Genomic DNA, 60,948 nt, shown 5'->3' with positions numbered 1-60,948 from the left:
AGCATCTGCTCTCGCCTGAGTTTTTTGACCTTATTCATTCTGACCAGTGTGAGGTGGAATCTCAGTGTTGTTTTGATTTGCATTTCCCCTTATGACTAAAGATGTTGAACTTTTCTTAAGTGCTTCTCAGCCATTCAACATGCCTCAGCTGTGAATTCTTTGTTTAGCTTTAAACCCCATTTTTAAGAGGGTTATTTGTCTCCCTGCAGTCTAACTTCTTGAGTTCTTTGTATATTTTGGAAATAAGCCTGCTATCAGTTGTAGGATTGGTAAAGATCTTTTCCCAATCTGTTTTTTGCTGTTTTGTCCTAACAACAGTGTCCTTTGCCTTACAGAAGCTTTGTAGCTTTATGAGATCCCATTTGTCGATTCTTGATCTTAGAGCATAAGCCATTGGTGTTCTGTTCAGGAAATTTTCTTCAGTGCCCATGTGTTCGAGATTCTTCCCCAGTTTTTCTTCTATTAGTTTGAGTGGTTTAATGTGAAGGTCCTTGATCCACTTGGACTAAAGCATGGGTCAATTTGCATTCTTCTACATGCTGACCTCAAGTTGAACCAGCACCATTTGCTGAAAATGCTATCTTTTTTCCATTGGATGGTTTTGGCTCCTTTGTCAAAGATCAAGTGACTACAGGTGTGTGGCCTCATTTCTGGTTCTTCAATTCTATTCCACTGGTCTATCTGCATGTCTCGGTACCAATACCATACAGTTTTTATCACTATTGCTCTGTGATACTGCTTGAGTTCATGGATGGTTATTCCCCTGAAGTCTTTTTATTGTTGAGGAGAGTTTTAGCTCTCCTGGGTTTTTTGTTATTCCAGATGAATTTGCAAATTGTTCTGTCTAATTCTCTGAACAATTGGATTGGAATTTTGATGGGGATTGCACTGAATCTGTAGATCGATTTTGGTAAAATGGCCATTTTTACTATATTAATCCTGCCAATCCATGAGCATGGGGGATCTTTCCATCTTCTGAGTTCTTCAATTTCTTTCTTCAGAGACTTGAAGTTCTTATCATACAGATCTCTCACTTGCTTGTTTAGAGTCACACCGAGGTATTTTATTTTATTTGGAATTATTATGAAGGGTGTCGTTTCCCTAATTTCTTTCTCAGCCTTTTTATCTTTTGTGTAGAGGAGGGCTACTGATTTGTTTGAGTTAATTTTATACACAACCACTTTGCTGAAGTTGTAGACCAATGTTTTATTTGTGTTGATATTTTTACAACATGAATTTTGTAAGTCACTATAAAAGATGTTGGCTAGAGATAGTATGTGTTTCATGTATAACTTTACAAAAAACTGAAGTAAGAGAATTATGGTGTCTAAATACATTGATATTGTTTATATATCTGATGACTACAGTTCTTTTAATTTATGATATTTCCCTCAAAATTTATTCTAAGGATATTTTCCTATAAATTATCTGTTGTAATATAGCTAAATATGGTAAGAGACTTCATATGTGGTTTGTTATAGTTCTTAAATGTAAAGGTTTCATTATGTCAGCATATTTAACAATTACTTCTTCCTATTTTTGGTAATTTTTTTATCAATGTGTGCTCATCAAAGTGGTAAGCTTCATAAGACATTTTTTATTTCCAGGTGTTTCCTGTGCTTTCACCATATCTACCATTATGTTGCCCTCCCTTCCTCTTTCTGTGGATGTGTAATTGAGGAATGTGGCACACAGTGGAGAGAGAAAAGTATTCGGTTATTGCCAGTGTGATACAAGTACTATATGAAAACACAAGAGAAGAAAGTGTAAATGGCATTTCAAATGCCACTAAGTTTGTTTGTATGTACACATGAATATATGCATCTGAGCATTTATCTGTGCATGATATATTTCCCTTACTTTTCTTCTTCAAGAAAATTTTATTTACATATGTGTGTGAGTGTATATGTGTCATGCACACTCACACTTATGAGTACTCATGCTCGTGGAGGCTAGAAGATGGTATCATCCTATAGATTTGTGAATCTCTAAGTTATCTCATTTTATATATGATCATATATGGCTTCATCTACTTTTCTGCCAACAAGATAATTTTATTTCTTATTCCTGAATAAACCTCCATTGTGTCTATACACTATATACTTTATAGAATAATAGACGTGGTGTGTATCACATTTTCTTTATTTTCTCATGATGAAGACTTAGATTGATTCCATAACATGCATTGTAGATGTGCTACAATCCATAGAGATGTAGTGGTGCTACAAGAAGTGAAGCTAGAACAAGATTTTTGTAGCTATTGGTAGCTCCAGAGACAACCCAAAAAGCTTTCAGCTTTGAGAAATTCTTTAATTCTTTAATTAGCATTTAAAACATATGCTTTTAAATCTGTGTGTCTTCATGAAATCTTAAAAGTGCTACAATCATGGTCCTGAGGGCTCTCTGCAGCAAGGCAAGGAGGGAGTTGCTTACAGCTGCCTATCGGTTCCATGTTCTTATGACTTCTTCTAGCAGTTGACATGGACCTGAAAGCTCCTTTGTGCTTCTTTAGATTATCAAACCATTGTCTGACAAGTCCTTCGACAAATAATAGTTAGAATTTGCAGTGTTTTCCCTTCTAAATGTATCTGAACAAGCTGGATGAAGACCAGTCTTGAGGGACCATCACTGTCTTGTCACAGTTAGTAATGTCTTCCAACTTCTCTTTGACAATCAAGTATTCAGACTATGATGTGATGATTCTGAAAAGTTGGGATAGATTTATATGCATATTGTAAGATGATGACTAAAGTTAGCCATGGGTGAAGAATTTAATGGAAGGTTGAGGTCTAAGAAAGACTTTCACAGAGTTACAGCAAGAACTTTAAGGAACATTTGGTGATGAACTTCCACTGTAGCTATGGAGTCAAGAAAAGAGATATTTACTGTAATGAAAATCATGAACTATTCAAATTGGATGTGTGATTTGCTAAGGGAATCCTGAGAATAGGGAGCCAACTGACATTTCAGACGATAAGCAATTTGTTAGGGACCCTTTTATATCTTAGGCATTTAAAAAATCATACACAAGTTAAATAATCAGAAACTATGTTTTCAACCAGGTTCTTAATAAGGAAAACATACCTAATTCCTATTTAGGGAAGCTTAAGTACATTATCAGTAGTGATAAATATCTTATTCAGCATGTATATAAAACTAAGTCAAATCTACTTTCAATATTTAAAATTCAGACATCCAACAAAAGACACTGATCTTTGAATTTTGCTCATTGTTTTTCTAATGTGTCAATAGATTAAATTGTTAATCATAACTATTTACCCCAATTCCTGTTATTCATGATTAAAACTCTACATCAACCTGTTCGTTTCATGGTTGCCTTTGTATATGTTTCTTTTACCTTAGGATTCCAGGATTTTCACTCATTCTGTAGCACACCTTGTTATCTCAGTGACTTCCACACCCCACACATCTATATTTCAGTAACATCTGCATGTCTTTCTTAACTAAGTAAAGTCTTTCTAAAATCTTACTTAATATTCAAGCTTCTTTCCTGTGTGTAACATTTATAATTTGCTCAATCTTTTGAATTTCCTTCATTTTCTGCATGCTTATTTTCTCTAAATGAAAAGAAATTTATTTTCTAATCTCAGAATGTGCCATAGGATCAAGTAGACAATTAATTTGACCCAATGGCATCTTACTGGTATACCACTAGGCATACAGAATATGAGAACAAAATATCTCAAACAAAATATAAAAAGAATGTATTAATTAGCTGAAAGGATTCAGTGAGAAGCCAGGCCAGAGAGGATAGGTTTATAAATGTGAACAGAGCACAGACATCACCCTCTCCGTCTCTTCTCTATCACTTTCTGTCTCTGTCTTTGTCTCTCTGTCTCTCTTTGTCTCTGTCCCTCTGTCTCTCCCTGTCTTTCCATCTCTGCCTTCCTTCTCTGTCTCCATATATGTCTCTCTCTCTCTCTCTCTCTCTCTCTCTCTCTCTCTCTCTCTCTGTATATTTGAATTTGAGGAAGTAAGAATAAAATATACAAGGTGTATGGCATGAAAATTTACTGTTGAAATGGGAGAAAGATCATGGACCAGGTACACCAGGCCACATCTGTTTGTAAAGTGCATGTTTTCAGCAGGGGGAAATTATGTCTCATATATGACACATGTGGATACATGTGTCCTACACATTTCAGTTCTCATGTACATTTACTACTTCTATCCATGGATATTTTCAACAAAACTGCAACATGTTTCTCGAAGGCTAACCTGGCTACTTTCTCCCACATTTCGATCTACTCTTGCTTTTCCCCTTTATTAATAGAGCTACAATTCTTAAATAAAACAGAAAAGATACATAATACAGCAAAGGGACATTATGTATCCTGACAAGACATTATCTACAGTTTCTATTTCCTTTGGCCTCAGATCCCCCTCTTACTTTTCTAGACAATCTCCATGTATACTGGGAGTGGGCTAACATGGGAAGACAAAGAATGGAGGATATAATATTGAATTTTTAATTCATACAGACACAGTTGCAGAAACCAATAAACTGTAAACTTGTTTGAATGTTTCCGAGATATCTATTGGTAAATATGTAACATTGATACATGCTGAAACTTCAAATTGACCCCAGCCAAAAGAAAGTTTTCAAAATTCTGTTTCTTAGTCTATGTCGGGAAATGTTAAAGCTTTTCTTATGTCTATTTTAGTGTTGATTCCCATAAAGCTTACCAAAAACTAAATTATCTTCTTTAATCGCTAGAAGCGAGAATGTGAAACTACTTTTCATACTTCTTCCCTCTCCCAGGTTTCTTTACAGACGCTTCTTTCCAAAAATGCATTAGGACTCAGCTGTCTGTAATGAAGATAAGATTAGGGCAGAAATACATTTAACTTGGTACCTTGATCCATCATTCATTTAAGCTCCTGTGCCTGCCACTCTGGGTATATTGTTGTACAGTACAACTCAGGAGGCCACCATATGCTTCTCTTTGTCTTTATGTTCTTCCTGCTCACTGCTCTAGTACTCTGTGATCCAGCCCAAGATTTGCCAATATTAACAACTGTTAACTATTATAATTTTCTGTGAACACAGAATATCTACCCAGAACTACTGGATCCTGAAAGCTTGCTTTTCCAAGTGGCTTGTTTCTGTTTTAGCAAAATTTGTAAGATACACATCAAACCTCAGTGTCTGTAACCTCCTCCTCACCTGCCCTCTGCTTAGTGCAGTAAATATGACTATTTGTCAAGCACTTTGTTGAGAAAATCACATAACACATTCCAGCAAACCCAGGGACCATAAAGTTCGTACCATTTTACCCTCCACTCTGCCATCCAGATTAGCTTTATTGCTGCCTGCGAATATCATTTTCCTGGCTGAACGGGGTAAAATGACAAACAGAAGAATATTTATAGTGACATTCTCGAGTCGGTTGGATTTCATTTCAGCTCAATATGCTTATCCAGCTTTGATCTCTATGTCCTTCTGATCATAAATCAACTTAATACCAGCAACAGGGAAATAAAAGTCGTGCAGGTAATCCGGCTTCTCAAGATTTCATCCCTCACTTTTCAAGTCCTTTGGCACATGTGAATCAGTCATGTACTACATTGCACTACTAGCTTGAACTGTCATGGAACCTGAGATTCTGCAGTTTTAACAAGTTTCTAGATGATATGGAGGCTGCTAGGGCCCCAGAATTCAGATAATTAAAGCAATGATAGTATCAAATATTTATACATGCCCTAGCTGTATTGAAGCCCCCTTCAAACCTAGGGGAAATAGAAGTCTTATTGAGTACTGTCTTAGAATATCTGAGAAGAAAAATGGAAATGACTCCTGAGCACACGATATAAACTTAAAGTAGCTACCTCAAGAAGTGCAGAAGCCAAATGTAACAAAAATACAACAAGTCAGAGTCATGTTAACAAGAGCAAAGTTTTAACATTTAAACAAAAATTTAACAGTTTAAATAGTATAGTTAGCTTGGAGTCCCAAAATGAAACAAACAAACTGCCAAACATTACTATATGAATCTGATAGAGATAAATACATTCTCTCTTAGGTCACTAACATAGCTCATCCCAACAACATATAAATAACAAGAAAAACTACACAGGTGGCTTTGAGTTCTTTTAATGGGAAATCCATAGTGGATAGCATTCCAGTTCAAATCCTTCCAGCTAAAAGAGGAAGGCCACAGGAGAACAGCTTCAGCATCTCAAATACACAGGGCTTCAGGCTAGACCACTGACCTGTGCCTGGAACACCAAGATCTGGGCTATGTGAACTGTAGCCAGAAAGGGTATGATGTAGCTCAGACGATGATAAGTTAAGAGACTGACAGCTGTTGTACGTGTACTAATATAATCCTGAGTATTCAGTCATTTTACACAAGACTTTTCAAAGTTAACCAGTAATTCAAATTCTTTGTGTACTTGGAGCAGCAGCATGCAAGTACCTATTCTCAATTTCTGTTGACTTTTCTGAGCCCATTTACAGATGTGATTGAATTTTAAATTCAATTAATAAGGAGCAGCTTTAGTGTTCCAAGTAAACCTAATAGAGATTTTGTTTAAAAAAATTCATCTTGATTAAATGCTATTGTCTTTGTGTGTAGTAAAAACCACAAAAGAATTTATGAACAACTACCAGTATGCAAATATCCTCTCTTAATACCACTTATTTTCACTGCCTATCAGTACAGTAAACATAATTTTCAAACCTGGAATATTTAAATATTTTATTTATTTAGTAATTGTTTGTTTAATTTTTTTGAGGTACTGTCTTTCTATTAGTCCAAGCTTATAGGTTGATGTCATTATGCAGGTGAAGGCAGATGATAAAACGAAGTTTGTCATTGGATGAAAAGGAATCGAGGAGGGAACAGAGGTTTTAGAAGGGAGGAGAGCTGGGGAAGGAGAAGGGCTGGGACAATATGGTAGCAGATGTTAAGATTCTTCTCTATGCATAGATACAGGGTGTTATGACTATTTTTAAGGGGTGGGTATGTACAGAACTTTGTATGCCTAGACGGGCAAATTATATCTTATCAATTGGATCAGAGGTTATTGTGTGGTGTGTTCTTTCACACATGAAAGTTAATTGAGTTTGAGAGAGTGTGTGGTGGTAAGATGTACCGGGCCACCACAAAATTGGTAAGTGTATGCCTAGTATGATGGAAATCTGCCAAGCAGACTGTAAGTGAATCGTTTGCAGACTGCCCGGGTTAGAGGGAGCCTGGGAGAGAAAGTGTGGAGCAGTAGGCATGGGAACCAGTTGCAACAAGTGCCTTTTTTATTTTTACCACTACACAAGATGGCATTGAATTCAAGAATCTCTTGCTTCTATCTACTGAGCACTAATGCTATTCCATTTATTCCAACCTCATATAATTTACAGGAAAATATCTTTGCATTCCATATATGCAAGACAGAATTTTAAAATCCATGAACACACACATGCACATGTGTGTATAAATAGATGTTTACATGTATACTGTTGAACACATCTATCATTCACTTACATCTGTACTACCTTACTTATATTATGTCTTTAATGGGAAACTCAAAAGAAAAAAATCAATAGATCATTTTTTGCCATCTAAAGTAAATATCCATATTTATTCTGAGATTGAATATTTTCTTTTTTTGTAGATTCTTTTCTTGTATAATATATTGTGATTATAGTTTCCCTCCATCTTCACCTTTCAGCTCTTGCCCACATCCTCTTCTCTCCCTTCCTCTCCAGTTTCCCTCTTTCTGTTTCTCATTTAAAAAGAACAAATTTCTAAGAGACACAAATTAACAAGACAAAATAAAATATAATAAGATGAGGCAAAAACTATTATATGAAGAAAGTTGGACATGGCAATTCAATAAGAGGAAAAGAATCCCAAGAGTAGGAGCAAGAGTCAGATATCCACTTTTTCTCCCATAAAAATACCAAGCTAATAGCCATATTGTACTCTGAGGACCTGCATGTAGGCCCATGTAGGCCCAGCGCATAGTTCTTCAATCTCTGTGAACTCATATGAGCCTTGTTTAGTTGATTCAGAGGGCCTTGTTCTCTATCTCTGTGTCTTACAAACCTTCCTACTCTTTGTCCACTGGATTCCCTAAGCTCAGAGAGGAAAGATTTGGTGGAGACCTAGAGTCTCTCTCCACATAATGTCTGGCTGTGGGTCTCTGCATAGATCGCCATATGCTGTAAGAGGAAGCCTCTCTGGTGATGAATGGATAAGCCATTTTTCTAGGAGTATAGCAGAATATCATTAAGTATCATTTTATTGATATTTTTGACCAGCAGTGTTTGGCTTTATCCTGTCTCTGGGCTGTCCAGTCTCTGGTTCTTGGTTACCAAATGAAAGCAGTGTCAGGGATGAATTGCTTCTAATGAAGTGAGGTCAGATCAGGCATTGATTGTCTACTACAAGTTCTGTGCTACCATTTCTCTAGCATATTTTTCAAGCAGAAGAGATTGTAGGTCAAATGTATTGTGGCTAAGTCAGTATCTATCTTCCTCTTTCAGTAGCCTGCAAAGTACCTTGCCATGCCAAAGAGATTACAGCTTATGGGTGAGGGCTCCATGTAGGGACCAGATGACTTCTCCATGTTCAATGAGTTGTGTGGGTGTTTTCCTCAAGAATGGGACCTCTCTGTCCATTTGCAGAGAACAACTGGTGGTCTTAACCATAGCCTGGATTATTTGGGGATTTCCAGAGAACTCCCTTGTCCAACAACTCAATTGAACTTAACCTAGTTCTGCCACTTGAAGCCTTACCTGGGCACAGGATGTTGTATTCCCCATTATGAGAAGTCCTCATTAGGATCACCTCTGAAGATCTCAGGAAGCTTTCATTGCACTAGATTTCCACCACCCCTCACTTTCAACCATCTCTCCGAGCACCCATTGCTGCCCACTGTAGGGTGCACTCCTGTGGTGAACAACAGTACTGCGCATGCGCAGGCTTTGCACCTGGCATCAGTTGGCCAGTAATATGCTAATGAGGGAGCAGTACCATGCTAATGAGGTGATTCATGCTCCACCAATCCCTGAAGGAGAATTAGCATAGCCTCAGCCTGTTGTCTATATAAGGTGAGCGCTTTTGCTGCTTGAGGTCCCCGTATCAGAAATGAGGTGGTCCTGCAATAAAGGCTGTTAAGAAGGATCCGACGGTGTTGCGTCTTCCTTGCCAGACGAGGTGGGTGTGTCAACTGGTGGCCTGTACGGGGAACCGAGGACATCCTCGTGGATTTCAGAACTTTTCAGCTTCAGGACAGCGACATCGGTAAAGTTCCCAGATAAGGGACGATAAAGTTCTCTGGAGGTAAGCACAGACAATGGATAAAGTTCTCTGGAGGTAAGCAGAGATGATGGATAAAGTTCTCTGGAGGTAAGCAGAGACGATGAAAGCCTTGGTATAGAGGCTGAAAGGTTTGTGAAGGTGAAAGCCTTGGTATAGAGGCCGAAAGGTTTATGAACTACTGCAATGTTGTTTCCAATGGATCCTTTGTGGGTAGGGCTTGTAATTTTGTTTCTTTTTTTCTTTGTGTGGGATAGAGAAGCCACAGAGGGCAAGCTTGAGCCCGGACCAAAACCTCTTTGGCAAATGGTCCCAGCCTGCTTGGAGGATAAACGATGTGAGGAAGCCCTTAAGACAGGTCAGAGGGTCCTTGAAGAGCAACAAGAAAGTATGTCAGAGGGAGAAAAGGTCTCGAAAGAAAAAAAGAAAAGAAAAGGAGATAAAAGGAACAGAGAGAAGGCAGAGATAAAAAATGGGGTCAGTGCAGCTTTTGTTGTGGCTCAAGTTGAGGCTATTGCTAGGTATGTGATTAGGCTCTGGAAACCTCACAGAGTCATACTGATCAGATTTGATAGACGTAGATAACCTGAAAAATTTTATTCAGGAGAATCAAACAAAAAGATAAACTTTTGTCTTGAAAATTGTATAGAGTGTGCCTACTTGGATTCCTGGTCTCAAGGAGATTTAGCAGGTGACAAGGTGCTTCTCTTAAAAAAGCAGTTTCGGGGCTGGGGATTTAGCTCAGTGGTAGAGCGCTTACCTAGGAAGCACAAGGCCCTGGGTTCGGTCCCCAGCTCCAAAAAAAAAAAAAAAAAAAAAAAAAACCAAAAAAAAAAAAAAAGCAGTTTCAATCGGCCTTTGGAGCCTTGCACCTGTAGCTAAGGTATGTGTAGCCACTTCAATTTTGTTTTCTGACTGGTTTTAAATGTATAAATATTCTCTACATGCCTTGGTTATGGACCATTGGCTTTTAAGTTATTGGATATGGTTAAAAAATGTAACATTGGTAACAGAAAGTTGACATAAAACTAGTAAATTTAGACGGAGTCATTCTAGACAACATGTGGCATGAGCCAATCTAGGGAAACAGGTCTAAATTGGGATGATATTTTTATGGAAATTTTATCCTAGAAATCAGGATTCTAAAAGATTTTAAGGCAATGTCTCTTTGTTGAGGTATTGGAGATCACACCATCATGCATTCATATGTAGGAATTGGCAGTCAAACCTTGTAGCATGAAGGATAGACTCGGTGTTTTGGAGACTGGATTTTGGGATGATGAGGCTGATCTTGAGGAAGAGGTTGCTCAGTGTGAGAGGGAGAGATATGATCCAGACTGGCCACATGCTAGTGCACGTGGCAATGAGGCAGACAATTAGGCAAGAAAGCGGTTATACCAACAGCACCTCCATATAACCCTCAACATAAAAGCATGGTGAAGCCTACAAAACCTACTTCCTTTTGCCCAGAGGTGTGGAAAGAGATGGGATTAATAAGACCCTTGAATATTACCCTTCTGCTGTTGCACAGCTTGCTGTGTTAGGCGTAAAATCTTGTATTCAGCATTTTGGTATTTTACCCAAGAAAATTACTATACCATATACAACAGCTCAGATAGAAACATTGTGTGCCTTGATAGATGATTGGGCCATATTACGCTGCAGTTTTGATGGAGAGTTTGACAATCATTATCCTAAGGATCCTTTGCTACAATTTTTCTTTGAACATCCAGTGATTTTTTCCAAAGGTCACTGCCTCATAGATTTAGTTCAAGAACAAACTGAAGCACTGTATCATATGATACAGCTGTCCTGCATTTCCTCCTTTAGAGTTTATGCATTATTTCTTTCCGATCTAACTTTTCTCAGCATTCTCAACAAAGAAATCTTGAATTACATGAAAGGAAACTGGTCCATGAAAGCAGAGCAACTATCAAGACAATTGCTGATGCAGATTGCTGTCCTCAACAGCACTAGGTTGGACCCCATCACAGTTGAAGATTTGACCTCATGTATTACCAATGCTTTCTCCCTTTTTAAGGAGTGGACGGGCATGTTTGCCTGGGGAGCTATTGTCCTCCTGGGATGCGGAGTAGGTCTCTGGCTTATTGGCTGTTTAAAAAGAGAACATGCCAGACCTAAAGTGGTTGTTTACCAGGCTATGACCACCATTAAAAAGGGTGCTTCTCCCAACATATGGCTGGCCTCTTTGAAAGATTAAGAGTTCGCCCTAGATTATTTTTGTCACTGTCATGTGGAGTCATTGTATCCAGAGACAGGCAACTTTCCTCAAGCTTGGACCAACCTAAGCTTGGGGCCCAGTGGCGATAGGGTAACTCTATGACGGATAAGGCCGAGTTTGGATGAGAACGACCTAAGACAGGAGCAATGACAAGATTGATGTGACACCCAGATCTAGACCAGTCATTTTATTAAACAAAAAAGGGGGAGATGTAGGGCACCCTCCTGTGGTTAACAACGGTACTGCGCATGCGCAGGCTTTGCACCTGGTATCAGTTGGCTGGTAATATGCTAATGAGGGAGCAGTACCATGCTAATGAGGTGATTCATGCTCCGCCAATCCCTGAAGGACAATTAGCATAGCCTCAGCCTGCTGTCTATATAAGGCGAGCGCTTTTGCTGCTTGAGGTCCCTATATCAGAAAAGAGGTGGTCCTGCAATAAAGGCTGTTAAGAAGGATCCGACGGTGTTGCGTCTTCCTTGCTGGACGAGGTGGGCGCAACACCCCCCAGTCTCTCTCCACCTCATATCCCTCCATCTGATTACTGAACTCTGATTCCCACCCACACCCAGCCTGTCTGTAAAATCTATTGTATTTAAATGTCACAGGGAGATCCCTACTTTTCTCCAGACCCCTCCCCTTTACCTAAGATCTCTAGATCTATGGATTACAGCTTGGTTAACATTTACTTACTAGTTAATATTCCTTTAAGTGAATTAAGTTAACATACAGCAGACTTACCTTCCTAGATCTGAGCTACCTTACTCAATGAGTTTTGTTTAGTACCATCTATAAATCTTCAAGTTATATGATTTCATTTTTTTAAATTACTGAGTATTAGGCCATTTTTAGATGTACCTCATATCATTATTCATTCATCTGTTGAGGGATATCTAAGTTTTTCCCAATTTCTGACTATTATGGACAAAACAGCAAAAAACGTGGTTGAGTAAATGATTCCATGGTAGGATGAAGTACCCTTTGAGTATCTGTCTAAGAGTAGTATAGTTGCATCTTGAGATAGATAAATTTCCAGTTTGCTGAGGAATCACCATGCTAATTTCCATAGTGATTGTATAGTTCACAAGCATATCAGCAGCGCAGGAGGAGTGACCCTTTTACTTCGCATCCTCACCTGCATGAGTTGTCACTTGTTTTAGTGATCTTAATCATTCTGACAGGGATAAGATGGGAACTTGAATCAGGAAAGTTGGAAGGTCATCTTGATTTGCATTTCTTTGATATGTGAGGATGTTGAACACTTTTTGTGTTTCCACATCTGAGAATTCCTGTTTATATCTGTGCTCCATTTTTAATTGGGTTGTCTGGTATCTTGGTACCTAGTTGTTTGAGTATGTATTTTGAATATTAGCTGTTTATCAAATGCACAGGTGGTAAAAATCTTTCCCATTCTCTAGGCTGCTGCATTATAAAATAAACAGTGTCCTTTGCCATGCTAACAGTGTTATGTTGAGAACATCTTTTCCTGTGCCAATAAGTTTAAGATTCTTTCCCACTTTCTTTTCTATCAGGTTCAGTATATGTTTTTATAGTGAACTCTTTGACCCCATTAAACTTATGTTTGTGCACGGTGATGGATATGGATCTATTTGCATTCTTCTACTTGCAGACATCCAGTTTGACTAGAACCATTTGGTAAAGATGATTTCTTTTTCCATCATATATTTCTGGCCTATTTATCAAAAAATGAGGTATTCATAGGTTTCTGAATTTGTAATTTATTACTATATCCATGAAGTATATGTTTATACTTCTAGCAGTTCTTCTATTATTTATCATAATTCAGTATTGTCTCTCTGTCTCTCTCAGTCTCTCTCTGTCTCTGTCTCTGTCTCTCTCTCTGTTTCTACATTAAACTAGAACTTTTCTTTCAAGATCTATAAAAAATGTTTTGGAATTTATTGGGAATTGCATTGAATCTACAGATTGCTTTTGGTAGAATCATTTATACTGTGTGGCTGTTACTGATCCACAAGCAAAGAAGATATTTCCATCTTCTGATATTTTGTTCAAAGACTTGAAGATTTTTATCATAGCTTTTCCCTGGCTTGATTACAGTTATTTCAAGACATTTTGTGCTGTTTAAGACTCTTTTGAAAGGCCTTGTTCCCTTGACTTTCTTCTCAGGTCTTTTGTCATCTGTATACAGGAGGGCTACTGGTTTTTCTGCTTAATCTTGTATTCAGCTACTTTGTTGAACGTGTTTATCAGCTTTAGGAGACTTTAGAGTCGCTCATGTTTATTATTAGGACATCCACATTGATTGAAAGTTTTTCTGGGTATGTTACTCTGTGCTGGCATCTGTGCTGTGAGTCTGTAGAGTCACCTATTCAGGCCCTTCTGTCTTTTAGAGTCTCCATTGAGAAGTCAGGCAAAATTCTAATAGGCGTGTCAGTATATGTTACTTGATCTTTTTCCCTTGGAGCTTTTACTATTCTGTCTTTGTTCTATATGTCTAGTCTTTTGATTATTGTGTGCTCTAGTTATATCATTTTCTAGTCCAGTTTATTTGGTGTTCTGTATGCTTCTTGTACATTGGTAGACATGTTCTTCTTTAGAATTGGGGCCCTTTTTTTCATTTTTTTCTATCATTTGGTTAAAAATATTTTCTGTGCCTTTGACCTATTTTTTTTCTCCTTCATGTATTCTTATTATTCTCATTTTGGCTTATTTTTGGTCTTTTCATATGTTCTCAGATTTTCTAGATATTTTTGTGCCAGTATTTTTCATATAACATTTCTTTGATGGAGTTATCCATCTTTCTATCATGTCTTCAATACCTGACACTCTTTTTTTCCTATCTCTTGTATTTCTTTGATCCAATATCTTGGAATGTTATTGATATTTCAATTTCTATCAAACTTTAACTGCTCACATAGATTTTTCTTACTGAGTTCAGTTGTTTCTCTATATTTTTAATTTGCTGCAACATCTATAGGCCAGCTATTTGAATTCTTACCAAGCAGCCTGTCCATGTCCGCATGTTTCCACACTTCATGCTTCCTGATGGTTTTAGCACTGTGCTTCATGCACCAACATTCACACAATTGAGGAAGGGAACACTTTTGTCCATTCTTTATAGACTCTGTGTAAAAATGTCATTAAATGCTATGCTAAGAATCCGCACAGAGATGACCTGTATTTGGGCCACTTTGTCTGCCTGTTTCAGTGTTATAAGATGCTAGAAGTCCATAATGCTACACAAAGAAACCATGTCACCACTGGCAAGTGCACACTGGGCCATGTCTGAAGCTCATAGTCATAGAAATCTCCATATCGTTGCATTTCTCCTGAAGTCTAATGCCACCATGATTTCCTAGACTGCTGCATGCTGTACATAGAGTCCACCTTCATGGAACTTGGGGTGCTTGACTCACTAGTCATGGAGAACGTATCAGCTTTCTCTATGAGACATGTAAGACAGGTGTCTCCCAATACTGTTGCACATCTGATGTTAAAGTCTACAGCAAAGTCTGATTTTCCCTTGTAGGTAAAAATTCTTTCTGCCCATGATTCTCTCAGTGAATTTGCCAAAAAGCTGATGGGAGTAATATGAACTGTTCTCCTTCCTTTTTCAATGCATCTTTCGTTAATCCTGTACTGCAGGCGTGTGATGTGATCGCACTTTTTTTCTGAACTCTGGTGAAGCTACTTCTCTCAATATCTTAGAGCAATGATTTCCCCATCCTAATTAAAAGAAAAGAAGCAAGTCTTTTTGTTTTGAGTACCTTCAGATATCCGGAAGATCCTTCCTAAGAGCTATTAGCTCAACCTGAGGTTTTTAATAGAACTTACAAATAAACCTGAAAACTTACACCTAGATGCTATGTGATTACTTTTTAAAGTTCTTTAAATTTTACCGTTTATTTATTAAAATTGTTTCTTTGGGAGTGCTGCATGCCTTTAATCCTACCACTCAGTGCAAACCTCTCATCCCAGCAATCAGGAGGCAGAGACAGCAAATCTAGACCAGCCTGGTCCACAGTCTTAGAAAGCAAGTTCCAGGACCACCAGGGCAACCCTGAGAAACTCTTTATCAAAAGCCAAAATAAAAAACCAAAACCAAAAACAGACACAGAAACAAAAGCAAAAACAGAAACAAAAAGCAGGAAAAAAGAAAAAGAAAAAAGAAAGTGAGAGAAAGAGAAGGTTTCTTTTAAATTTGAGGTTTACCATAACATAATTTCCCACTCTCCTTTCTCTCCTACAACCTTCTCATACACTCCTCCATCCCTCTTAAATTCCATGTGCACATACATGCCTGAGTGTATAAATGTATAAGTGTCACATGCACACAGAAGGCTGCAGAGGAGAGGCAGGCATTGTAGCAACTAAACAGGAGTTATATGAGGCTATGAGCAGACATATAGGAGCTGAGAACCAAACTCAGGTCTGCTGTAGAAACCTCAAGCACTTCTAACCATTGACCCAGCAGTCCTGCCCCAAACTGTCATGCTGTTTTTGATAAGTTTTGTATCTAGTCAAGAGAGTTCCTTTTCCTTTCTTTTTCTATGTATACAACACAAATGTTTGCTTTTATTTTGTCTTCTATACTAGAATCTATTGGGACTAATATTCTTTGAAATAGGTTACTCTGCTAAAGGAAGCAAAGCAACTATCACTGTGTCCTGGAAAGACGTTAGCCTTCACTCTTACATTCCTGCTATAAAATTAAAGCAAAACATCCATTTCCAATTGGATTAAGACAGAGAAGTCAGGTTAAATGATTCAGAATGATGTAAGACTTCAGATGAAATACTTCCACAAATAATAATAATAATAATAATAATAATAATAATAATAATAATAATAATAATAAAACATATCATGATACAATAGTAACTAGAGAAAACATTTGAACTTAAGAACATCTTTAATGTTAGAAACCAGTTCTTTCTGGGTGATTATGAAAGCAGAATATATTACCACAAATATATATTTAAAGCCCATTCTAGCTTTTGTAAGATTCTATATCATAATCCATTTATAATAAATTACATCTTTTAACACTATAACAGCTCTCTGAAGTTACATTAGTTGCAGCTGAGCAGAAAGAGAAAAACCTACTCAGTTTTTAAAAGAGCTAGGCAGCATGGAACTTGACAACATACTTAAAATAAAGAGCTAAAATGTGCTAAAAATAGTTCATTTCATGGCGAGGAACAGAACATATAAGCTCTGTGTAAGAAAGTAAAAAGAAAAAAGTATCTGTGATACCTGGCCTTGTTGTTGCCAAGGACACCAGAGAGGGAGAGGATTAAACAATATATCAACAATGGTTCATATGTGAATTGTTCATTTTTCATCCTTAAATCTTTAAAATGATATAATCCTTATGACATATCATGTGCTGACAGTCACAAGGAACATTTGCTATAAATGAAAGGGCCACCCCAGACATGATAACAGTTTACTTCGATGAGGAGCAAAACATTTCTTAGAATATACATTCTTGAAACTTGCCAACAGGGAAAATAAATCGTCAATCAGAACCAAAAAAGATAATTGGTTCTGCAGAAATTGAAGTCCACTCAGTTGCAGATGATGGACTTGAAAAAATACAAGATTTTATTAAAAAATATAGGCTTAGTGACATATTAATCTTTTCGAAATATGCTGTTACTTATTGCAGTATATAAATAAATATATATCTGCAATAAGAGAGAGAGAGAGAGAGAGAGAGAGAGAGAGAGAGCGCACATCACCATTTCTTCAACTACAGATAGGTGTGTTTTATAAAAACAAGCATGTATTAAGTCTTCGTTTTGGAGATTGGTTTTACCAAAGATGTAGCTAGTGCATAAAGTAGGTTCATCCACTACAGAAGAGACATTACCAATCAGAGAGCAGTGAGATAATAAAAAGGCAAAATAGTCTTATATCACATATATCACATCATACATATCATATTCTATCGAGATATGATAGTTTCAGTTATGCAGCACAGTATCTCATGCTAAAGAGAGAAGTCACCTTTCAGTTTCATTTTAAGGGAGATACATGCTCCTCCTCAAGAAGGACACGTAGAAAGCTGCATCCTTAACTCCCAAGAGGTAAGCATACTGAGAGCAGGGAGGGTAGTCAATTAAACTGGCTACTGACAACCCTCATACATTCAAGACTGCCTTCCATGAAGAGATATACGTGTACAGCTTTCAACTGAGCTTACTGTAGTCTCCCCAGCAGCAAGTCACTTTCTCCCTAGCGCGCTACCTAACTCCATTTTGTACATCCAACCCCCCTTAAAATTGTGCACAACTTTTCTCAGAGACATAACTTTTAACATATTACAAAATGATTGCTTCATCAAACCTGAGTCTCATAATTGTGAGTCTAGTAGAGTTAATTTATTGCCAAGGAAGAATCTGTTTTTTGAAAGCACGGTCTTTAAGAGGTGATATATTTCTGTCTTTAAAACAGTGGAACGCATGGATTAAATAGACACAGTGATGTAGGTACTAAGAGCTTTTAATTCTGTTATCAATTAGTACTATATGAACCTAAGAAACCTTATATTCAAGGATCATTAAACAATGATGAAGTTATTCATTTAACTAAATAAACCAGTAGCTTATACAGACTTGCTTTTGTATTTGAGCAGGGATTTGATAACTTTTCAATGGATATTCTGTTTGATCTATGATATTGATTTGTGTACACATGCATTCCATTATAACACTGATGGGCTAATGAGAAATATTAAAGTATTTAACTTTGGAGGAGACATTTTTCTCATATTTTATTGAGAATAAATGTCTTTCATGCAATTGATTGAGAAGTTTTCATTTTATGTGCGTGGGTATTTTGCCTGCACGTCTCTTTGTCCATCGTCATGTATGTGTCAATGACCGTGGAGGCCAACAAGTGGTACTGGAGTTAGCAGCTACCTGCTGGGAAAGGGTCATTTGGAAGAGCAATGGTGCTCATAACCAACTGCCATGTCTCTGCCTCATATTTTATGCATTACATTGTTCATATGTCTTGTTAACATTTTAAACACATGGCGCTCAAAAGAATTTTAGAGTGAAACAAATGATCCAGAACAAAACATTGAGTTGCTTTTTCCACACCATAAAGATGCTCAACTCCCATACAATAAATACTGTTAGCTAACTTCCACATTACTTTAGAAAACATTGACATGGTTATCTTAGACTTCAACATGGACAATGTGACATTTGTTCTAATCTTACAGAATGTCTCCAGGGAATAATACCATAGTATTTACTCCAGGTTACTGGAGACTTACACAGGAGTGATGTGATAATTCATGTAAAATATTTAGCATTATCGGTATGTGTTCAATATTAATTATTGGGATTAAAATCAAAATTTCTGCAAGACAAAGGTTATGGTTAATTTTTGGCTTAAGTAGAATACAATTTCAAACTAAGCATTTTCTCCTCATCATTTTTTCTAATAGAATTGGAGATTTATATTTCAAAGTTTATTTCCACTTAGGCTAGGGGAAGTATGCTAAGCTTCCCTTTCTGTTCATGTAGAGAAACATGGATAGTGATATCTAGTCACAGTGGTCATTACTATGTAAAACACCCTGTACAATTTAGCCAAGACTCTTATGTATTATCCACATTACCATACTTTCTCTCAAAACTGAGTCACTCAATCAATTAATTATACTATTATCTTGTAATTTTTTATTCTAATTCTCAGAAAATGGCTTTTAATTCATCATCAGCATGTTGTGCTATTAAGCTCTACTTGGGAATAAGAAAGGCTAGCATCTACAAGCATCCACCCAGGGTTTATGGTAATAATTTCTTTTGCCTCTGTTAATCAAAATCTATATATTGCTACATCTACATCTTGTTCTTATAAATTTCTATCTACTAAAATTTTTATAATTATAATTTTTATAAGGTATAATTTTAATAATTCTTAAAATAAAAGAAATTAGCAAGTATTAATTTGGACAAAAATTATAATTGTGTTCATTTCCCTGTGGTAATGATGATTTCAATAATCATTTGCTTCTCAATTTTCTTTACAACAATAACATCAAAAGTTGGGATATATTAAGACATTATAGCTGGCTAAACATGTGCAGAAATGTATATATGTGCTTTAATGTATAATCCCTTCTCGATGAGATGAAAACATACTTTGATGAAATGATACATACTTTGATGAGCACTTACTTATTTTCCATTCTTAAATCTGCAAGCACAGTATGAAATCATGAAAGCAACAAACATCACTACTCCAACACCAAGTAAGACCATCTCAACCAGGCCCAGGAGCTTTATTTTCCCGGTCACTTGGTTTCTGAACATTTCTGCTTTCTCATCGCCAATGGTCCCAGTCTGCAACCAAGATAACCATTAACGTTATTTTGTTAAATTAATAAAACAAAATAACTTTATGCCATTCTCTCCTTTCAACATTCACATAGGTGTCATCTACCTGTGTCAGCAAGGCAGTAAAATTCACTTCCCGTCTGAAGTTGACCTACTGCACTTGCTGATGTGCGAAGTGACTCCCTTCCCACTTTGATCAGGCTGCCTAGAGCTCGGCAGTGCATGAGCATCCATTTGATCTTTCAGATTCTTTGAACTATTTCACAACTTTCCAAATGTTTCCCGGTGTCAGGGAGAAAGGGCAAAGGTCAACAGCTGTACTTCCTTCGAAGGTTTGTGCAATGCATTTTCTAATTCTGTGACTAATGAATTTAGTAGCTTACAGCAAGACAGTTTACCAGGCGATAGGATTGTGAGTCTAGTCTAACCTGCCTTGATTAGGAATAATTGGTTTTTATCGTCACGATTACATTCAATGAATCATGAATTCTGTGCTATTACATATGTGTTTGTTTCTTGAGTACAAGTAAACATGTAAAACTATATGTCTGTCTGAAAAAGAAACCATAAAATTTAACAAACAGTTCAATGTAATTTAGTTTTTTTTCTAATAGATATATCAAAGTGTACAAGCATATGCACAGGCAGTGTAAATACATTATATTTGAGTACATATATATTATATGTACTACATCTCATTTTATTTATCTTTTATTTTTATTTTTTAATGATTATTCCACTTTGCATCTTAAATGATACTCCCCCTTCCTGGTTACACATCCACCAACCCCTCCTCCTATACTATACTTCCCCGTCCCCTTTGCCTGTATGAGAGCGCTTGCCCACACACCCATACTCTCCTACCCACTGCTGCAGAGTCATTTTAAGTAACAAAATCGTTTTACATAAAAATTATTTTAATGAATAATGAAGCACTAACCTCATTTAGCCACAGTATAGGTACAATGTAAGGTCTCTTCAGATTCTTCAGTGGTCTATAATATACATCGAAAATAATTGTGAGTATGCTTGTACATACCTAAAATATACTTAGAGTAAATAAGCTATTGGAAATCAATTATTCCTGTATATCACTTAAGTTCTCTGGTTTTGTTCTAGTCAATGAATCAATTTTAATGGAAATGTCTCTCATAGTCTCAATTCACATATCTAATATAGATTTCTAATTATATCTTATGGGTTCACAGGTACATATTTTAGTCTACAAACGTACATGACCTAGAAGTTACAGTACTAATAATTGGATATAGGGTACATAAGAAGTACCCTCAACAGTATCCAACTAATAGTAGTTAAAATAGACTATTTCAATAAGCATCAGATCTGATTCTCTTTCAAGTAAAATATGTCTCAGACATTTAACAATTCCATAGTAGCATAAATATGAAAAACTGTAAGACGTTCTTTCCATTTTTCTTCATTCACTTACAATCTTATAAGGAAGTGCTACTAATGCATTAATAAAAAACATTGTTAGGGAAACTCACTCTATTTTTCTAGCTGGCTTGACCAGTATGTTGACCTGCAGTCGTTTTGCAAACTGTAGAGTGAATCCAGTTATCTGAAAAGAACAAATTTAAATAACTATAAACTTCTAAAACATTCCTTTAGAATAGTCAGATTTTGCCTTTTCTATTATTCAAAGAGAGTAATTTTGTATTTAAAAATGAAAGAATTCTTAAGGCTGAAAAATTAGAGTATTTAAATGAATAATGTACATAAGTGGTCATGTTCTACCTGCATTTATATTCATAATTGTATCTATATACATAATGTATGCATGTATATATACATAAATATGGTGAGAGAATTTGTCTTAGCTAACTATAGTTTCCTTTACATTGTGAAATAAACACAATTTTGTTCAGAAAGAAAGAACATTAGTAAAACAATACAAAAAGGCCAATACAGTTCATGTAGTTGCTGAACTATATTTCCAAATATTTATTTCTTCAGAGCCCAGATATCAGTAAAGAACAGTATTACAGACATCTGTTATTTAAGGAGAACTGTAAGTCCATAGCTCGCAGATGCTGAGGGTCAGTTCCAGAGCATGGTTGCTTAACAAGCGTTAGACTATTCAGTATATCCATATTCTCCTTTTAAAGGTTCAAAAAGATAATTATCAAGGTAATTTAAATGCTAATAGTAGTACTAGAGCAACTGTTATATGTTATTCTGGTTATATATTTTGTCTGAAACTTACATATAATCACAATGTGCTTTAATCTCCAATAGCAATGATTCCTTACAAAAGCAAATCTAGTTAAGTGAAATAATAATAATAGTCATAGTAATAATAATAATAATAATAAGGGACAATTACACTAACTTTTATTATTAGAATTCCTTGGTTCCAGGAAAAGCCTTATAAAGTTCCATTTGCTGAAACCAAAAATAAATTTCATGCCATTCATACATCAAAATAGGAAGAAATGAGTTTTATTCTCCTTGACAGTTTCACTGGTCTTAAGGGTATGATCCAAAGATAATTATTTTAACTTAGAGGAATATTAATTAAGTCAGTAAGACAATGACTTACGGGTTCCACATCCAAGTATGTCCTATGCTCATCTTCGTTAGGATTCAAGCCTTCGATAGGTTCTGAGACATCAGGACTTGCATGTAGGAAATGTGGAAGAGAAATGTACACAGGCTTTCCTGAAGACACATTTAAAGAGACAATTGGAAGTAGATTACTGCACAACTCACATATGACTTAAAATATTTGCTAGAGGATAGCCTTTGGTAGATTAAGATACACTTGTTTCTGGAATGCTGATAGTAAAAGCATTACATGCAGTCAGTATTCCGCAAAATAAGAAACAACTGTGACATTTTATTAAACAGTCAGTTGTCTGTTTCTTCACACACTAATTTCCAAAATTCTAATGTTCACTGTTGAACCCAATTGGAACATGTTCAACAGTCGAGTGGTGCTACTCGTACACTGAGCATCTCAGTAGTTTGTTCTTCTTTATCATGATTATTCCATGATCAATACAAACATGACAAGGATGACTTTGAGGTCTGGGCTTTTCCCTTTTTACTGTAGGGGCACAAAAACAACTTATTTTATTCTCTGCTTTCTAGAGGCAGGGGCACTACGATAATGGCAGATGATTAGAAAACTTACTAAATGCTGGGAAATTTTCTTTCTCTGTAACCATCAAAACAACATGGCATAATGCCAGTATGGTTTTCCTAATAAGTCCATTTTACAGTACTAAAACACAACCGTAGCTTCAGGAAAAAGAGCAGAAAGGAAGCATGGGAAAAAAAAACACATAAAAGCAAAACAGAATGTGCTACCACTAAAGATTACATCCCATGAGCATTGTTTTCTTTCTTTTTAAATGTCCCATAAAAAAGAGTTATGGGTTAATATTATATTAGGTGTCAAGATACATTATTCTCATTCATCCATTTCCTTCTTTTTCCTCTTTCATTCAACTAGCAGCCTTTCTCTAAGCTTCTTTGCATGTGAATTTCAATACTAACTCTTCCTTGCTTAAGATCTCATGCTTTCCTATTATGGTCCCTATTGTAGTTTTAAGACCAGAGAGAGAGAGAGAGAGAGAGAGAGAGAGAGAGAGAGAGAGAGAGAGAGAGGAGAGAGGAGAGAGGAGAGAGAGGGGAGAGAGAGAGAAAGAGAGAGATATTTCAGTTTATATTCTGCAGGTAAGAGAATATTTGTGATATTTATCCTTCTGAATATGGCATATTTTGCATAATACAATGTTATCTAGACCAATCTAATTTTACATGATACACGTTAAAGAATAAAATCCCCAAGCATAAGAAATACAAGTTCACACGAACTTTGATAACGAGCACATCTACACACCTTCTTTGCACTTGCCAATGTCCAGCACACCATACGACGTACAGTTATTTGAGATTACTTTTTCAGTGCAGAAACAGTGGTTGTCTGGGTTCTGGAGTGGGGAGGCAAAGGCGTTGGCTGGAAGAACAAATCTGTATACGGGGATTCCTTTAAGGTTCACTTCAGATTCAAACACAGCATAGATGGACCTACATGGGGTTTCAAGAAAAGAGCTTCATATTAGAGAAGTAGATCCTCTTCCTGAATTCTGATCCTTTGCTTGTATCAATTTATATTCTTGCTCTAAGTTATAAAAAGGTCACACATTCCTCATAAAATTTTAAACTCTTTTTTTGTGATTAAATCTTTTTTTTTTTTTATTAACTTGAGTATTTCTTATATACATTTCGAGTGTTATTCCCTTTCCCGGTTTCCGGGCAAACATCCCCCTCCCCCCTCCCCTTCCTTATGGGTGTTCCCCTCCCAACCCTCCCCCCATTGCCGCCCTCCCCCCCACAGTCTAGTTCACTGGGGGTTCAGTCTTAGCAGGACCCAGGGCTTCCCCTTCCACTGGTGCTCTTACTAGGATATTCATTGCTACCTATGAGGTCAGAGTCCAGGGTCAGTCCATGTATAGTCATTAGGCAGTGGCTTAGTCCCTGGAAACTCTGGTTGCTTGGCATTGTTGTACATATGGGGTCTCGAGCCCCTTCAAGCTCTTCCAGTTCTTTCTCTGATTCCTTCAACGGGGGTCCTATTCTCAGTTCAGTGGTTTGCTGCTGGCATTCGCCTCTGTATTTGCTGTATTCTGGCTGTGTCTCTCAGGAGCGATCTACATCCGGCTCCTGTCAGTCTGCACTTCTTTGGTTCATCCATCTTGTCTAATTGGGTGGCTGTATATGTATGGGCCACATGTGGGGCAGGCTCTGAATGGGTGTTCCTTCAGTCTCTGTTTTAATCTTTGCCTCTCCCTTCCCTGCCAAGGGTATTCTTTTTCCTCTTTTAAAGAAGGAGTGAAGCATTCACATTTTGATCATCCGTCTTGAGTTTCGTTTGTTCTAGGGATCTAGGGTAATTCAAGCATTTGGGCTAATAGCCACTTATCAATGAGTGCATACCATGTATGTCTTTCTGTGATTGGGTTAGCTCACTCAGGATGATATTTTCCAGTTCCAACCATTTGCCTACGAATTTCATAAACTCGTTGTTTTTGATAGCTGAGTAATATTCCATTGTGTAGATGTACCACATTTTCTGTATCCATTCCTCTGTTGAAGGGCATCTGGGTTCTTTCCATTTTCTGGCTATTATAAATAAGGCTGCGATGAACATAGTGGAGCATGTGTCTCTTTTATATGTTGAGGCATCTTTTGGGTATATGCCCAAGAGAAGTATAGCTGGATCCTCAGGCAGTTCAATGTCCAATTTTCTGAGGAACCTCCAGATTTCCAGAATGATTTCCAGAATGGTTTTACCAGTCTGCAATCCCACCAAAAATGGAGGAGTGTTCCTCTTTCTCCACATCCTCGCCAGCATCTGCTGTCACCTGAGTTTTTGATCTTAGCCATTCTCACTGGTGTGAGGTGAAATCTCAGGGTTGTTTTGATTTGCATTTCCCTTATGACTAAAGATGTTGAACATTTCTTTAGGTGTTTTTCAGCCATTCGGCATTCCTCAGCTGTGAATTCTTTGTTTAGCTCTGAACCCCATTTTTTAATAGGGTTATTTGTTTCCCTGTGGTCTAACTTCTTGAGTTCTTTGTATATTTTGGATATAAGGCCTCTATCTGTTGTAGGATTGGTAAAGATCTTTTCCCAATCTGTTGGTTGCCGTTTTGTCCTAACCACAGTGTCCTTTGCCTTACAGAAGCTTTGCAGTTTTATGAGATCCCATTTGTCGATTCTTGATCTTAGAGCATAAGCCATTGGTGTTTTGTTCAGGAAATTTTTTCCGGTGCCCATGTGTTCCAGATGCTTCCCTAGTTTTTCTTCTATTAGTTTGAGTGTGTCTGGTTTGATGTGGAGGTCCCAAAGGGAAAACCATTGATGCTGCTTTTACATTTTAAGGCATAACATGGTTAAAAGTATAAGTTTACAATATACGTCCTTTAGTTCTTAAAAATCTTTCAAGGTCAAGTCTACATGTGAACTGTCATGTGGGATATATGTTAGAGAAGGTTTTTACGCTTAAATTCTTCCATCTAACAATATTTATGTGTCTTAATCAAGTTAAAACATTTGTGCTCAATTTAGACATTTCCAGCTTTCAAAAGAGCTTAAAGAAAGAACTACTTGCGGGTGGGGAGTGGGAGAAAGAACCACTCACTTGGTGGGTTATGTGCATGGTGGGCTTGGATCAGATCTCTATCATTTACCCTGTGTCTAATATGAGCAATTCTTTGTGTCAGAGCTCATTCAGGATTCTCCAGCTACTCCTATGTGACAAATCACTGTCCTCAGCAATTATTCTGACATATCTAATCAGTAAATCTATCATCTCATCTTCATGGATAAGACTGTAGATTGAAGGTAGTTGTACTCATGGATATATACACAACCCCACCATTTCAAAAACTTTACTGTGTGGATCTTCAACATAGCTCCGTAACAAATGTGTCATTTTCTTTGGATGTCTTCAGAAAGATAAGATCCTGTTGTTTACACTTGTTTTCTGTATCTTGAAACTTTCTCAGCAGACATGATGAATACTACTCATAAAAGTAAAAGAAAATGGTTTGTACTCTAATGTCGAAATCTGTAAGCTAATTTGGAAGAATCAGTAAATATAAATTCCATTTTGTCACATTTATAATTAAGAAATCAAGAGGAATATTTGTCTAGTTTTTACAAATAGTGGACATAATTATGCTTCCCGTTTTTTGTTTTAAAACGGGGATGGGAAAAGTCTAATATTTACATTCTTGAAACTTACCTGCAAATGTCAGAGGAAAAAAACCTCAGTGTTTGAGACTTCTCAACAAAAGGTGGAAAGGAGGCTGCATCTGTTAAAAATCAAGCAAGTGACTAGAGTTTTACATGATGTGAATTCTAGAAAAAAATCTGTAAATCTCTTTCTAGTATAGTCAAAAGAAATAAAGCATAAACTGCATACAAATTTTAAAGTTACCTAGTAGGATAATTACTTTTAGAAAATAAACATGTATATTTAATTTACTCAAGTACATACAGGTTTTCATTTTCAATATAAAATAAAAGTATCTTTCATTGCTAATGTATAGCATATGAAGTCTTACAGATCATTTCAATCACAACAGATATTCTAGCTATTTTTATCAATACAACACAGCCTAAAGTGACTTGAGAAGAAAACTTCCATTAAAGAGCTCTGTAGATCCTATTGGCCCATGAGCATGTCTGTAAGGGAGTAAGATGATTTGAATAAGAATCACCACATAGATTAAATTTAAATGCTAGCCATCAGGGAGGAAGGTATTAGGTATGGCCTTGTTGGAAGAAGTGGGTCACTGGGGGCTTTCAGGATTCCAAAACCCAAGCCAGATCCAGTGTCTTTCTCTTCCTGCTGCCTCCTGCACTGTCAGCCAGCAGTCATGCACCCCTCCAAGACAACAATGGACTAAACCTCTGAAATTGTAATAAGCCCAGTAAATTTTTTTCACATAAGAGTTGCCAAGGTATATAAAGGTACCTCTTTATAGCAATAGAATATTCACTAAGACAGATCTTGGTGCAAGGGAGTAGGGTGTCACTTTGACTGCTTGTTGGTCAAATGTGGACTTTGGAACTTTGGACTAGAAAAGCAGGTGAATGCTTCAAGCAGAACCATGACAGTAGAAACATGGAAGCTGGTGCTAAAGAAGACTTGAACTGTGGGACTTGACTCAAGATATTTTAAAGGAAAAGAATATTAGTAAGTGGCATAGAGGTCATTCCTGTGATATTTTTCAAAGATTATGACTGATCACTACCCTTCTCAATATATTATATATATATGACTAAGGCTCAATGGAAGAGTTTTGGCTTAAAGGCTATGGAATGGCAAAGGAGATTTTGTCATGTGGTTTGTAGTGGTGACACTTACGCAGAGCTCTTCTGAAAAGGAGCAAGGAAATGCTCAAATTCAGTTTGAGGAGAAAAGGAACGCCAGAAAGTGCAATGAGTTAAGTCCAGTGATCAAGGAGACTAAGAGTTTAAGGAAAAGACTGATGCTAAATGGAATATGGGGGCAACGACCTCAGGGAAAGAGCCACCCAGCTTTACTTCCAACTCGTGCAAAGCAATTACAGAAAACCTCACACAGTGAAGGAAACCATCAACTACCAAATTTGATAAAACTTAACTGAAATAGAGGGCCAAATTCTTGTCCCAGCAATCAGCAGAACTTGGCAGCTTCAGTCATCTCCTAGTTCTAGCTTTAGAGTTAAAGTTATAAATCTCCTTTTGCAAATAAACAAAGTTCCTGAAGTCAAGAATATACCAGGACTGTCCATGAAAGCGTAGAGAACCATTGCATTAAGCTGTGATGGTGAAGTTTGGTTTGCCTTGCTGATGCCAAGACGTTGGAGATGTCAGACCTGGGACAAAGTCCAAGGAGAACTGCAGTGTGGTGCAGAACCGGAGAGAAGTATGTTACTAGCAACAAAGCTGATAGGAGTCAGTCTGAAGTACGCTTTGACATCAGACATGGAAATGGAAAATTTGGAGTTTTCTCATCTGTTCTCAGTCTTGCTTTGTTCCACTGTTTCCTCCTTATGCTCCCCTCCCCTTTGCACTGGTAACATATTGGTGTCCCTGTATGGAGGAAATATGTGATCTGCTATTTTATTTTGCTTTTATAGGGACTTATAAAGAGCTGTCCCTGTCCTCACCAGCCGCAGTACTGGGAGAATGGTCCTTGCATCTTGCCGGGGCAGCATAGTAGAGCTGGCCCTTGATGTAGGAGTTGCACTGAGCCGGTCCCGAGGGTATGAGCACAGGAACCTGTTCTGCCTCATATCTGCTGAGATGTGGCTCGGACTAGACCTCTCTACGCCCTCATCCTTTCACCTCTATGCCAGGTGGGAGAGCTCACGCTTTGGTCATGAGAGTGGCAGAACTGGCCATGTCAGTTACCAACTGTAATGCTTGGCACAGCAGGCCCTGCACCTTGTTTAGGCAGCAGGGTAGAGCGCGCCCTATTTGTGGCATTTGCAGATGAGCCAGGCCTGTGGTGTGAGAGTAAGAGAGATGGAGGACTAACCGGCCTTGACACCTCTCAGGCTCAATTCTAGAGTTTTGAATTAGCCCACCAAGGCATCTACCCTATCAACGAACTCCTGGAGTACATGAAGGTCCTCGTCTTACAGATCCAAAACCACAGGATCTCCACGACATAGGACAACAACAGGATATCCAAAATGAGTCCTGAGGTTCCAGTGTTGATAGCGTATCAGGAGTCAGAGGCTTCATACCGGACTAATGAGTATATTTGCAACGAACTTTTGCAAGGAAAGAAAGTGTGTGGAAATTAAAGGCTACATGGCAGGATACACTGTGACATGCTACAACTTCCAAAATGCCCGGTTGCAAGGGAGGGAGTGTGTGTATGAGGGATGTGGGAGATGAGTGGGACATGGTGTGAAATTCACGAAGAATCAATAAAAAGTTTAAAAGGGGGAATAAAGAGAGAGATTGACTTTAATCTCAGAAGAGACATTGAAGTTTTAACTTAAACAGCTTTTAAAGTTGGACTTAATATACTTTTACATTTTGTGATATGGCTACAAGTCTGTGGGTGCAAGGAGTGGAATATGGTGGTTTGAATACGAATGCCCCCGTAGCCTTATAATTGAATGTTCAGTCATCAAGGAGTGGTACTGCTTAGAAGGAATTAGTAGGTGTGGCCTTGTTGGAGGAAGTGTGTCAGTTTTCAAAACCCCTAGGTAGGTCCGTTGTCTTACCCTTCTGACCTAGTATCCATCCAGATGGAGAACCCTCAGCTACTCTTTAGACCCATGTCTGCTTACGTGCTATCATGCCATGATGATAAGGAACTAAACCCCAGCTACTGTAAGCAAGCTCCAATTAAATACTCTCTTTTATAAGAATTGCTGTGGTCCTGGTGTCTCTTCACAGGAATAGAACACTGTCTAACTGTCTAAGATACAGAGTGTCTTGATTATTATTCAATGGAGGAGGGCCCAGCCCACTGTGAGTACTGCTATTTTCTAGGATGATGGTCCTGGCCTATAAGAGAAAGTTAACTAAGCAAGATCCTAAACACGAACTTGAGAGCAAGCCAGCAAACAGAATCCACACATAAAGTTTTGAAAAAATAGTTCCTGCCTTTAGTGACTGCTCTGAGTTTCTCAGTAGCGAAATAGAAAAATAAGATACATCTTTTATTCCCCATGTAGATCTAAATCAGAGTGTTGTATCACAGCAATACAATGAAACCGCAATTGCAGGTATAATTCAAGTTCCTAAAAACCACACATGGCTGGAGACTATATAAATTACTGACAGATATATGCAATGTCTATTTACTGGTATGAAATAAAAAACCCTAGTAAAGCCACTGTTAAAGTTGTGAATGTGTTTCTGAAGCATCCAACCCTATTATCAGCTTGGCACTTTTCTTGGCATAAATGCTTTTAGTATCCCTAGTGTATCAGCATTGTTCTAGCATTTAACATTAAACAGAACTAATAATTTTTAATTTTTTCCTTGCTAGAATTTCTCATAAATGCTTAAAATATTTTTATACTTAAGATGATATTTTATTGCTTATTCAAATTTCAGTATAATTTTCATGGCAGACACTGAAGAAGTGAAGTTATCACAGAGAAGATAACTCTTCACTGTTCCACTAATGAATATGTCCAAAGTGAACCACCACTGGTTGTGTTTGGGTAAAATGTTCTGGCATATCATTCAATTATAAGTTCATGTGTTTTTCTCATCAAGTTTTATTTTTTAACTTTATAAATTTTGTTCTTGATTTATGCTTATATGAATAAAGAATCAAGAAAGTTATAGTGCTCTTGTTACCAATGTTTGATTCTTTCATTTCGAGGACTAGATAGTTTAAAATTTCCAGACCAGTAGGCATTTGTCTACACTTGAGCATCTAGTGATTAATCAAATAAAAGGTTATATATTGCAAACACTTACATTATTTTTTGAAACATCGCTGCAGATACAGAATAACTAAATCTGCAAATTTCCATAGTCAAGAAATATAAAATTGTTATTAGTGGAGTCACAGTTTTCTTTTGTTTACACGGTCATGTATGTGTGGAGACCAGCGAGAAACTTTGTACATAGCACTATAGATAATGTCCATCTTTAATTTGCTCTTATTGGGACCTGAAGCTTACTGGCTGGGCAGGCCAGTGAAGGAACTCTAGGTATCCACCCATCTCAGCCTACTCAACTGTAGAATTACTACTACACTTAACTATGTTCAATGTTTCCATTCATGGTTCCTAAGACCAAAACTTGGGTTCTTATACTTTTTATCATACTATTTCCTAACCAAATTATATCCCCACTACCCAAGAGATGCTTTTCTGAAAACAAACATTCTAAATGTGTATCATTCCTTTTAGTGGATGTGCTTCAAACCACAAGAAGATGCGATTTTAAATTATGATGGACACATGTTAGCGTCTTTGTTTCACTGTCATTTGTCCCCTCCTAGTCCCATATCGAGAGTCCCTCTCACAGGGACCATCTCCTCGTTACTCATCTCTCTTCCTGTTATGATTACCTCTGGAGTCTGTTTCTAGATCCCTAGTTTCATTACTCACGTTCCAGTCCTTATCACTAATAAATTCCCAAAGCTCTGTTCTCTTCAGTTCCTGAGACCAAAAACAGAGTTCTTAAGCATGAAGCATTCATCGTTCATGACTGTTTAGGGACAGCGTAGTACAGGAGTGTTAGGCTTATATAACAAAGTATTGAAATACTTGACAATTTATTTGGAAAATGACCTTGGAAAACCTTATTGTGACCACTCTATCTTTTCTACTCTGTGAGAAAGAACAAAAGTAAATAAACCTGCATTTCTCAATTGTGTCTTTGGAAAGGTAGCCCCAGGCTTCCTTTGTTATTTAAAGTTTCATCATCTTCATTATATCATTTTCCTATTAAGTATTCCCTCTCCTACTTTGTAAATATTATGTATGTGCTTCTTACTAATTAAAGGCTTTTCTTTGATTTAGATTACTTCATGGTATCTGATTAACATTGTGTTGTACAACCATAATTCATACATGGAAGAACACTGTGTACTTTGTTTTTCATTAAGGACAATAATAACCGTTACCTAACTATATCCTAAAGCAAAGATATTGTTTCTTCGCATTCCAGATCTAATGTAGAACACATTTTTGCATATATTCTTCCTTATAGTATATGTATAACCTTGTTTTATTTTTTCCTTTTCTCCCTCATGCTGACCAACATGTCCAAAATAGGTTGCTTCTGCTCTCCAACCTTGTTGCTTCTACCTAAGCTCTGCTTCTTACTGGGGGTGGGGTGGGTAGGTTATCCTTTGTGAAATTGTATTTATTCACATCTTCATTGTCAGTCTACTACTGAGGAACAATTGACTAATAACTATACCTCTACATTTGTTCCTACCTACTTTTTAGATGACAAAGTCCTAAGAGAGTTACTTTACAAAGAAGAACTGTTCTTTTAATGAAACAAGGCTTATTTTCCATGGTTAATCTGAAAAATCCTATCCCGTTTAGGACATATCCTATTCCCACCCAACCCAAAAATAGACTCTGAATTATACTGACTGGTAATCATAGCCCCTCAACCTGGATTTTCTTGGCTAGAAGAGGGGTAGATTTGTGGGAAAACGTGAAGTTTTTCTCACTATGTTTATGACAACAAAGATTCTTACCTGTGCCATTAATCATGTCGCAATAACTTTTCCAATAGGACAAATTCCTTAGGAATGAAAGAAAGAAGATAAACAAATACTCTCATTTCAAGAACACCATACTCATATTACTCTTTCAACTTTGAAACACTTCTTTCTTCAACACAGTACAGAACAGAGGCGTTGACACTAAAGGTTTAGTAACTATTCAACCTCACTCAATCCATATTTGTTTTCTCCCCTAATCTTATCACTATGAAGGAAATACTGGGCAACAGAAGAGGACAGACCATAAACATAAGCAGCTAGATGCCAAGCTCCTTAGAAAGCACTCTGACAGACATGGTTCTGGAAGAAAATATGAGAGATGTAGATCTCCAAGCAGGAATTGGTTTCCTTGAGAGAAATCAATTATGTGGAAATTTGTTCAGTGTTCATCCTGATAGAAAAAAAGGTATTAAGGACATTCCTGACATGAGCTTCCCATCACATAATAGTGGGAGAAAAAAGAAGAAGAAGGAGAAGCAGAAGGAGAAGAAGGAGAAGAAGGAAGAGTAGGAGGAGGAGGAGGAGGGGGGGGAAGATGAAGAAGAAGAAGAAAAAGAAGAAGAAGAGGAAGACGAAGGAGAAGGAGAAGAAGAAGAAGGACAAGAAGAAGAAGGACAAGAAGAAGAAGGCAGAGTATCAAGGCTGTGGATTCATAGATTTCAAAATATGTAAATATTTAATGTTTACTTTTCCTCATTGTACATTTTACATGTTTTACATTTTTCCCAGTTTATTAATATCAGAAACTCAGAAACCAGTATTAAAATGGGACAGAACTTATTTGTCCTTTATTATCTAAATTATGTATATTTATATCTGGACCAGATTAAAAATATTAGCACTTAATCTCCATGAATATTTTTTAATATTTTGAGTGAGAAATAAAAAAAACACTAGTGCTGTCTACTCCTAAAAATATCTACTAGTTTATCATATACACTGCTGATTAATCTTTTTAAAGGAAGTGGTGTTAGTTATACTTAATGAGGATACATGCATCTAAATCAACTGCATGCACAATCTCACAACCTCGAGGATTCTTTTTCTTCTGATATTTATGAGTTTTCTTCCTATTTTACTGATATCAAAAATTAGTATTCTTCCAGATAAATTGTCAGGAACGGAGATACAGAAAAGTATAGATTCATGAATCTATTGTGTTCTTTAACCTTTTCAAAGGTGGCATTGTATATTATGTTAATTTTCCTTGAAATACTAATTTCATTTTCTATCAGTAGAAAAAGTTGGCATGGCAGTAAAATTATAAAGGTGTATGAATTCACTTTAAACACTCACCTGTTTTGAGTCATTTGGAAAAGATTAGTGTAAGGTATAATTTTTTCATATGGTCATTTTAAAAAGCACAATGTTTGCCTACCTCATAGACTTTTTGATGTTTCAACTCATTATCATCTAATTGTATGGATGAACTGTAGTGTTAGACATGCTGCAGAGAAAAAAATTAATGCTGCATTTCTCTAAGAGAAGCTATGAATAAAGGCAAAGTTTTCATATGTTCATGCTGCTGACTGTTAATCAGGTTGGTTATGAACAAGACAGTGCCGTGAGGAGAATAATGTCTGGCAGAAAAAAAAAAGTTGCTAAGAATTCCCTTTAGCCATGTCTGTTTTATAGGCTGATGCTTGTGCCTTAACTGTAATAGTAAAGTAATACTAATAGCACATTAGAATACCCTAGTCTGCTTGCATCTCTGTCTGTCTGTCTGTCTGTCTTTCACCCTCTGTGTCTATTTTTTCCTGTCTTACTCTCTCTCTCTCTCTCTCTCTCTCTCTCTCTCTCTCTCTCTCTCTCTCACACACACACACACACACACACACACACACACACACACACACACACACAGAGTTCCTTACCTTTTCCCTTTATAGGTATCAATTATGGCAACTTTGCTTATGTTATCCTTTCCATTGAAAACTTTATAAACTCCATCTACAGTGTTATTGTACTGAAAAATATGAATAAAAGATTACTCATGGATCAACATTTATTTACTCTGTCATAACACGTATGCGTACCTTACTTTCACATTTTTCAAAAAGGGGCCAGTCATTCAGCAACATTTTTTTTATCATTTGTGATATATGACACAACATGAATTTTACATTTTGAACTTAAAGTATTTTCATGTTAAAATATAAAGGTTGTCCACAAATAAGTGTTATATGCTCACCCAAAATATAAGAAAATAAGTAACAAGGCTAATAGGTACCTTTCCAGCATTGCTGTGAGTTATCCAGCTGTCATGCTCTCAGGTAAGGACACACTGAGTTAAACTTAACAAAGCTTCTACAGATTCCTAAGTATACTCTAAATTCTGAAGTCATTAGTAGTGGTTACTAACATGAACAAGATCATACAAACAAAATTAAAAACATCTCTCAGCCAAAGAAGGAGCTGCAATGATTTTGTCCAAATAATAATAGACTTTAATTCCTTCAGACTTCTCTGTCAATGTTTAACTAATATACAACGAGTAACCTGAAACATTAGCCACAAGGAACGGAAGAACCGAAGCAGCACTGCTGTCCAGTGTCCAGTATACAACCATCAAAACAGAGACATGGGTTAGCCGTGTTGTTCTTATCATGCTGGGAATCTAAAACTTAAAGCTGAGGCTAAGTAGAGCAGGAATCACCAAGCTGGACTTCTCTCTTCTTCCTCTCAGCTCTCTCTGTGAGCATCCCCTTCTCTCTTTCTCTCCCTGCCCCCACCCTACTCCTTTTATCTGAAGATGTAGACTTCCCTGGCCTCAGTCCTTGGCATCAGTGAACTTGCCTGAGAGTAGTTTCCCAATAAACCTACATTTAATATATATATATATATATGAATTATATATATAGGAATTATATATATATATATATATATATATATATATATATATATATAAAAGAATCACCAAACTGCCATTCTTGAAGTTCACTGGCAATTCTCACTAAGAGAAGCTTGCTGAGTATCTCAAGTGAAAATTCACAGTAACTTATTCATCGAAACTTTAATATAATTAAGGCTCTAGAAAATGAGGAAAGATATGATTATTATGTCTGATTTGTATACAAAGACTTATTAACCTTGATTCTCTAGAAAAATTAAAAGTAAATACAACATGCAAATATTTACAGGTGAATTTCTAATTTTCTATAAGAATAAAATTTGGCTAATTTTTAAAGTAAAATTAATTTAGTCAAACATATTAAGTAATAATTCACTATGAAAACTGATAACATGAAAGATTTTGACTTTAAAAATAATGATATGATATGTTCACAGATTAACTAGTAAGGCTAATAATATGTGAAATTATAAATGTTTCCCATTATCATTTTATTAACATACTTAAAAATATAACAAACATTTATATTTGGTACTTACAGGATAAAACACACCAACTGTGGTACTTATAGGATATGGAATCAAACTCAAGAATGGATCTTCATAACCCCACAAGAGTTCTTTCAAACTTCGTGTTTGGAACATAGAAGACTTGGACTTTTTGATAAATATGTTGAGCACACCTTGAAAAAATGAGTTTTGGTAGATATGTGGTACAGCCTACAAAAAATATCAGTATCTGAGAAATCAGTATATTATATTTCTTAAATAAATGAATTAAATATAACAACTGAGTTCAATTAAAATCAAACAAACCTTTAAAGTCTGCCAAATTTTGCCTAATCTAAAATTATAATTAGTGGCATTTTTTCTAACCCCTTAGAAGATTACTTTTTATAAGAGCTAGTTTTAAATTATACTAAATAATCAATCAATTAAGTCAATTGAGTATGCTGATCGGGTCATCTCTCCAGATGACAAAATAGTACAAAACAGTTTTAGTTTTTTGAAGTAGTAAAACAACTCAAGCCAAATGATGAGGATACTTCTGAGGTTAATTGTGACATGCTCCGAAATGGTCCACATAGCATCTGCTATTCACTTACTGCCACAGCCAGATTGAGAACTGTGAAGTTGTCATTCTCTGTTCCAACAGACAGTGAAGGCTCAAAGATGGCTCCATTGGGTTGTACAAAAGAGACAGTGCTGTCTTTGGGGTCCTGAGTTATACTTTCCTTGGCTAAATAACGAACTCTGAAACAAACAGAAGTCAACGAAATGGGGGGGGGGGTCAAAGTCTTGCATGACAAATGTCTCAATTTATTCAACAAAATCTATTTGAACCCAGAACAAATCACAATTTACACTAAGAGAAATTCATGATAAACATTAGCTATTACCACATCTCTGGCAACTGAACCAAAGGGTATTAAACCTGGAATAGAAAGTAGACTAAAATGAACTGAGTTAAAATAGACAATAGGCTTTGTGAGGCAATGGGGGGAGGATGGGGAGGGGAACACCCATAAAGAAGGGGAGGAGGAGGAATTAGGGGGATGTTTGCCCGGAAACCGGGAAAGGGAATAACACTCGAAATGTAAATAAATACTCAAGTTAATAAAAAAAAAATCTGAAAAAAAAAGCTTTATCATTTATTCTCCGTTGAGTAAGATACTTAAGCAACCTAACACTGAAAGAACCCAAGGCACTAAATTCCTAGTAATGCCTTTCTCATAAAATATCTATTTAACATTCAGGTACCATCAGTATCGATTCAAGTAAGGCTACAGCAATTTCAGAGACTTCAATGCAGGGATGACTAAGTGAAACAAAAGCTAAATAATTATGATTCATTTTTTTTCCTAACTGGCACTTACAACATCAAACCAGTAGATGGCACTCAGTAAGAGAAAACAAAAGCAGTAAAGCATGCCTCATCTTAGGAAAGTTATTTTGAAAGAGCATAATCACTCAATTTTTTTTATTGGATATTTTCTTTATCCACATTTCAAATGTTATCCCCTTTCCAGGTTTCCCCTCTGGAAACTCCCTAGCCCTTCCTCCCTCCCCCTGCTTCTATGACCTTGTTCATCCACCCACTCCTCACTCACCCACTCACACACTCACTCACTTACTTCCTTCCACCTCCCAGCCCTGACATTCTCCAACAGTAGGGCGTCTAGCTTTGGAAGTGCCAAGGACCTCTCCTCCCATTGATCCCCAACAAGGTCATTTTCTGCTACATCTGCAGCTGGAGCCATGGGGCCTGCCCTGTGTACTCTTTGATTGGTAGCTTAGTCCCTGGGAGCTCTGCAGTGTCTGGTGGGTTGGTATTGTTCAAATTTTAAAATAAAAAAAATGGATGTCTTTGGATATATTTGTTAACAATGTCAAGAGAAATAGCCTTCTGCACATGATTACATGATGCCTTTAGTACTATTCTTGCCAAAGAAGACATAAAATTTAAAAGGTAAAATATCTAGAAGGAATTATAGTATAAGAATTATTATAGATTGAGATATAATTATGATATTAGACCATGCAATTTTATGCTTCGATCATGTCTTATACTGACAATTAATGACTTGTCTATATCGTTTTAACAATCATTGGCCAAACCAACCCGTGCTTCTGTTTTAGGGGGCATATTTTTCAACATCTTCAACTTAAAATGGATTCAAGTATCATCAAAGGCATGTAAGTCATACTCTCACCTAACACACAGAATACCTCAATATAGTGAACTTTTTTTTGAGATTTCTTAAATCTGATTCTTCTTCCTTTGTTTGAGGCAACTAGGCCAGCTAAAGAAATTCCAGGTTGATGAATTCTTGAGACTAGAAGCATACTTCATCAAGGACAGTTTGAAATTGCAATACGAGAAGAGCTTGCTGTAAATCCTATTCCTTCCCAGCTTTCTCTGTTGACTTAAGAAGCAAAACAGATATATAATCTATCCTTTTATAGTTCTGTACAGAAATACGTTATAAGTTATAGGCATAAATCTTATAGTAGAATAGTTTGTTTTAAGTGCCTTTGACTACTCTAAAAGTGGAAAAGAAGACAGTTTATAATTTAAATATAAAAAAACTGTATGTAGAAATATGACTACCAGCTCCTATCAATCTCTATATGAATGTGGACAACATTTGGTGGTATCATTTTGTGCCCCCCTCCTCCTCCTCTCCCTCTCCCTCCTCTTCCTCCTCCTCCTCTTCCTTCCTCCTCAACCTTCTCCTTCTGCTTCTTCCACTTTCTTTTTCTTCCAACAAAAGGTGCTGAATTAGTATTTCCCCTAGATGCACTTATTTCAAATTTTATTTATAACTTTATTAAATAAACTATTAAAATATTTAAAAGTATAACAGAGTGAAACATTGTAAGCTTTAAATTGCTATTTAAATCTCAATGCATATCTGACTTCGACACTTAGCAGGAGCTGCAGCTATGCAAAATCATTTCATTTCTGTGGTTCTCAACACTGAACTCATATCTGATTTCCACAAAGGAGTTTGAAATAACCAGGTCGAGTCTGTTCCATCCACTTGTTGTAGCAGTTGACGGGTGTTACGGTTGTTTCTGACCTAGAGGCCACACCAGGATAATCACAGAAGTAAGATACCTGTTTCCTTCTAAGATGTTCATCATGTATTCATAAATCTCTCAGTATGCCAACTGGACATTGGAACATGACTCAAGTGTCAAACAACCATCCATAAAGTTTTTAGTAGGGGAGCTACTTAGTAGCTTTAAAATGATAATAAATTCTATAGCTCTTTTTGATATAATATATGGTAACATTTGGGTAGCATATATTGGTAGAACCTAAATCTGTAGACTAGGATCCTTTACTTGTAGGGAAAACATTTTGATGTAAATTTTGTTGGCAAGATTAAGTACACTTCAATGCCATGGAATCCTTAGGAGGAAGAGTTCTCAGAAACAGAGTGAGACCACTACTCTTGAAGAGTCCACTCACCTGTATGTGTAAGGACCTCTCTGTTTAACCTTGATCTTGCTGCTATTCTTTGCCACTTCATCTGGGTTTTGCACGTCAAAGATCCAAAACTGTCTGTACACAGTGGTGCCCGTTTTCACCCAGTTTTTGAAAGCAATGGTTCCTTCTTCAAGGACAACTTCCTGCAAAAAGGAAACAAGTTTGGTTTGTTTCTTGTAGTCAACATGGAAGCTTCTAGAACCTTGCTATGTTTAGTCAGAATAAAAGGAGCACCTTGTGAACACTTGTGTAACTTTGTCACACACTTGAAGCAGGAATGCTGTCCACAGAAAGGGTTCTCTCTTGGTTAATGTTTATGAAAAGGACCAGTGTGTAAAGGATGAAGCCATCCTTGTTGCTTTTTTTTTTTAATTAACTTGAGTATTTCTTATATACATTTCGAGTGTTATTCCCTTTCCCGATTTCCGGGCAATCATCCCCCTCCCTCCTCCCCTTCCTTATGGGTGTTCCCCTCCCAACCCTCCCCCCATTGCCGCCCTCCCCCCAACAGTCTAGTTCACTGGTTTTAAAGTAACGTTTCAAGTGAACCTGTGGCAATATTCCCTTAGTCAAAAAACAGTAAGTTAAGCTACTTCTAAATGTTATTAATCCAAAGCTTTCAACTACGATGATGACAACAGCAACAACAATGAAGATAACAGCAGCAGCAACAGCAGCAGCAGCAGCAGCAGCAGCAACAACAACAACAACAACAACAACAACAACAACAACAAAATCCCTTTCTTCCAAAGTTGGGCAATTCAAGATATTGTAAGTAGTCTTTATTAAATGAAGATCATAAACCCTTGAAGAAGAATTACATAAATATGGATATTTCCTCTTTGGGATCCTGTTCTATAGAACCACTGGGAACCATGTTTGAGGATTGCAGGATTGTGTTTTTACACATAATACAACTCCTTAATCAGTCATTGCATCACTAGTTTTCAAAGAGCAAAATTAAGAAGGGAAGTGTGGAATGGTGTGTGTGTGTGTGTGTGTGTGTGTGTGTGCGCACGCGCGCGCGTGTATGCACGCACATGCATGTGCATGATACACATTAGAAACCATGTATACCAGCAGTGCTGAAAATATGAAACAAGAAAATATACAGCCTCATGACTGAAACACCCTTTTTTAGAAACTGACTCCTGTTTTGGAGTTTTGGGACCTATGTATTTCCATCAACAAGCCAACTGGACATCTTATGATAAAGTTCTGTGTTTTCCTTCCTTCCCTGATTTAATCCCTTTATCTAAAATTCTAATGCATCTATTCATCAATAGTTTTTCCTTAAGCTTCACCACTTCAGGCCTTTTGTGATATAGTGGACCTATAGACAATGACATTTCTAGCCCGTGAAAACCATCTTTAACTCTCTTCTACAAAGATTTGTGTGAGAAATGCTTATTCCTCTATAGCTTTTGTGTCTTCATTTCATGACCACAGCCATTTAAGGGTCATACTATTCAAGGTTATATTATCGAATCTGTTATATTTCCTATTGATTAATTAAGAAAAAATTGATATCTTGAGATTATAAAATTGATGAAATAATTCACATTTATAACAATTAGATGGACTTTTTTTACATGGGAAGGTCTTAATTATACCACTGGTCTATTGATGGTACTGCTCTCTTATGCATGTTTCCTTTCATCTTACTGAAAATAATATAGCAACTGTGTTTATTAAAGCACCAATTCATTAATCTTCATAGTGTTTAAAGCTTCTCAAATCCAAGTACACTCTGTATCCACCTCTTGTTTATTCTAATTTCTCTGTTAAGTTCTCTAACTTTTAATACTTTACAATACACTTTGATCATGTTTTTCTCTCCCCCAACAGCAAATCCTCCAAGATCTTACCCTTCTATTCACCACCAAGTCCACCCAAATTCATTCATTCATTCATTCATTCATTCATTCATTCATTCATTCATTTTCTCTCTCTCAAATGAAAATCAAACACAGAAACATTAACAAAGCAAATTAGACAAATAAACAAAAAAAAAAAAACCTAAACCAAGTCATAACAAACAAAAGGTGCGCAATAAAACATGGAGTCCATTTTGTGTAGACCAACTACTTCTTGGTCCTAATATGACCTTTCCTGTTGTGTATATAAATCACTAAAAGTGATGCTGCATTGAAGAAACCTGATTTTTTTTCCCCCAGCACGTATTGATTGTATAGATTCTTGGTTAGGGGGTGGCAATTTGTGTCCTCTTCTCTTCTCTTTGCTGGCTTTTTGCCTTCTTTGAACTCGTGTGGGTCTTCTGCATACTGTCACAGTCTCTGTGAGTTCATATGTGTGACTGAAAACACTGCTTCCTTGGAGCCAACCACCTGACTTTTACAATCTTTCTATCTTTCCTCCATGTTGCTCTGTAGCCTGTCCCTCTTTATTGCATTTAGTTGCAGCCCAAAGCTTTTCTCTGTCCATTAATTATTCTTATAGTCTTTTCAAATTATAAGCTTCTTCAAAATCAAACTTTCAGTGCCTTCCTGAATATTCATGACTACTCTCTTTTTTTTTCCTATGTAACATTTATTTTTTCATAGTACACAAAATTTAATTCTATGCTCTCAAAGTTTTGTCCATTTTTTCCATAGGACACACATTTTCTTAAACTTTTTGATTTATTCATGCTACCAATTATTTATGCTACAAAACTGTGCTTTGATACAACTGATTGTCTCAAAGATTACGAAAACTAACTTTGGAAGTGAGGCCAACACTCGTGAATTTGACATTTGGGCACTGTTATTTGATACTTTTTCAAATGAATGTGGGTGCCACTGGGCAGGTCAGAAACCCTTTCTCTACCGTTCATTTTGTTCTGGGTAGTTTTCCTTCATTTGTAACCACTATTTCCAAACTCTCGTTTTATGGGTTCTCATTATGAGCTCAGATCAAATTATTAAAGATTTGATTCAGAATGATGGTAGTACTCACATGCTACACAAGAAAGTTTATATGAACAAATTTTGTTGAATGAAGAAATGATTAACTGATCAGTACCCAGCCATTGTTCTTGTCGGTTTATAATATGGTATCCTAGAAGACAATGACTTTGTTTTTTCTCCAAAGATAGTTTCAGACAATGGGTTAACAGAGACAATAATCTATGATGATCTGGGTGGAAACCACAAGTAATAAAACAAAAAGACCTGGAGCAGTGGCAGTTCCCTTCCCCCCACCCCCACCATCAACCCTGATCAAGCAAGCCTCTCCTGATCCAACCCTTCCCTTCTTTGTAATTCTATATTAATAATACTACCAAGAAAGATAATACTACCAAAAAATTGAGTTAATGATCATATATAATATGTATATAATAGTATGTATATTTCAAACCATTTATTGTACAATATAACACGTTCTTCATTAAAGGCAAACATTTGGAAACATGTAAGTCATGACTGTATAATTATTGAACAATGTAGTGTGTGTGTGTGTGTGTGTGTGTGTGTGTGTTTGTGTGTGTAATAGGAATTCTTATCTTTAATACTCTACACAGAGAGATGGCAGGTAAATAGTTCAGGGAGAGGGAATAGTTCACCTTAAATCCTCAGCACTTGTAATGAAACAAGTAAAGTGACAATGTAGTAACTTCTATTTGTGAATAACTATATTTGAGGGGTTTTTATATTAATTATATCAAGCCAGTGCTCCTTTGAATTCAAATAATGCTTGGTTATATCTTTTTTTTTGAATGATCATATTCTTTTTTTGTCTGCTGTGTGAGCTCATGCTTAAATTCTACCAGTTTTTAAGAGTATAGATTAAGAAATAATAAAATCTACTTAACTACTTGCTTGATTAACATTGCTTACCCAAACAATTTTTGTACCCATACTATTAAACATTTAAACATTTGTTTTAGGGATTCTATCTTCTCAGGCCAGTAAAATATTTCACGTGTCTAGTTTTATTTATTTATTTTATAATGAAATAGGTAGTTACTTTGTTACTTTAAGTCTAGTGTAAGGGTACTTCAATAAAACAGTATACATAGAGAGACAATTAGTAAAGTAATTCCGTTAACTGCTTTGTTGCTTCAGGAACAAGAAGGTTTCTCCCTAATAAACTTGCCCCGATATGACTGGGTGCCAAACATACTGGTTTTATGCTACTGGGTTTTGAGGTTACATCTTGATGAAGGTGATGTAGCCAGAATTAACAAGTAGATAAGAGACAGAATGGTCTTGGCAATAACAGAAGTTTCAGTGCACATTAATACAATTAATTCATTGCTCTGGTTCTCTGCAGTATAGTTACTGTCTTTCTAGTTTGCTAGAATCAAACTAACTTGGAAAGTGAGGCCAGTACTCCTGCATTTGGGTACTGTTGTTGATACTTTTTCAAATGAACATAGGTGCCTCTGGGCAGGGCGGAAACCTTCTCTGTACCCTTGACTTTGGTCTGGGTAAGTTTCTTTCATTCGTAACCACTAATTCCAAACTACTGAATTTCCTTCAGGACCACAGCAGAAAGGCTTCCCTTAATATATCTTCCATCCACTAAAAGTTCTTTGAATTTGAAACACAGAACAATGAACCAAGGAGGGAGAGGATTTTGTACATATACATATATTTACATCATTCCAATTTGAGTTTATGATCCAATTTATTGATGTTTGCCAAAATGTTTCCTACAGAACATTTTCCCTGAATATTTGACAAAGCCAAATCCTGAAGTGAGTAAACAGAGACTCTTTATTAGTAATGAGAATTATACCTGTTTAAATGATCAATTTTTCAGAGCTCCTCATTAAATGTTAGACACTTTTTGACATGCTAACACACATAAGTATGTGCATTTTTCATGATTAACTAAAATGCAACTACTTTTATAAACATACTCTTACAAAATACTCATTTGAATATTTCTATCCAAAAGCACGTCAGTCTACTCCAAAAATGAAGAAAATTGTTTCTACTAAACTACATGATTATAACCTGCAGTTTTATCACATTTGCTATATTTAAGATTAATAATGTATTCCGGTACATTTTACGTTGTGCTCCTAAGAGTGTATGCGTTCATTTTGCACTACATCTTAATGTTTCCCACAGGCTTACTTTGTCTTGTGGGGTTACAGTGACTCACAATCACCCTCCTTACTCAAAGCATAAAGTTACCAGGCAACACAGAACAAGCAAGCATCCAGAGCAAGAACACAGTAACAAGAGACAAGGTAGAAGAAGTAAATGGCACAAAAGATTCTCTCAATCATTTTTACCCTTTTGATTGTCTTCTCAATGAGCAGGTCTCCAACTGGCATGAGAATGCCTCCAAACACAGCCAGGACAGCCCCAATAATGGCTCCGGCAATGAGCCCACAGTTCTGATCACAGCCCATTCTCCTCCTCCTGCAGCAGAATCAAGGGAGAGCACTTGCTTTCTACGTGGCCTGGTTCAACTATTAGAAACAGGTCATAAAAAAAGAAGCCTGAGTATCAGCACAAAAAGATCAAAGTGCAAAGAATTCATGCAACTGATACAGAACATTTTGTCAACTAACAACAAACAAATCTTTTGGTTTGCTATGACATGCTGTTTTTCTGGGTCCTACTCGTGTTTTTTTTTTCACAAAAAAACACAAGAAGTGGAAGCAACATCATATAGAATGCTTGCTTTGTTTTTTTTAAAAACTTTTCTGTTTTATATTTTCATCCCGGGGTGATCGACATACTAATCTTATCTAAGGAAAGCCATATAAACATCCCCATCCTAATACTCATTACCATAGTATGCGTGTTTTTTTTATACCTTCACTCCCTATCTAGTTTCTCCACTGAAACAGAACCCTCAATGCTCTCCCACGAATTCTCCTGCAAAACAACTGTGGCTGGATTGATATGCCTTGTCTACTAAGCCATGGCGGTAATGGTAACATACATAATTCATGCATGAACAGCAGTATCTGAGTAGTGTTGGAAATAGTCCATTGAGACTAAGAAAGTTTCAACACTTCGAATCATTTGTAAGCTACCTGTCAAGACACAAATGCAGAGGAAACACACATTATCACAAAATTAATACTAGCATTTTCTTTCATGCAATCATAGCATTAAGGAAAATTCTACTTCTTTTCCAACTTTTATGCTCATGCCTGATATTTTTTCCATACAGTATGGAAGACATTAAAGAAACTTTTAAAAGTATATGGTTTCTAATCTCATTATCAATGATTTTGACAAAACATAGGTTAAAGGATTTGAAGATACATACATATATATATATATTTATTTATTTATAGTATATGTACATATTTGATTTTCATTATTCTCAAAGATTATTTTACATATCCAACTGTAGTAGCATTAATTCTTTCCTATGTAGAGATTCATGTCAATGCTCTCAAATACAGTAGTATTGCTCTTGTACACTCAATGTGGGCAGTTTAATTTGTGACATCTTATTTTATGTGGCTATTGTATAACATTGAAAGGAAACAATTTACAGAATTACTGAATTCCACTGCAACAAAACTAATAAAATCGTGTCTTCTTCATCAATGCTTGAAGACGAAGTTGGGTTTCAGTGACATCTTTATGATGTGTTTTGCCCTTCATGGTGTGGTATATCTGTGGTTTGTACTTTGTAACAGTTTTGTGTTACATCAAAACGCCTGATGTCAAGAGGAACACAGATGTCAACAGAACCAAGAAAAGATAAGGCACACAGAGAGCACTTATAAAACACTCTGCATACAACTATAAGCCTTTCTCAAAAATGGAGAAGCATAAACAGTCCAGACCCTTTCTTGGCAACTGTACTCCCCCTGCAATCCCTGGGGCTTCCCTTTACTTAGGCCTACTCTCTTCATGCAACTGGAAGGTCTGAGACATTTCCTGAAACAATCTTTCAGGTACCCAAAGGACTGGGGAGGAGGCTGGACTTCTTCCAGCTGTAAAGGAAGAAGTCATACCTATGAGGCAGAAATCAAACAGAAGGATCCAGCAGCCAGCACAAATAAAAGGTTGGAGATTAAATAAACCTGACATTTCTGCATCCTTCTCAGAGGTCATAAATAAATATTCAGTCTCTTCTTATCTTGACTTTACTAATGTTTCAAAATCAGATCTAAAGTGGAAGTGGCAACATAACATGTGAGTAGCAGAAATGGTATTCACCCCCCTTTTTTTTCTTTTTGGTCATTTTCTAAGTTGTTGCCTGCGAGATCAAACTGTGAATGCACAGCAAGGTATTCACACCCAGAAACATTTGTCCCCGACATACTACATATCTGCCTAACACTTCTTAAAGAAGTTTAGGAGACCTCTTTAGGAAAGTGTGGCCCATGATCATAGAACTGGGACAGGAAATCCTGTGTGTTCTAGAAGTTTGGTAGATACTAATTAATTAGATCTAAGTCAAAGCACATACTGAGTCACTTCAGTTGGGAAGTTATTTAATGCCAATATGAACATCATTAAAATTATTCATTTGGGGCCGGGAGATGGCACAGCGCATAAGCCCAATTGCTGCCAAGTTTGATATGTTGATTGGCATCTACAAGGCAGAAATAGAGAATTAAACCCTGAAAGTTTTAGACACACATACACACACACACCACACACACCACACACACACACACACACACACACACACACACACACACACACACCACACCACACCACACACACACACACACACACAGAGAGAGAGAGAGAGAGAGAGAGAGAGAGAGAGAGAGAAAGAGAGAGAGATAAAGAGAGAGAGACATATTTTAATAAATGGTAGAAATTATTCAGTAAGGTCATTTATAATTCTGACAAGTAGAGTATAAAGTGACCTTAAAATTAGAATAATATCCCTTCTGAACTTGAGATGCACCTGTGCATTGTGAGAATGCCATTTCTACATGTTTTTCTTATTGAATATTCCTATGCATGTCAGCGAAGTGTTTCTACAAGAAATGCAAAGTTTAAACAGCATCTACTGGAGCACCCAAGAAACAGAGCCTGTTCTCCATTGCCAAGAAATCAATCATGAAACATGTATACCAGAATAGAAATCAGCAGATAGAGGAGGGTATGGTTTGAGTTGTGTCTGCTTCAAATGGAAGTGAGAACATACACATATCCTACTGATGTTGAGTCAGAAAACAAGAGTATTAAGAAATATATTTAGTTAGAGTATGATGTTAAACCTTGATATAAGCATTTATCTAACATTCAACCATGTGCTGATATTTGAAGGATGGAAGAAGTTAGAGTGTCCATTGGTTCATGTTTTTAATGACTGAGTCACTATCATTCCATCATGTCATGGAAAGTTTCTGGGTTTGCCCTAAAAATAGGAAATATCCTTTTTTACTAGATTCCACTGATTATCATTTATTTAGTCCCTTAACATTATGAGGAAGTAGGGATTTATAGGGTGATCTTGGCTGGTTTTTCATACATGACTAAAACTGAAGGTGTTTCATTGCCCTGAGGACATAGATGCTCAGGTTAGCTCATTCTAGCCAGTAGCTTGTCCATCCAAACTTATCTTCAGAGAAATGTATAGTCTTTTTAACTCCTGTCTGTCAATTTAGCTATTAAGGATTACACAATTTGGATCTGAGAAGATTACATTTTCTCAATAGCACAGCTGCTCATATTATACATTGTCTATTTTCTAACTTCACATTCATTTTGCTAATGCGCTATAGTGAAGATATTATTTGCAATCAAACTTTCCTGCTTAAAGTATTGAAATTTAGAAATTAAAGAGTAATCAGGACCAGAGAACTGTTTGAACTAACCTAAAAGAGGAGAGGGGCTCAGATGGCATATTTTAAAATGTCACCAGCCGTAGGGAGCGGCTAAAGATGGCGCCGACATCCAGTGGTCGTTAGTGATAAACACCTGCAATATGCATGTGTTGGCATTTCTCCAGCAGTTATCAGACTGGAGTGATATTCATGCTAATAAGGTATTTCATACTCCACCAATCCCCAGAGGACAAGTTTACAGCCATAGTCTGTCTTGTATATAAGGCTGGTGCCTTTGTTCCTCGGAGTCCCCTGTATCAAGAACGAGATGTTCCTGCAATAAAGGCTGTTGAGAAAAATCCAATGGTTTTGCGTCTTCCTTGCTGGTCGAGGTGGGCGCAACAACTGGTGGCCATATACGGAGACCCAAAAAAATTCTCTTTTCTCGTGTGGATTCAGAACTCTTCAGTTTCAGGACTGCGATGTCGGTAAGACTCTCAGATAGGGGATGATAAAGCTCCTAGATAAGGGAATATAGAATTCCCCAATAGGACAATAAGGTTCTCTCGAGTAAGCAGAGAAGATGAAAGCCTTGGTTTAGAGATTAAAAAGTCTGTGGTCTAGGATTTGTAGTTTTGTTTCTTCTTTGTGTGGTGGATTTGTTTTTCTTTTGAATTGCTACTGTCCCGGACAGGAGTACATTTGCTGGGAAGAGCCCACTAATGATGAGCTACAAGATCGTGTGTAAATATACACGCCAGCTTGCCCTGCTCATAAATCAATTGTAAATAGGTTCATAGAGCATGGGAAACTCACACTCCACCCTGCTCCTGTTAGCTCTTTAGGAGCTTCTTGGTCATCATAAGCTTAAAATTGAAAGGAAACGAGACAAAGAACCTTGAGGAAGAAACCACTCTTAAATAAAAGTTCCCCAGATAAGGCCTCCAGCTATGGAGTAAGTGTAGTGAGTAGGAAACTTAATTTTATGTACCTCGCTCTAGTGACGGTGTGTTGGTTGATAGCCAACATTATTTTTTGAAGCATAGTGTTTTATCTGTGCTTGTGCTCGCAGCCCACACAGTAGGGGGGAGCGAAATTAGCTGCGGAGCTGCTGCAGTGAGCATGGAGACTTCTCAGTCTCACCCAATTTTTCTGGCTCTTCAAGAGCTGTTTGAAAGAAAAAGGCTTAGGATGAAAAAAAGCACTATAGAGAGATTTCTTAGTGAATGCGAAGCCATTGCACCTTGGTTCGCTGTCTCTGGGAATATCATGGTGGACAGCTGAGATAAGCTGGGAAAGATTTAGATTTTGCTTGGGATCAAGGAACCTTAAAGGGACAGGCTGTGTTAGAAATGCTACAGGAAGAATGATCTGAAATGCTGAGAGTGAGGTGGGGGAAGATTCTAAGGAAAACAAGAACAAGAAAGGAATTTATCCATCCCTCAAAGAACAAGGTCAGAGAAAAAAATAAAATAAAAAAAATTCCAGTTGCTGCCAGTTGAAGGCCTGTCCTTCAACACTTGCTCACAGAAAGAGAGAGCTCATTAAAGAGAAGTTCTTTAAGGGAACCTGCCTTATCTGCTGGCCTTATTCCAAGAGAGGAGTCAGTCTCCAGCATTAAGTTACTTTTCTCCTTAGTCATCATTAACATGCAGAGTGCCTTTGATCCTATCCCCTCAGCAGCCAGCTCCTGCCCCTGTGGTCAAAATGCCCCAGGTTTGGGGACAGGGGAACCACTAAAATAGTTTCAAAAAAAACTACAACAGACTGTGAATAACTTTGTTTTTCCAGACAGAACAGGTTTTAATTTAAGATGATAAGAGGAGAAAGTCTTGTTACTGGCTCTTCAGCTTACTCCAATTAGAGGCTGTGGCCAAAGTCAAGATTAATGTTTTCTTTTCCATGGGCCTTTAGCCCTCTGAGACAGTTTGATAAAGGGCTGTTACTGAGGTCCTGAAAGTCCCAGGTGAACTGGTTACAATTCTTTTGTCAGCCACTTGATGAAAAAATCATTTAAAAACATTAAATGACTTTCAGAAATTACTAGGAAGCATAAATTGGATTTGACCCTATATTAAAATGCCCAATGTAGATTTACAACCACTCTATGAGATCCAGAAAGGGGATTCTCAGCTTACTTCACCCCATGCTTTAACCAAGGAAGCATGATTATCTTTAAGGAAAGTAGAAGAAAGACTGGAAAAGGCAATGCTAAGAAGGTACAAGGAAAAGGAAGATCTCCTTTTGTGTATACTGAGAACTTTTCATCAGCCTACAGGAGTACTATGGCAACAAGGACCGCTTCTGTGGATTTATCCTCATATTTCTCCTAATAAGACCCTTGAATATTATCCTTCTGCTGTTGCACAGCTTGCTATGTTAGGTGTTAAATCTTGCATTCAGAATTTTTGTATTGTACTCAAGAAAATTATTATACCATATACTGCAACTCAGGTGGAAGCACTGTGTGCCTTGATAGATGATTGGGCCATATTACGCTATAGATTTGATAGAGAGTTTGACAATCATTATCCTAAGGATCCTTTGCTACAATTTTTTACTGAACATCCAGTGATTTTTCCTAAGGTCACTGCCTCAGAGCCTTTGTCTGGAGCGTTAGATATTTATACAGATGGCTCCAAAACAGATGTAGGTGCCTATATGGTTGATTCTCAAGAACCAGTATTAATTCAATACAGTCCAAGCACCCCCCCCCAAATTACAGAATGTAAAATTGTATTAGAAGTTTTTAAAAGATTTCATGATTCTTTTAAATTAATTTCTGATTCTGCTTATATAGTTAATGCTGTGTGCTCACTTGAAATTACAGGGCCAATTAGGTCGACTAGTACTGTATGTCAAATTCTTTTAGAATTACAAAAATTGATTTGGGCCAGAAAAAATAAATTTTTCATACAACATATTCTATCTCATTCTAATTTGCCTGGTCCCATGGCCAGTAATAATGCCCTGGTAGATGCTAGTACTCGTAGAGAATTTATTTTTCATACACCTCCGGTTGATCTCGCTAGATAATTTCATCAAAAGTTTCATGTTCCTGCTTTCATTCTTCAACAAAAATTTAAAATCTCTAGAGCTGCAGCTTGTGATGTGGTGCTAAGTTGCCAAAATTGTGTTCAGTTTCACCACCCTCCTCAGGTGGGGATTAACCCTCGTGGTCTGCTCCCATTAAGACTTTGGCAGATGGGTGTCACACACATATCTCAATTTGGAAATTTAGAATATGCCCATGTTTCTGTTGATACCTGTTCCTGGTATTATACATGCCACTCTGATGACTGGTAAAAAGGCTCATAATGCCATTAGTCATTGCTTAGAGGCGTAGGCATCCTGGGGAAAGCCTGATAGTCTCAAGACAGACAACAGACCTGCCTACACTGGAAAGTCCTTTCAGGCATTTTGCCAAACAATGCAGGTCAAACATACTACAGGATTGCCATACAATCCCCAAGGTCAAGGAATAGTGGAAAGCGCGCATTGTACCTTAAAAGAGCTCTTACAAAAACAAAAAGGGGGAATTGCCTATGGCAGAACACCTAAAGAACAACTTTCTTTAGCTCTTTTTACTCTAAATTTCTTAAGTTTGGATGCGCATGGCCGCTTTGCTGTGGATCGCCATGCTGCTACTAAACCTATGACTAATACAGATGGAAAGTGGAAGGATGTCTTAACTGGTGAATGGTGTGGCCCAGATCCCATAATTTTGAGGTCTAGCGGAGCTGTTTGTGTTTTTCCACAGAATCACGACAATCCGATCTGGGTGCCTGAACGTTTGACTCGCAAAGTGCCTCCTGCTCTTCATGAAGATGAGACTACAAACTCTACTATTACTACTCGGAATGGTAATCCAGGTTGATTCACTTACTCTGTCGGCTATTGCCAGATCCTGGCCAGTACTTATGCCAGTTCATAGCAATTCTACTGTTTTGCCAACCTTTATCTCCACCTCCTGTTTGCGTGCTGTTCCTTGTATAGTGCCAAATGGAGAATTGCCCCAATGGTATACTGACACTAATATTTCTTTATTACATACATTATGTTTCACTCTTAAAAATTCCTCCAAGCCTTGTGTATGGCTGCGAAGGACCACATTGGCTAATTGGTTAGATCCTGTGAGCAATAGTGCTATGGGCACTGGAACCATCCTGGCTGCTTTGAGTCAAATTATGCAAGGAGCCTCTTCTGGAAGTGGAGACACATCAATCAATAATTCTGCTGAGTTGAACATTACAACTTTGATTAGGATACATAATTGTAGTTTTCCATGTATTACTCCTTTGCAAGCTAATTTTTCTCAGTATTCTCGATGGAGCCAAGAAATCTCGAATTATCTGAACACAAACTGGTCCATGAAAGCAGAGCAATTATCGAGACAATTGCTGATGCAGATTGCTGTCCTTAACAACACTAGAATGGAACACATCACAGTTGGAGATTTCACCTCATGGATTACCAATGCTTTCTCCTTTTTTAAAGAATGGGCTGGCATGTTTGTCTGGGTGGCCATTGTCCTCTTGGGATATGGAGTATGTCTATGGCTCTTTTGCCATTTACAATGAGAGCATGCCAGACACAAAGCGATTGTTTACTAGGCTATGGCTGCCATTGAAAGTGGTGCTTCTCCCAACATATGGCTGGCCTTTTTAAAAAATTAAGAGTTTGCCCTAGATTGTATTTTGTCACTGTCATATGAAGCCATAGTATCCAGAGATGGGCAACTTTCCTCAGGCTCGGACCAACCTAAGACAGGGGCCCGGTGGCGATAGGGTTACCCAAGGACAGGTAAGGCCGAGTCTTGGAGAGGAATGACCTAAGGCAGGAGCAATGACATGTATTGATGTGACACCCAGATCTAGACCAGTCATTTTTAGAAAACAAAAAAGAGGGAGATGTAGGGAGCGGCTAAAGATGGCGCCAAAATCCGGTGGTCGTTAGTGATAAACACCTGCAATATGCATGTGTTGGCATTTCTCCAGCAGTTATCAGACTGGAGTGATATTCATGCTAATAAGGTATTTCATACTCCACCAATCCCCAGAGGACAAATTTACAGCCACAGTCAGTCTTGTATATAAGGCTGGTGCCTTTGTTCCTCCGGGTCCCCCGTATCAAGAATGAGGTGTTCCTGCAATAAAGGCTGTTGAGAAGAATCCAATGGTGTTGCGTCTTCCTTGCTGGTCGAGGTGGGCGCTTCAACCAGCTACAAATCTGTCAGCTGCTACATCCTATTCAGTGTATAAAATACATATAGATATGTTTTTCAGAAATTCATACTGACTTCTATATGGTAAGTTGTATCATTACTATTCTTCTTCTTCTTCTTCTTCTTCTTCTTCTTCTTCTTCTTCTTCTTATTATTATTATTATTATTATTATTATTATTATTATTATTATTTTGCCGGTGTTGTCAGATTGGCAGAGTACTCCTATTGTGGACTTTGAAGCACAGGCTCCTTCCATTACATTCCTTACCCAAGAAAAGAGCAGCACTTACCCATGATAACCTAATGTGGAAATACAACTAGGGGTAACTTAATGAATAAATTGAATTTAGGTTGAAATGTGAGTACAGGATTTTTTCAAAATGAATTGATTATGTCCTTTAAACACATTTACTCTCCACCCTGTCTATTGGTATTTACAAAGCCATTATTCTATGAAGACAACATATACATCTAAGAATAGATTCATAGTACGGTGTAAATGTAATTTTTATTTGCCAGATGTATTTGTCATCTCAGAGGCCTACTGTTGAATAAGTTTACACTTTCTAGCTCTTTCTGAATTCTGGCTGACTGGTTTAACTCAGTTTTCGGGGCCAAAACTCTTTTCAAGACTGACTGATTCAAACTGGCTTCTCTCAGCTTGTAGCTGAATTTCTCTGCTTAGCCTCAAACTAACTCTGGCAATCTGTTCTCATCTTCCCTTTATCATTCTTTGGCTCCTTCTCTCTTCACCTACAATTTTTCTCTTTAAAACTATACCAGTAAAAGTGACTCTGAATTCCATGAACTGAACTGCCAAGAACTTTCTACTGCAGAGCCTCTCAACTCATTGATACAATGGAATTGATTGACTTTCAGAACCCAGAGTTTCTGCAAGCCTCTGTCTCCTGAGTGCTGGGATTGAAGGCATTTACCTAAGTGCCTGGACCTAAGCTTTTTTTTTTTTTAAATGTTAAACTTGTTCTATCCCTGGCTGGTCTTAAACTCCTTGAACCCAAGAGAGCTGCTTGTCTCCTGGGATTAAAGATATTTCTGTAATTCCAGCCAGATCACAGAGATATAGGAGGACTTTGCGTATGATCTCTTGCTAAAGCAGCCATGTTGCTGGATTAAAACTTCTCTATGGGAAGGTGTTCAGTTATCTGATAGTACTTGATCATACTAGAACAAAAGGCCTAAGGCCAATCTTTATAAAATTATGTGTGGACATAGAACTCCTTGGTTTAATAGCCCGTATGATTCAGTTTAGAGAAGGGCTAAAACGTAGAAGGTAAGAATTATGATCTTGCTTTCAGCTGTGACTCACATCAGCTTTCAAACATCACTTCAGGATTCAAGGGCTCTGCAGAAAACTTGTAAGTTTCTTGATAAGGTGACCTCCAAATTCTCATCTAATTCAAGTCATCAGAATCCTTTGTCTTACATGTTCATTTGCATCCTAATAGATTATATGTGGGTTCCATTTACAGCAATAACAAATGAATCAATAAACAGATATTTGTAGTGTCAATGAATCATTTCACTTAATTAAACTTATTGAATTACAATAAAAACTTGTCTTGGGGATAACCTTATGTAATTAATAGATTGTATTACACATATAATGGCCCAAATCCTTCAAAGCTAAGTCTATCTTTTAGAGGCTTAACTTGGAATTACTGTAGGTTTGAACTGATTCCTTTTGACAAATTGACTTAAACGGAACAGCAGGAAAATTTCATTAGTGAGCAATGAACTCCAAGAACATCCAATGGAAGATCCAAGAAGTATCATCTGCTTCCCTAAGCTTGAGAATCAATTTTTATAACTTCTGTAAACTGTGTCCCCAAATTGTTAACAATGAATACAGCTAGGAATTAATTGGATTCTGTCTGATTCAACCTTAGAAATTAAGTGAAACTATATATGTGAGCCATTTGTACAAATATTTATTTGAACCTAGGTAGCATTAGTATTTCTTTCTATACTCTAAATTCTACTATAGTTAGAATATTACTGCAAGGTTTTCAGGGCTTAAAATCTGAAGTTAGGAAATATGTATTCAGTTGTGGATTTTTTGCAAATTATTTTTATTCTATTTTCTCTGAGTATGACATAGATTAAGAAAGATTGCAAGTGTGCAATGAAATCAAACACTGTAAGAAGTTAAATTTGCACACAATGAGTTTGAAGCATTATGCAACATTATTTTAAGCAACTTTAATGTAGTAATGACTAATTTCATGTTGCCCAATAATGTAATTTGGAAAACTGTAGTAAATGTGGTTATATAAAAATTACATAAATATTTTCAAGTTTCAATAATGTCTGATTTGTACACATTGCATGTGTAATATTAAATTTTTGTTCAGTGGTGAGAGAGCCACTCCATCAGATCATGAACTTGAAATTTCTAGTAAACTAACTATAAAGTCTTGGATTAAATCACAAAGCAGTAAAATAATTGGTTCCTTCAGTAAATAGCAAAATAGACAAAAAAAGAAAGACAAAAATTTCAAATTTAGAGAAAATAATCATAAGTTTCACTAAAGGTAAGAGCATCAACTGTGACTTTCAAAATGAATTCCAAAGTTGTGGGTACACTCTGTACAAATGCCCCCATCCACTGTTCACTTTACTGCTTTCCCCAGGCCATCCTGTTATCTGTTAATCTGAACCTGGTTTATTGTTCTGGTTCAATAGTGATTTTGGTAGAAAGGTTTCTTTTTTTTTTTTAATATTGTTCATTTATATACTCTAAAAGACTCTTGAAAAATCAGCTAGTAAAGTTTTTTGAGAATTTCATTTTTACTTATGGACAAAGCAATATGTCCTATAAGATTTTCTTAGATTTTTCAAAAGAAATTGACAACCTAAAATTACCTATGAAAGAAATGGAAAGTCCTGGGATCCTTCCAATGCAAAAACATTTCAAATTTATTTTAAAAATTTTATGCCATTTATAGCTACTTATAATTAGATTATTATTTTTTCTAAAATGCGTTACCTATTTTTAAATCTAAAATTATCATTTAGAGGATTAACTAACTAATATTTGTAACAATTTTTTTAATTTTCAAAGGCATTCATTTACTTTTATTTTTACATTTAAGATGCATACTGATTTACACTAATTAAACTTACAGTCATCATTTGAAATAATCCACTTCTTTTGGGTAATAAAATATCTTTGTTCATTAAAGAAAAGTATTTGGTAAATGTATATGTAATACCCTCCTCACTTCTAACCTAACTGTGTAGAGAAAAATCAAGTTCACCCAAAATTGTCCATGGACACTTCAACAAGCTATTGACACAGAACAGCAGCAAACGCGTTAATAAATTTCATTCAATACACAGTGTTGCCATAAGATTTACAAATCATTTGTATACTAATCTCACTGTTTCAATACTCATTAAAAATGTTCTTCATCCTATTTTAATATAAAATCATGTTTTAATAGAGAAATTTGAATAAAACTCAACTGGCCTATAAATCATTTTAAATATTAACAAATGAGTGTTGGAAAATACACATGATATCAAAATTCATAAATTAAAATATCACTGATCACTAAACACAATTTTAATACTACCCAGCAAAAATGTAGGAAGATCTATAAAAAACACATATAACAATTCAAATAAAGCCTAGAGTCTATACAAAAGCAATGGATTTACTTTTTCAGTTTACATTTTTCATAAGAAGTGTTTTAAAATATTATCATTTCTTATCAGTGTAAAAGTAGAAAAACTAATATTTTTTTTATGTAAAGGGGGGAAAAACCCACACAACTTACCTTTGAAAAGCTAGGAAACCATTCACCAGTTGCTCCACACATTTCAGAATGCGGCTGTGAAGAAGAAAATGTCCTCAGTAGAAAACCCTTACCCTGAGTTCCTCACTACTTATGTGTGGGAGAGTTAAAATGAGCTTTTAAAAACAATTCAGTGTCAGAGGCCAGTTTGTGGTTTGTTGCCAACAGAATTGAAAAAGAGAAAAGAAAAAAAAAAGCCACTCTACACTGCTAGTTAAGCTCATAGGGGTCTATTTCTGCTGAAGACCCATTACCTACATCTGAAATACTCAGCAGTTTGTTTGTTTGTTTTTTTGTTGTTGTTGTATTGTTTTTTTGTTGTTGTTGTTGTTTTTTTAAGGCCATGTTCCCATCCAAGTAAGTCAGAGGTCAGAGAACCAATGGAACTGACTAAGTGAATCACCCCCTTCGATGCTTTGTTTTCAAATGTAATCATTATTCCAGATGCTGGACCACAGCAAGGGGGAAGTAAATTAGGGAACTGGTTGATCTGTCACAATTAAGCTTGCAAATCTCAGATCATAAAGTGCAAAGAAGAGTGTCTCCTCCTCACACCCATACTACAGAGCATGAACCCAAAGACTCTTGTTTTCATAATTTGGAGAACAATTGGAAACTCTATCAATCAACAGGGATGACAAACAAACTTTACAAAGGGAAATGGCCCCATTATTCTAAGTGGAAGTTCTTATCTATTTGTCATTTTTTTGTTGTTAATTTAGCTGAAATTTCAGAAGGACGGTGACATGATTTTAAAAAAAAGCCTAGATTTTTTCATTCAAATCAAAACAGCAAGCACTATACAATTTTAATTACTACTGAGCTTGGCATCTCAGGTACCGCAGTAACTTCTAGACCTACAACGTGAAGAATATTCTCACAAAGACACCAGGAGCAGACAGACAAAACCCTCATAAGGTGATCCTGGTCAAAAGCTGGCAGACTCCCTAGAAAATCATCTCCAAGTTGCTCCTGAAGTGAAGCAACCTGAGAGTACCAGGCAAGAATATATTTAGCTCCTAAGCTCAGAGTTACTCCAGTCCTTGGTCTTACATTGTACGTGAGGGTGTGTGATGCTGGCCCAGCTTCCTCTCCCTTAGAGGGGTGAAAAGTAAAGAGAGAGAATATCTGAAACTCATTCTTAGCCTTATGCTTTGCTGAGGCTTCCTAGGGGAATGACACCAATACATCCATTTAACTATTATCAAGAGGTCACTAATCTACTCTGGCTTTATTGGGGTTTTGACTTGGATCTCAGTGGATTAAGAGATGAAACCATCATGTTAAACCTCACTATAAACTACTGACCTTTTCATATCGGAGGAGTTACTTATAGGAAAGGAAACCATAGACAATCCTTTTAAAACTATGAATATTTTATCTGCATTGCATTATAAGACAATGGAGGATAAAGAATATCTTAATAAATATTTTGACTGAGATTTTCTACATACCTATTATGGAATTCAATCTTTTTAATATAAATGCTTTTTTCTCAGCTTTAATTCTCATGCATATAAATATTAAGGCAACCATCTAGAGATAGATTTTCAACATAAGGGCAGATAAAGTAAGTCTTAAAGAGAATATTTAACAATATTGGCAAAGGCAATACAAAATGTGGAAATATGGGCACTAAAAGAAAAAAGATATGTCATAAAAATTGATGTGTTCATGAACACTGCATTCACTTGGGTGAATATTAGTTAACACTCTAATGTCATCTCTATCTTCTGACTTTCTCTGGAGAGTAAAATATCACATATTCCATTGAGCAAGTCCAAACACCAAATTTATATTTGCAGAGGCCACTGATAGATTTTGCTCAGCTTCATAGCCAGCAGCTCTTGCTATTTAAGACTCAAAAGACACCCAGTGGAATCAAATCCACAGCATGAATATTCAAGAAATTGCAATTTTAGTTTTAAGGCAGTGCATGCTATGTTCATTTAAGAGTAAAGACTTGGGTTAGTTTCATGTGGGTGTGTATGGAGAGGAAAGGTATGTGCATATATTTGTAATCATGTATGTGAATCAGTATGGGTGCATGTGTCCATATACACACATGATGTGAAGGATAGAGTATAACCATAGGTCTTATTCCTGTGTATGCTATCTATTTCTTTTTTTGTGGTTTTATGAGACAAGGTTTCTTATTGGCATCGGGGACTCTGTGACTATGAGAGGATACCTGTCCATAAAGCTCCAGGTCTATGTCTATCTCGACTCCACAGCTCTGGGACTAGAAACATCAGGCCTGGCCTTTTCACATGGATTCTGGGATGTTCAAGTGCTTTACTGACGGAACTCTCTCACCAGGCCTAAGTTTTCATCCTTAAATATTGCTTGAAACAGTATTTTGAGCCAATGTGTTCCACGTGAAGTTCATCTAGCCCTCTAGATATCCATTCCAGCAATAAATAAACAGATATGAATGGTAGGATAGAACCATCAATGACAATGAGTCGACTGAGGTTCAATTCTTTGGGAAGCCTCCTTGCCATGAGAATGTGAGCAGATGTTGGTTTGAACCCTGTTCTTATTAGGTATGACTATTTAGTGTGTAACAGGAGTTATATAACCATCCCTTATAGTCTGTTTTTGTTTGTGACTATCAAACTTAATGTGCCTTTTACTTTTCTTCTTTTAATCAAAAAACGATGAAAATTAAAAATGATATTAAACACTAAGTTGTGTAGCGTCCAGCACTTGACAATGCCTGAAGCTGCCCGACAGTCAGTCAGGGTTCCGTTCCTGACACTCCCATTCCTGAGCCTATAAATCTTTGTTTCTTCCTTGCTTTGTTTTCCCAAAGATCACTTATCATGGTTGAAGAAGTCATACAACTGATTAGTGTCTATGTCCTGTTTATTTAAATGCTGATATGGTTTGTCTTTGAGGAAGGACTTATGTTCTTTCAGCTATCACTCCCCAGAGCACTGAACAGGATCATAAGCACTCTTCAATATGCAAGAAGCCTTCAAACACTCTCTACATTTACTCATACAGAGCTCTAAATTTTAACAAGTGCATTGGTCAGGCCCTGTTTTTGACTTCATGGTGTGTAACTATTTAATAAATTTTAACCTATTTTCTGAAGCCTGTTAGCCATTTTTACCTTAACTCTAATAATATTGCAAGTTTTTTCCTTCAGAGGTCCTTTATATTTTTCTCTTATTTATTAGTAGGAAAGCAGAAAATCTTTTGACATTTGAGATTTTAAAAACATTCAACTAAAAATATTGACCCTTTTAGATGGACCTAGACACATATGCATGCTTTGTGCTTCTGGGTCTTCATATAGCACTCCTACAATGGCAGACAAGGTTGTCTGTGACTACATTGCCTGGCGTAGGATTCCTTTCCCTCTACTGGGCTGCTTTATCTAGCCTCAACAGAATAAGATCAGATAGTCCTACCACAGCTTGATATGCCAAAGCTGGTTGATACCCACAGTAGTGCTCCCCTTTTCGGGAAGAAAAGGGGAAAGAGGTGGATGGAGGATGGGATGGGAGAGGGAGAGACTGAAAGGATAGGAGGGAAGGGAAGTTACTATCTGGATGTAAATTAAACAAATAATTTAAACAACAGTAAAGAAAATGAAAATTTTACCCCTTTAAAATATTTTTTAAACTATAGAATTCAGTATTTCAGAATTCATTAATGTTCTGTCATTTGCTTTTAGAGGTTTTGACCCAGTTACAATGTTTCTCCTGTTTTGGGATTATGAAA

The 60,948-nt window shown here is 36.8% G+C and overlaps 1 protein-coding gene across 13 annotated transcripts; it reads right to left on the bottom strand.

Annotated features, from left to right (window-relative positions):
• Positions 1 to 2,289: 2,289 nt before the first annotated feature.
• On the bottom strand, positions 2,290 to 57,243 carry Cd36l2 (CD36 molecule like 2). Of its 13 annotated transcripts, XR_015685231.1 has the most exons (15): positions 57,199 to 57,243; positions 44,709 to 44,838; positions 39,443 to 39,603; positions 36,570 to 36,717; positions 36,004 to 36,146; positions 34,488 to 34,579; positions 32,587 to 32,633; positions 26,644 to 26,713; positions 23,734 to 23,921; positions 22,429 to 22,547; positions 21,374 to 21,447; positions 20,806 to 20,860; positions 19,707 to 19,871; positions 4,708 to 4,831; positions 2,290 to 2,858 (listed from the first exon to the last, which is right to left on the bottom strand). XR_015685231.1 is itself a non-coding variant. In XM_087655694.1 (14 exons), exons 2-13 carry the CDS (start codon positions 44,826 to 44,828, stop codon positions 19,707 to 19,709), a joined length of 1,419 nt encoding a protein of 472 aa, XP_087511820.1. In that variant the 5' UTR covers positions 44,829 to 44,888; positions 57,199 to 57,243; the 3' UTR covers positions 4,470 to 4,831. The 13 variants fall into 13 exon arrangements, 12 of the variants coding, with proteins under 12 accessions (XP_087511820.1, XP_087511821.1, XP_087511818.1 ...); XM_087655694.1 differs by lacking the exon at positions 2,290 to 2,858 and having other exon boundaries at positions 4,470 to 4,831; positions 36,004 to 36,183; positions 44,709 to 44,888; XM_087655695.1 differs by lacking the exon at positions 2,290 to 2,858 and having other exon boundaries at positions 4,470 to 4,831; positions 36,004 to 36,183.
• Positions 57,244 to 60,948: the final 3,705 nt, after the last annotated feature.

Source organism: Rattus norvegicus, chromosome 4 (genome assembly GCF_021556685.1).
Source record: "Rattus norvegicus strain SHRSP/BbbUtx chromosome 4, alternate assembly SHRSP_T2T, whole genome shotgun sequence".
Taxonomy (NCBI): Eukaryota; Metazoa; Chordata; class Mammalia; order Rodentia; family Muridae; genus Rattus; species Rattus norvegicus.
This window is presented reverse-complemented; position numbering and strand designations above follow the sequence as displayed.

Excerpts from the sequence above, each read along its gene's own strand:
- Cd36l2 (XM_087655690.1), bottom strand. Across the intron at positions 34,580-36,003 it reads CAGTTGGTGTGTTTTATCCT|TACAATAACACTGTAGATGG; the intron begins GTAAGTACCAAA and ends CATATTTTTCAG. Across the intron at positions 32,634-34,487 it reads GATACCTATAAAGGGAAAAG|GAATTTGTCCTATTGGAAAA; the intron begins GTAAGGAACTCT and ends TTCATTCCTAAG.